The 72,089-nt window shown below is 32.8% G+C and overlaps 3 protein-coding genes, 1 long non-coding RNA gene and 1 other non-coding gene across 7 annotated transcripts; 3 read left to right on the top strand and 2 right to left on the bottom strand.

Moving 5' to 3' along the window:
* Positions 1–7,332: 7,332 nt before the first annotated feature.
* LOC112751101 (AMSH-like ubiquitin thioesterase 1) lies at positions 7,333–13,092 on the top strand. Of its 2 annotated transcripts, none has more exons than XM_025800140.3 (14): positions 7,333–7,729; positions 8,556–8,620; positions 8,765–8,840; positions 8,920–9,099; positions 9,257–9,351; positions 9,774–9,879; positions 9,949–9,995; positions 10,283–10,673; positions 10,817–10,906; positions 11,271–11,333; positions 11,431–11,505; positions 11,750–11,812; positions 12,202–12,254; positions 12,769–13,092. In XM_025800140.3, the coding sequence occupies exons 1-14, from the start codon at positions 7,613–7,615 to the stop codon at positions 12,941–12,943; spliced, it is 1,596 nt and encodes a 531-aa protein (XP_025655925.1). In that variant the 5' UTR covers positions 7,333–7,612; the 3' UTR covers positions 12,944–13,092. The 2 variants fall into 2 exon arrangements, with proteins under 2 accessions (XP_025655925.1, XP_025655924.1); XM_025800139.3 differs by having other exon boundaries at positions 10,283–10,706.
* Positions 13,093–17,283: 4,191 nt separating this feature from the next.
* LOC112747220 (uncharacterized) lies at positions 17,284–18,144 on the top strand. Its single transcript, XM_025795189.3, has one exon. It carries the CDS (start codon positions 17,299–17,301, stop codon positions 18,142–18,144), a length of 846 nt encoding a protein of 281 aa, XP_025650974.1. The 5' UTR covers positions 17,284–17,298.
* Positions 18,145–33,678: 15,534 nt separating this feature from the next.
* LOC112752360 (small nucleolar RNA R71) lies at positions 33,679–33,786 on the top strand. The gene has a single exon (XR_003176800.1). It is a non-coding gene; the product is annotated as a small nucleolar RNA R71 (small nucleolar RNA).
* A 3,241-nt stretch (positions 33,787–37,027) lies between these two features.
* LOC112751100 (uncharacterized) lies at positions 37,028–45,637 on the bottom strand. Of its 2 annotated transcripts, none has more exons than XR_011872463.1 (4): positions 45,321–45,637; positions 45,150–45,235; positions 39,693–44,343; positions 37,028–39,566 (listed from the first exon to the last, which is right to left on the bottom strand). It is a non-coding gene; the product is annotated as an uncharacterized lncRNA (long non-coding RNA). The 2 variants fall into 2 exon arrangements; XR_003176216.3 differs by lacking the exon at positions 37,028–39,566 and having other exon boundaries at positions 41,647–44,117; positions 44,301–44,343.
* A 22,834-nt stretch (positions 45,638–68,471) lies between these two features.
* Positions 68,472–68,905, bottom strand: LOC112747219 (uncharacterized). Its single transcript, XM_072218255.1, has 2 exons — positions 68,632–68,905; positions 68,472–68,497 (listed from the first exon to the last, which is right to left on the bottom strand). The coding sequence occupies exons 1-2, from the start codon at positions 68,903–68,905 to the stop codon at positions 68,472–68,474; spliced, it is 300 nt and encodes a 99-aa protein (XP_072074356.1).
* Positions 68,906–72,089: the final 3,184 nt, after the last annotated feature.

Here is a 72,089-nt window from a genome sequence, read left to right as displayed (position 1 = left end):
ATAATTGTTAGAACTGAACCAGTGATCGAACCGATCAAGCTACTGATTCACTGGTTTATTGGTTCAACTGATAAATCACTGGTTGAACCGATAAAACTGGTCTCACGTAAATATAAAATATAAAATAGTTAAAAACTTAAAATTAAAATTTGAAATGCATATCTTCACTAACATTTTATGAAGAATCAAGTCTCAACTTCTAAAAATAACTAATATAAAAAAAACCATAAAATTTTAATACTACAATAGTATCTTATTTTGACACAATAAAAAAATAATTAATTCACAAAGCCTATCATCTAACTATAATATCAGTAGATTTTAACACTAACATCAAAACAAATAACCTTAATCACAATACTAGCAATAAAATAGATCAAGTAAATTAATAAATTTTTAGTGAAATTTATATTTATATTAATAATAGTATATAATTAAAATATAATTAATTTTAAAAATAGAAAAAACAAAAATTAAATTAAATTAGATATTTATGTATACTATATAATTAGTATTTGTCAAATATAGTACTTAGAAGTGCAATGGCTAAGTGGCAAGTAGAGGTTACTTTTGCTCCAAGGTTCTTGGTTCGAGATCTTGTGGAGACATTTTAAAAAAATTTTCAAGCAGACCAGTTTGCACCGGTTCTTACCAGTTCACACCGATTTTATTCCTTAAACGGTCCAAAGAGTAAACCGAACTGGACTATAATCCAGTTCTAGTCCGGTTCACTAATTTTCTGGTCGAACCAACCGATCCAGTTCGTTTTTTTACAACTATGGATATAATAATGGTAATTAAGTTGACTGATTTGTAATTTGAGAATATGATCTGATCTGTAAGATGATCGGATTGGATCGAATCGGATCCACACTCTAATCAGATAGAAGTAAATATGTTTAAAAAAGTAAACAAAAAAAATTATTGACTTTTTTTTATAAAAATAAATTTTTTTTATATTTTTTATTTTATGGATATATTTGATATCTGATCCAAACATAAAAAGTGCGAATATCGAATTTGATCTAATGAGTTTAGTGCGGATTGGATCGAAATTTCAGCCATATCCCATCTATAAACACCCCTAGCAATAATAACTAAAAAATTATAATGATTATATTTTTAACTAAGAGGAAGTGCAAAAAAAAAGTACTAAATACAAGAACATTTAATCAAATATTAAAAAAAAAATTTTACTTTAAAACATACCGTTGGACTTTTTTTGCTCATATATATATATATATATAATAATAATAATAATAATAATAATAATAATAATAATAATAATAATAATAATAATAATAATAATAATAATATGATAATTGCTTTGTATATCACACAAATATAAACGTTTTTTTTTCTATGATCTTAAGATAGGTTTTGTAAGTCTCTAACTTTATTGTCGATTTTTGTAGTGTTAGCTCTCATATTATCAATTTGATTCATATATAATTCGGATGATAAATTATTTGGTGACGTGCTTTCTTTTTTACTGTGATATACTTGTTTATTATTATTATTATTATTATTATTATTATTATTATTATTATTATTATTATTATTATGTACATTAAAAAATAACAGGCCAAATTATTGCCATAACATAATAGAAGTATGGAAGTTTATCATTATTCTCTAACGGAGGAAACAAAATTCTTTTCAATAATTTATTTAACGTTTAGTAGAATAAAAATAAATTTTATTAGAATAAATTTTAGTATGAGTTTAATATTTTTATTCATCATAAAATATTTATAGAATTACTCGTAGAAAAATTTTGTAAAAAAGAAAAAAAACCATGATTTTTAATTTTATTTTTAAATAAACTTTATTTTTAATTTTAAAATAAATTTTATTTTTATTTTTTAATAATATTAATTTTTTACCGTATATAATTATTCAATTATTTTTTAATCATATATAAATAAATTACTCTTAATAAGACTTTTTTGTGTTATTCAATTATCTTTTTTTAAAAAATAATTAATTATTAAAATAATTAAATTTTTCACAACAAAAATAATAAAAAATTATGAATGAAAAAAATTAACCATCCTGATACTTTTTTGTATTTTTATTTATATTTTAATTATAAACATAAATATAATTTAATTATATTATTTATGAAATGTGACTATAGATGTAGATAAAATTTAGTTATATTACTTATATATAGTTTCATAGTATTGTATTGCTTATAAAGTTAGATTATAATTATGACAATAGAATTGTTTTTGTATTTTTATTTGTGTGACTAATTGGTGGTGTTAAAACCTACTCTTAATTATAAATAAGGTTTATAATTTAAAAAATCAAAGACTCAATTAAAAAGATACGAAAAAAATGATGTTAAAATATTTTAACTCTTTAAAATAAAAATATTCAAAATTTAATTAAAAATTATTTAAAATTTAAACTCAATAAAAATTTATATTCAATGTGTTTTGTATTAAATATATTTAATAACCTATTATATCATATTATATCATATTGGTTGAAATTAGTTTTTATAATGTTAATTTTTTAATAACACTTTATTAGAAAAAAACCATCTTTTCAGAATTTTTTAAAAATTAATTAATATTATATATATTTTATTACAATATATTTTGTTATAAAAAATTATTTATTTCTAATGCTTATATTAAAAATAAAAACAAAATTTAAATTAGTAAATTTTAATCTATAATATAATAATAATATAGTAATTATTTTATATATTATACGAATAAAAATTAATTATTTTTTTATTTATAAAATTTTTTAAGAGCTTATATATATATATTTATTGATGAATGTGATATATTTTTTTATGTAAATAATCTTTTAAAAAAATCTAATAGTTAATCTATTACCTTTTTTGTTTTAATCCAAATTAAATATTTTTTATTGTTTTTGGAAAGAAAATCTTTTGAAAAATTTAATAATATGTGATGAGGAACACCGAATAAATTATACCAAAACCAATTAAAACACAACATAAAGACATCTTTAAAAAAAGACGTTTTAGGCGTGTTTATCTGAGTGGCTGGTGACAAGAGGTAATAAGTTAATATTGCACCATTCTTATAATGTTGAGATTTTTCTGCATTAGTTTATATTCGTATGTGTTTTATAAGTTTATTTAGACCTACTTAATCATATATTATTTAATTAAGAAAATCTTTGCTAAAGATTCAAATGTGGCTGACTTGAAATTTTATAAAGGCTTTTATATACCCATTGATCCCAGGGTTGTGAGTTTTCATAGCCACTTTTCTTTTTTTGTATAAATTATTCTATTTTGGTGGAAAAACTGAAATTCCTGTTAATTAAATTTGTACACTTACATGAGGCTTATATTGGCAATAATTTTCATGAACTTATTAGGATCTTGCAATGAACATATTTTATATGTTTAGTCAACAACAACAACAACAATAATAATAATAATAATAATAATAATAATAATAATAATAATAATAATAATAATAATAATAATAATAATAATAAGATTTATAATATTAATATTAATATTAGTAATACATTGAAAATAAGATTCGAAAAAAAGTAAAGTTAACATGTAATTTTAATTCGTATGTTACATGTTAAAAGTGATTTTGTGTGCTAAATAACTTAATATTTTTTAATTTTTAATTTTTATAATATGTTGAAATGTATTTTCATTTGCATTGATTTTAATGTTGGTCCTGTTTTTTCTAGCCGGTTAATAAGTTGATATAGTTATGTTATATTCAATTTTTTTTCATACTTTCAATGTTCAATCAATATATGACTACTATATGTATTAAAGATTTAGTTTGTTATCTCATTTTGTTGACTAATTATGTAAGTATTATTCGAGTTACGGAATTATTGATTTTTTTTTTTGTATCTTTAATTTTCTATAGGTTAGGCTTGAAGTCCCAAGGAGTTTTAATTGTACTTTTTTTTATCAACTTGAAGATTATGAGTATTTTTACGATGGAAATGACAATTGCTTTATGGTGAAGATAGTTAAGTATTTTGCGTATACTTTTTTTTACTGATGGTCTATCTGAAATAATTTCATATAGATGATGTTTACAAGCCTCGTCCCTCACTTGATTCACAGGGTTTTTAATGGAATCGAACATGATTCCCTTTTGCAAGTGAGATTGGCATAAAAGTATAAGATACTATATTTTACTATGGCAGAAATTAATCTTGTTTTTTTGGTGTATTTTTCTTTTGATCCCTAAGATTATTTTATGTTGAGACTCTCTTCCAATGATTGAAAAAAAACATTTAGCTACATAAGATTTTCTTTTTTGGTTATTTATTAACATCTATGTTATTTGAATTAGTTACTAAGCAAGCAAGTATAAGTAATTAACATCAAAGTCTTACATGTCGGAAGGGAAAGGATTAGTATCACCCATCTTCAGTCTGTGAATGATACTTTTTTTTTTTTTTGCCCTTGTGATCTTGACTCCGTTCAAAGCTACATATGCCTCCTGCAAGGGTTTGAGCTTATGATTGGATTGAAAATAAATTATGAAAAATCAATCCTAATTGATTTAAATTGTAAGGAAGAGGAAGTTAGCGTAGCATGTAGGTTGCTGGGCGTTGTAAGAGGGGTACATTATCTATTCAGTATCAGAAGATTGGAGACATGGAAGCCGATTATTATTAAAGTGGAAGATAGGATTAAAGCATGGAAAGGTAGGTATCTAACAAAGGTTGGTAAACTTGTACTCAATAAAGCGATGCTCAATAATTTACCCATGTACTACTTGAGCATTTTCAATATGCCCAAAGCAGTTGTTAGGAAGATTGTATCACTATTACTATAGGTAAGGTTTTTTTAGGGAAAGACGGATGGGAGTAAGGTCTGGTGATGGTTAGCACTAACTCGTTGGATGAACAATAGAATGAAATTATCACACTCAAATATAATTTTGGTGTTATTATTTTTCATATGACAATTGAGATACACATTTATAATCATATATCTATTACTACTAAAGATTTTAGTTTATTGTTTGTAGAAAAAGAAACGGAAGAAAATATTGGTGGATCTTTAACTAAGTAGACCCACATATTAAAAACAAGAAAAAATAAAAAAAAGAAAGAAATTCATTTTTAAGCCACAAAGAGAAAGAAGATTCATGACACATGACAGAGCACAATGACATCGTTTGATTCATGTAGCCGACTTCACTTAGTGGGACAAGGCTTTGTTGTTGTTGTTGAAGAGAAAGAAGATTCACTCAGTTTTGAATGAAAAAAAAAAAAATAGGGTTTCCGCGTCAGAGGAAGAAGAAGGAAATTTGGGAGAAAAGAGTAAGTTATTTTTGATCCGATTGAACGAGTAAATTTGTTCCATTTCTTATAAAATTTTAGTATAACATTAGCATATAACTTGTTAGTTATATTACCCTCTCTTTTGCCTGATTTGAGATACGACTTTGTGAAATATTTATGTTGATTCTATCAGTTTTAATGATGTATTTTGTTTATTGTTGAGATGCCCTAGTGTTACTAGGAAGACTGATTGTGTACACATTATTTTGATAGTGAAAGATTTTTCTAGACTAGGTCCCATGAGTTTTTTGTCTCTCTTTGGAGTTTTTCCACGTTAAAGTTTTGGTGTCTGATTATTTAATTTCTGCTATTATATTTATTGTTTGGAGTATCTTTGGCATTGTCTATTTAATCGCACAAGTTGTGGAAAAATTATTTTTGGTGCTTCCGCTGTTAGATAGGTTCTTGTTTGAACCTTTGTTGAGTTTTTCCATCAGAGAAGAAGAAGTGAAATGTTTGTAAAGAATACAAATATTGCACATCTTTTTATACTTGCTAAAAATTTATTGTAATGTATTTATAAACAAATAAGAGTGCACATATTTCATTTACACTGTTAAGGAAATCAGTTTTGCTAGGTAGATAATGATTTTTGTAAACAGTGTGAACAATAGACTCTAAAATTAACCCAATAAAATAAAAAAATACTCCAACCCAAATTATCTCATAAATCTTAACATTAGGATAATCATCTGCACACCTAATGAATTGAACATTTAGCCATTGTTAATCGTGCATAAGTAAATCGAATCAAAAGAAATAACCATCCAATTAAAAAAAATGAACATAATTATTTGTATACCTATTGAATTAAATATCCGACATATGTATTGTTCACGTTGTTTAGTATTCTCATTATGTCTACCTATACTTTTTCAAAGGAAATAAACATATTTAATGTTTCATGCCTTATCTCTCGTTTACAAATTTTAATAAAAAATATAAAAAATTTTAATAAAAATACTACAAATTATATATTTTGATAAATAAATTATTTATTTAACAAAAATCCAGTTTATTTAGATCAATAAAGTGGTGTGTACATAAAAAGGTTATTAATCCTGACATAAATGGAACATTAGTGCTTTAATGTTTTTATTCGTTAATTTTTATTATATATATAATTAATAATTAAAATTATTAAAACATTAATATTTTCGTATCACCTAAAAATATAATTAGGAGAACTGAATAAATAATCAAAACCGTTACACTATTAGATTATTAGATTACTAATTCAATCGATAAATCACAGATTAAATCAGTTGATTTGATCATAATTAAATAATTATATAAAATTTATTTTTAATTTTTCATTTGCATAATAAATGTCTTATATTTTAGTTTTTTTTTATATTAAATTAACTATTATTTTTAGATTATAATAATTTTATTAATTAATTTATATTTATTATACTCTTAAAGTATTTATAAAAAAAATTATAATCATAAAAATAAAAAATATATCATAAATAATAAAAAATACTTTTTTAAAATTTATAAGTATAATTTAATTTTATATATGTAATGTATTTAATAAAGAATTATATATAATAAATAATAATTTAATCTAGTTTGATCAAATTTTATCGAATTTAATAGAATCAATTTATTCGATTTTAATAGATTTTGACTGAATTTATCTGATTTTAATTAAATTTGATCGAGTTAATTGTTTAGTCAATTCAAATAATACTCCAATCCAATTTTATAACCAAATAACTGTTTTTAATTTAACTAATCGAATCGGACCGAATTTGATAAATATGCCTAAAAATTATCCTATAAAATATTCCAATTCATTAATTGGCTACAAATTCATTTTTCACAACTGTCGGTCGCTAGTTTTTAGTATTAAAAAAAGGGAAAAAAATAAAAATTAATTTTTAATTAAAATTATTTTAAAATTTTAAAAGTTATAATTTTTCTTAAATTATATAATTTAAAAATTATAATTTAAATAAATTAAATAATTTTAAAAAATTGGCTCTCTAACGTAACATTTCTGAAACAAAATTACAAACAGATCCTGGGGACGCTGCGTTTCCGTATTTGCCCTCACAACAAACCAAAATTACAAATCCCTCTTCCCATTGGTCATTGCTTTCCCCATCTTCTTCTTCCCTCTCTGTCTCTTTGATCTAAAGCCGCCATTAACGACTAAAATCCTAGTTCCCTCACCGACGACAGCAACAACATCATACAGTTTCGCACATAACGATGCTGTTGTTGTTGTCGCCGCGTTTCTAACAAGGAAGACAGTGAAAAAAGAAAATAGGAATAAAAAATGAGGTCTTCTTCTTCGAACACGATCAACATCGCCGCCAGCACACAGAGACTCGATGTCGATAATCGAATCGGCCTGCGACTCTATTATCGCATCGCTGATAACATCCTCAGACAGGTTCTTCTTCTCTTTCTATATTCTCTTCTAATTATTTTAGCTATGTTGGTATTAGAACTTAATCTCTGTGGTTGAGTCTTGAAGGGTTTAGCAATGAGTAAGGGACTTAGGGTTTTAAGTTTGATGATAAAGATTGCTGCTTTGAGCTGGTTTTGTGGTTGTGTGTAGGAGAATATAATTGTAAGGGGAACCCTTTGTTGGAACTAGGGTCTAATTTAGGGTTTGGTGGATTTCAATGTACTTCCCTAGTTAATAGGAGTTTTGTGGTTTACTTCCTTTTTTTAAGGAAAAAAATGGAGCTGCTTTTTGTTTTTATTGTAATTTTGTATTTTTTTAATGAATTGCTATTGGTTGTTTTGGGGTATACTTAAGGTTGAGGGAGAGATAGAGGGGCAAAAGGGTTTATTGAGATGTTACAATCTGCACTAGTTAAGAGCTTCTTGCTAATTACTATGCATCATGAATGCATTGTTGTACTTGAATTTGGAAGCATATTGGTTATGTTCATGGAGAATCTCTTAACTTGAGAATGGGGAGTACGAATTATTGAAATAAAAATATTTAGTACACACTTTCCTATAGGCTATAGTAGATGAATGAAATATTTAAAAAGTGAGCATGATGAGAAAAATGACATGCGTGAATTCTGTCATCTTTTTCATATTTTCCTTTCCCTTACAGTCTTGATATATTTTGGATATAAGGGTAATAGTTAAATTATCCTTTGGCTGGAATAATTATTTTGTTCTTTCTCGTAGTTGCACTTCTTGTTTAGGTTCTCTCTTGCGTGGCATCTAAATTCCAAATATTGAATTTTACATTGCAGGCTGATATCTTTCGGACAGAGAGGAATATTATTGACTTATATGTCATGCTCCTAAGATTTTCTAGGTAACACAAAAAGTGTCCTGTAATAAATGACTATTGGACTCAAATTATGATTGCTTAAGCTGAATGGTTTAAAGTAGCTGGACTTCGTCGTATATGAAATTTTGTCGTCAAACTGAATTGATGATCGTTTTTATTTTGTACTAGTTTGGCATCCGAGACAATACCACGACACCGAGATTATAGAACATCTCCACAAAGCAAAAAAGAATCATTGAAAAAGGTTTATCTCCTACTCTCCTTCAAATGGTAATCTATTATAAAATAGTTGATGTAATCTAAGTTTCAAATTCTTTCTGTAGAAATTGATAATTTCCATGAATGAACTGGAGAAGTTGAAACCACTGGTACAACAGAAGATCAATGAGCTTAACAGTAGACATTCTTACCAACAAAATGAGCATGGAAAATTTCATTCAAATAATTTAATGGATTTTTCTCCAGTGAAAAAGCAAACTGTGGGCAGTTATGGCCAAATAAAGGTAATATTTGCAGGAGAATTTGTTTTGAAGATTGTAGTTTGCCGGTGGTAATCTTTCTTTAGAATTACATACTTTCTTTTGCGCAAATGAATCTCTATTTTTCATGTTCTCCTTGAAAAGAAGTTCTGCATCCCTATGATATTGTATATTTGACCAGACAGTCAGACCAACTGCCATGGAATTTGGTTACCAAGGATCAAGGACCCAACAGTTCTCTTATACCAGGCCTGTCCAACAGCATTTGCAAAGACGGTAAGTATTGGACTCTTCATTAATTTATGATTGGTTTCCTTTTGGTTATGATATTGCATAATTTCAGTCATAGAATTAAGTTATGTGAAACTTCCATTCTTCTTTTTACTTTATCTGTAATGATCATATTCATGAGATTAAATTATACATTTGAAGGTTGATAAGCTAGGTGGTATCTTTGTCCGATGCCAATAATAGTGGAGGTGTTACATTACTGCATTGATTTTCATAATATAAACTTTGACCTAGTTAGGCGGGTGAGCATTAAACTGTTGCAATGTGTCCTTTCTTTGGTTATACCAGCTGGTTAAAATACAATCCTCTTAATGAAACAGATATACAAAATAAATTCCCAAACTCCCAGTTGGATTACCTGTTGCTTGACTAAGATGTCTGTTGCATTTTTTCTTACTGTTTTGTAGATCTCTAAATCTTACGCCTGCAAAGGAGGAAACTCGCTCTAAACATTCTTTCCTTGGTCCCCACGGGCTTAATGGGCATTTGAGATTACCTACAAGTGATAAAGGGGTATGCTAGCTTTTATCTGTAAATTCAATTCTATTCAAAGATCATCCTGACTTTTCTCTCTTGATGTAGGTCAGATATCCATCTATCACAGATCTATCTCCAGTTGAAATACCAAGGTTATTACCTATTTTAAGTTTATTCTGCAATGATTTTCCGACCTTTTCTATTGTTTTGCCTCCTGCTGTTGTGAAAAAAAGAAATAAAAATTGTATGTTGTATCCTGGTCTTTCTAAAATAATGGAACTCAATTTAAAGTTGTTGGTACTTTAAGAGGGTTTGTTGATTTTGAGAGTTTAAATATTTTAAAATTACAGGTTTGCAGCTATATAATGCATCTCGGGTTAGTTTATATATTTTTTCATACGTTAACTACATCCATCTGACCAAGTTCTCCCGTATACAGCCTACAACATTCTTTGGAAGATGGATGTCGTAATAAAAAAGACAATAGCATCACAGAAAACAAAAGATCAGATTTAGATTCAAATCTTGCCCAGAGCGTGGAATGCAATACCCAGCATTCTGAGGAACCTCCTTCTCTCATCTCTTTTGAAGAATCTGAAGCCCCTGCTCAAATCGGGGTTAAAGAATCTCCTTCTCTGATCTCTTTTGAAGCAACAAAACCCCCTGCCCAAATAGAAGTTGTCAGGCAGCCTTCTCCTCCACCTGTACTTGCTGAAGTACAGGATTTGGTCCCTGCAGTGTCACCTCATGTTGACGAGGCAGGATGCAAGGCAGATATTCCATCATCAGGTGGTTATGTTCATGCTGAGTCGCCTCTGCAGCTGCACGTTGTGAGAGCCAATAACATTTTATCCATCTTTAATGTATTCTATTAAGTAAATGTTTTCTGTGTGCTGATAATTTCTGAAAAATTAAATGTTAATAAAAGTTTGACGTTTTTCTCTCTGTTCCTAATAAATGCTTCTATTTGCAGTCAACTTCTATGATGGAAAATTTTATGAAGCTTGCCAAGTCAAATACGGACAAAAATTTGGAGACTTGTGGTATCCTTGCTGGTTTGCTTGTAAGTGATGTCGACAATTTGTTAACTTAAATTGGTGTGCAAAGATAGATCTAAAAGGAGCATAGGTCCCTGAAATTGAGTTGCATATTACCTATTATATAAACGATAATTTATCCATTGCAGAATCTATCCGAGACTCAAAGAAACTAGGTTTCCTATTTTCATGGTCTTGTGCTTTTGCAATAGCAACAATGTTCTTATTTACTTTAGCTATGTTTCTGTTAAGGGATTGATGTATAAGATGCAAGGTATTCTAATATGGTAGTTTAGGAAAATTTTGCTGTTGTGGTTGAGCTTCCTAATGCCTTAAGTACTATATAGTTCAATTGTGAGATTGTGATTTTTGCAATACATCTGATTGCAGAAAAACAGAAAATTTTATATTACTGCTCTAATAATCCCAAAGCAGGAGTCAACATCAGATTCTGTAAGAAATCTTTCCTTATAAATATTTTTGGGCATATGTATGACTATTATTTTTTAAAACCTTACAATTATTATGTACTTTACTACTTTCTGAGCAGTGTCAGGCTACAAATGAAGAGGAAATATTTGAAGTGCAGGATAAACGATCTCTTTTCCCCCTTGGGTGGATACATGTGAGTTTTCAAATCTTTCCTTTGTAAGGAACTGATTCATGCTGTAGAAAGATTTTTTTTTTTTTTTTAATTTCCTTACCTAAATGAAAAAAAATTATAAGAAATTATGTCATTTAGGGTGTAATTTCTCAATATCTGACTCTTTCATTTGGCTCATAAAATAGAGTTAACCAAAATCTAAATTCCTTGTATTTTATCTGCTAGCCTTGAATTGTTGTTTTGACACACTATTTGTGATTTCCAGACACATCCTACACAATCTTGTTTCATGTCATCAATTGATCTGCACACTCACTACTCATATCAGGTAAGTACATTAGTTTTAATTAAAGATTATTTTTATGGATTTGTTTTGCTTTGTCTTTGGAGGTGAATTTGTTTAGTTTTTAGAGAAAATGGTGGAAGAGAGAAAACCAAGAGTATTTATGATGGTGTTTTCTACTTTTATGTCAAATTCTTCATAACTGTCATGATAGATTCAGCTATAAACCTTTATCTACTGAACATAAAGTTTAGAGTATACTTCATATAGAACATACAAGCCTCTATGCTCCTGAAATTTTTTATGGACCTGCCATATAATTTGGCATAAATTTCTGCGGTCCTTTGTTACTCTACGGAACTAAGTTATTATTTATTAGGTGATTCCTTTATACTTTCTTTCATTGCTTATGTAAATGTATGTTCTCTCTTCAGATTATGCTTCCAGAAGCCGTTGCAATAGTTATGGCACCAAGAGACAGTTCAAGGTAAGGCACATTACAGATGTATCTTGAATTCTTGATTTATAGAGGCATCTTCCCTAATAAATTTTGGAAACACAATTAGAGGCCATAAGTTGAAACTTGAAAAGAATGTAAAATCCTTCCTAGAAAAATTAATAAAGGGTAAATTACATTGACATTCCTTAAGATTAAGTGATATTACACATGATGCTCTCCTATTCATAAAGGCATACACCAACCATCCTTTGAATTTAAGTTATATTAAACTCGTCACGATTCTAATTTACAAAATGTGACATTGACCTTTTTTATAAATACAAGAGGAGAGATTAGTGTCTGCATAACAATATATCAAGGTGTGCCCATGTGTGATGTTGCCCAACCTTAGAATAGGTTACTGTAATTTACCGAAATAATAATACATGCATAAACTTTGGAGGAAATCTCTTAATCATGGTTGTTCCTCAAAATATATAGTATTGGTCCTTACACAAAAAATGGGTATTTGAATTTAGTTCTCATACATGGCATTCTACAGAAAACATGGCATTTTTCGGTTGACAACCCCTGGTGGAATGAACGTCATCAAACAATGCCAGCACCGCGGCTTTCATCCACACAGTCAGCCTCCAGATGGTGGTCCTATTTACAACACTTGTACAGATGTTTACATGAATCCTGATTTAAAATTTGATGTAATTGATCTTCGGTGATAAGTGATAGCAACACTCTTTTTCATCATTGTTTGTATACCATGTTTTTTCCCTCTTTATGAATATAAGGTTTGCCATTGCCGTGGCCATCATGAAAGCAGGTTTTGGCCATGTTTGTATAAGAAGAAATCTTGCCCTTTTGATTGTTATTCTTGGCTGATTTTTACTATTCATCAATGCCTTTTCATGCTTCACTCAGGATTTAATCAAATCCTCAACTTTAATTTCTGAAGATAGATTAATTCTAAACATTTCAAAATCATTGCTTAAAGTATCCTCAACATTCCTGTGACTTGTTAATTGTTATTAACACTATAGAGTTAAATTTTGATGTTCGGATATTAGAGTCTGAGACTCCTTATGTTCTACTACTCCCTTTTAAAAATAGCTGTTTTTTTCTTTAATTCATTGAAAAGTTAATGTATTTACACAAAAGTGTGTTTGGATAAAATAATTCTTCAACGAATTTAAAAATTAAAAAAGATGTAATTTGACCATTATAAAATCTAAATGCACATTTCAAGTGTTTTCAATTGCATATGCTAGTTTTACGTTTTGACATCTCAATCCCAACATTGCTACTCACTAGTAGTTATCATTAATTGATGGAACAAAATGCTCCTCCGACTCCGAGAGTTCCTTTTCCCCTAACAAATAAACTATTTTCTTAACGAAATTAACAAGGCAACCACCACTTGTAAGTGAAGCATTCCATGCTAGCAACAATTATCTGTATTTCCTTCAATTTGGGTCCACTAAAGCAAACCATAGCCTAGTGCTGAATATGGTTATGGTTACATTTTTCCCTTCACCAACAAAATTGTAATGCCAATTCACTGGGGTTGAGAGATACATGCATTTTTGGTAGGGCATCTTAAAGAAAAGTAGTCGGATGAGAAGGAAATAGATTTTCTCAATTTTTTTCCGCTTATGTTATCAAATATAATATTTTACTATATACTACTCTCTAGGTTGGACTAAAAAAAATATATAATAAAAAATATTTATAATAAGAGATCATATTTCACAATATCAATGAAAAAGAAAAAATGATGATATACTCTTCGGATTGCCCCCATGTTGTGTCAGGTTTTGAGCATCTAAAAAAATAAGGAGTTAAGGACTGTTTTGTCATTAAGGTTATGGGCTTATTCACAATTCCATGTTGAGAGGACTGCTCACATGACAAGATGACAAAAATTGATTATACGTTTTTGTTAAAAGGAGAAACACTTGTTATGTTTTGGGGTCCCATTCTCAAATTTTAGCCCCTACAGCCCATGCTCTATATAGAGTTAGCCCATCAAGGCTGCTTGTTAATCTGTTATGCTATACTTGTCCCCTTTCATTTTAATCTTTTCTTACCTCACTTTCCTATTATGGCATTATGCCATAGAAGCAGTGAAGGATGGCTTCAAATTTTTCCCAAGTATTGCATGCTAAGGAGTTGGTATATCATGAATTTATTTGACCAAGTATAAGCAGATGGATATCATGTTACGTAAACTTACCCCTTTTAAATATTTATGAGCATACTATCTAGTATTTCGGTGTCAAATGTTGCAATTAATTTGTTTAATTCTCATAATATTTCTGTATCTAACAGGTTAAAGATGAATCTATTACAAATTAAAGTTATATTTAAGGATTTATCACTGATGAATAGGTTATTACACATAAGACGAAATTCAAACTCAAATACTTAATTAAATAGACAAGTAAATTAACTATTTGACTAACCTAAATTAATTTTAAATGTGACATCTTGAACTTTAGATTGCATAATATAATTATGGGGAATGCTAGGGGGACAATAACTTTGTTGAACAATATGAACAATCACCAATCAAATAAAAACACACTATACCTCCAAATTAACCCTCTAAATTTTAATATTAAAATAACCATCCGTACACTAGTAAAATGAACATCCGATATATCTATTGTTTACATTATTTAATATTTTCATTGTTTACCTATACTTTATAATTTGAAAACTGTGGTGGCTTCCTTTTTAGAGTATAGGAAATCATCACTCACCATCATTAAAATCTGTATTGATGGTAAGACTAATTAATTTGAACTGAAGATTGATGAGTGGTCTCATTGTAACATTTTTGCAACACTAAACCTTGTTGATTATCATAAATTTGATCCATCTCTCTCTTTTGGGAACTGTAATTTGATCATGATTCAAGAAAACACGCATAATTTTCCTTGCTTTCAAAGATAAGGATAATAGTTTTTAGTGTATCATTGCCTTATATATATATATATATATATATATATATATATATATATATATATATATATATATATATATATATTATGAGAGAAAGGAAAGAATTAAGATTTCACTGTCAGTGTGTTCATCTTTCGCATTTGGAACATATATAATTATTATAATTTTAACTGATTAATAATTGATAGAAAAGATATCACTATTTTTGTATGAAAATTGAAAATTGAGATAACTCATCGTGGGTTAACGAACTCATCGGATACCATAGTTGTATTAATTGTTTTCTTGTATCTTAAATTAAACACAACTTTATGTGTAAAACTCATTCTACATTCTTACATAAAAATTAATGATAATGAATGTAGATTAGTTCAATATATATATATAAAACAAAATAATTATACAAAATATTCTTAAAACTTTGCTTACACACATAGTTATTAAACCCGACCGATCCGATCGGTTGAATCGAAAATCCAGTCGTCACTTAGTTACTAATTTGAATTGAGTTATTGTTTGAACTTTGAACTGGTTAAGTGATTAACTTCGTAAAACTTAGTCAAATCTAATAAAATTCAGTCAAACTCGTTTTAAATTGGTTTAAATCAATCTGGTCAAATTTGGTTACATAATTTTTTTAATTAAATGTGTTAGGTAAATAAAATTAAATTATATTTACAAATTTTAAAAAATATTCTATTAACTATAATATATTTTTTATTTTTATGATTATTATTTTTATTTTATTTTTTATAAATACTTAAAGAATATAATAAATATAAATTTATAAATACTTGAACATTTAACAGTATAATAAATATAAACTAATTGATGGGTTATTAAAATTTAAAAATAATAATTAATTAAATACAAAATAAAACTAACAAAAATATTTATTATGAAAATAAAAAAATTAAACTAAATTTTATATAATTATTTAATTATGACTGGATCAATCGATTCAATTTGTAATTTACTAATTAAAACAATAATTTTAATGATTCAATAATCTGATGGTTTTAATAACTATACTTACACATCGAGTGTAATCCTAGCTACAAGGTGAGTAAACCAAAAGGAGTTGGAGTTTAATTTGATCCACCAAATTAGTGTCATATATTATGACATTATCAAGAGTAAAAGAAAAATATTTTTGTCGACATGTGCTTAAGAAATTTCCAAAGACACGATGATCGAAATATGGTTCTAGAAAAAAAAAAAAGTATCTGATAGCACTTCACCTGACTTATTATTATTATTATTATTATTATTATTATTATTATTATTATTATTATTATTATTATTATTTGATAATATAATAACTTATGTTAAAAAGTAGTCATAATTCATCATATTAGACTAATGGAATTATTAATAATAGAGTCTCGATATCAATATCAAAAAGAAAAGGATTTGGATCTTCTAAATTTTGAATTTTTATTTTAGAGGGTAAAGTGTGATCTTTTACCATTGAATAGTTTCTCTCTCATATTTACTTTTGGTCCCACTTATGAAATAAATAGTGAGAGATCACACTTTACTCTCTAAAGTGAAATTCAAAATTTAGAGAATCCAAATCCTTAAAAAATTATGAATGATTAGTATTGGAATCCCAAAAGTCCAATATCTTAAAAGAGCAAGTCAAGCAGAGATAAGACTCGAAATTCCAAACATTATTCCTTTAATTGAGAAGAATCAAGATTAGTTAGATGTTGCCCTCACTCACTTTCCTCTAATCAAGCATCACTGCTCCTTACTCTATAATATAATTTCTTTTCGTCACAGTTTCCAATCTGTCACGGATAACATTTTTCCCTTTTGAGTCACATTATTCACTCTTTTGCTCCTACTCTCCCAACAATAATGGACAAAATAATCTTTTTCTGCTTCTTTTACACAGAGAATAATATTTAGCATTAAAAATCTTCTTTTATCTCGCAATTTTTCTCACAATCTTCTCCTAACTCCTTCAAATTTTGCATAAACCCTAAACCATAAGCTCTAAATCGATACTGTATAATAATATATTATATAGTACTCGTACGAGTTCAACAACTATTTTAAAGCATTGATTTTTCTTATCTTTTTAGCTTTTTTTAAGTTATTACCAATTATGTGCTCAGAAAACAGTCCTCCACGTTTATCATTGTCAAACGATGATGTTGCTCAACTACATGTTTTACCTATGAAACAAAATTCTCAACAAGTTCCTTGCAAGAACACAACAACAATGTTGCTTAACAATGATGATGATGATGATGACTCAAATTCTGAATTTGAGTTCATTACAACAAGCAACATCTTTGAGTTTGAATCATCTTCTGCTGATGAACTCTTCTCAAATGGTGTGATCCTTCCAATTCAGATTCAAGAGAGAAAAACCGCCACAAACAATGCTGCTAGAAAACACATGATCAACCTTCAACATCATACAAAGCTTCTTCCTCCAAGACCATCTTCTTCTTTTCATACAAGTGCTGATAAAATGAAGAAAGAAACCATTATTAGAGAACTTTTAGAGTTGAGTTGTTGTGAAGAATATGAAGAGAAGAACAACAACAAGAAAAAGAAGAAGCACTCTCATTGTTCTTCATCATCATCATTCTGGGGATTCAGTAGAAGCAAGAGTCTAAATTGTGAAACAAAGAAAAGCTTGATTTGTTCTTTGCCTCTTTTGTCAAGAAGCAACTCAACCGGTTCTGTGCAGAATAATCAAAAGAGAATGAGCTCAATCAACAACAAATCATCATCATCATCAAATTTTTGGTCATGTTCTAGCTTAAACTACCTCTTTCCTGTGCAAAAATCTGCAGCTTCAGGTAAGATTTATGGCCATGGTGGTATTAGGATTAGCCCTGTTTTGAATGTACCAACTCCTTATGTTTCCAAAGGGAGTTTAAATCTATTTGGATTTGGTTCTTTTTTTAGTGTTGGAAAGGTTAAGAAGAACAACAAGTGACTTTACTTATAATTATACTTACGATAAAGAATTTAATTTTAATATCGAAGAATGTATAAAATTTTATATAGTTGTCTAATTATATTTGAAGTAGTTGTTTTTGTTAAATATGATTATGTTACTGAATACACGTGTGTAAGACTCTTTTACTTTGACCATGTATCAAAATTAATACATATAATATTATTGATTTGTCATCTTTGATACTACATATTTGTAGTGGAAGTTAATGTCACAAAAATAAAGATATGGAATGTCATATATAGTTTAAATTAAATCTGAAGAAAGATTAATGTGTATTTTTACAAAAGAGAAAGTGTTACATGTAACAACACAATCACAAAAGATATAAAAATAAATACATATAATATCATATACGGTGATGCATACGGTGATACTAAGTAGTCAAAAAGTAATTACAATATAAAAATATTATATAAAAATTTTTATTCTCTCGATAAACAATTGACATATTTTTTTATCATTCACTATTTTTATCACCCACCCTTTTTCTACGTGCTTAGAATTATTAATTTTTTTTTTTATAAAATCAATTTTAGTTTTTTTCAAATCAAATTCCTAACATCCTTCAATCATATTATTATCCATTAAAATATAATTTCTCTGCAAAAATTATAGAGGTTAAATTAAAAAATTTTAACAACTTCTACTATACAACTCATATTTTAGATATAGACTATTAAAAAAATAAAATATAAAATATAAAAAAAATTTAAAAATAAAATTTTAAAAATAATTATTAATTCGTTATATTAAAATCAATAAATAAACATATATATGAATATTAAATAAAATATTAAAATAATTAAAATCATAACCTATTAGTGCTCATATGAGATAATTTGAAGAATACAATAAGATATATAGTTTAAAATTTGATAATATTAATTATAAAAATTTATTAATTATAGACATCATATGTATAAAATTATGAATATTACGAGCACAAAATTATGGATGTTAATAATATGAAACTATAGAGGTTATGTGTATGAGTTTATGAATGTTATGAGTAAATTTATCAATTGAATAAATTAATTTAAGAATTTAACATTTTTTCAAATTCAATTATAATAAAATTCAAAAACATCTGTGCTAACTTGATAGTTACTTATGCAATAACTAAAAAATGATATGTGTATATATGTAATATCTAATAAATATGAATTTAATTTTTAGATGTTAGTTGTATGTAATTATAGATGTTATGTATATGAACTTATGAATGTTATATGTATGAACTTAGTTAGTACAGTATAATTATAAATACGAATAAAAATACAAAAAAAATTAAATCAGTTTATTACCATACCTCATTAAAGCTAATGTGATTTTTCATATTCTCGAAAATTGGTTGACGGGCAATAATCTCATTGGATGAGACCGTCTGTTGTTCAAACTATTCTTTAACTCCTTCCGATATAAATAGCGTGTTAATGTTAAATTCAAATGTCATATTATTTGCAATAATAAAGGCGACTTCTTGTAAATTTTCTTGACCTATCCCAATTGTGCTTGTAATTGAACTAAAGTTGTGATTTTTGGTCTCAAAGGAGTATACACCTTTATAGTTTTTCTAATAATGATAAACCTATTAAACAAGGCCTTAACGTTTGCTAACTTCTGAAATGATAATAAATAAAATAAAAGAATTAAAAATCAATTACAATTAAAATCATTTAATGAATATTATTATTATAGTTTTTTATTATTATTAGTATTTATTGTATTCTTAAATATAAATTTAAATTATAAAAGAAAATATTAAGTGGTGATTACAAAAAGGAACATACTCCCATAAAGATGTTCCAAACATTTTTTTAAAGTTGTTGACATATCACATTTTAATTGGTTGTATCTAAAAAATCGGTTAATAAATTATTCTTTAAATTCGGTTTTAAAACCCAGTTTAACTCTGTTTAGTTTACATAAAACCGAACTGGGACATGCTTAATTTTTTTAAAAAAATTATTGATACGACATCGTTCAGTAATTCTAAACTCTACCTTCTGACCTTCTCTTCACTCAACGTCACTCTTCACTGAAGCTCTCGAGCTCTCTCATCTCTCATCTCTCATCTCTCTCGCCAGGCTCATTGCTCTCGCACCCAAGCTCTCTCCTTCTCTCGTCTCCGGTCTCCCTCACTGTCTCTGGTCTGGTACTCAAGCTCCTCGTCGCTCTCTCGGCTCCGGTCTCTCTCACGGTCTTTGGTCTCCCACTCAGTCTCTAGTCTCCCACTCACTCTCGCTCGCTCGCCTTCCCAGCCGTTGTCGTCGCCGACGGCAGAAGCAGCAGATCCCGGGACTGGTCGTAATCGTCTCTCCCTGTCTCCTTACCGTCTCGCAGTCAGTCTCGCGCCTTCGTTGCGCTCGTCATTGCCGGCGGCAGTGGTGCAGAATTTATAGTCCACAAACTAACCGGCAAGTGCACCGGGTCGTACCAAGTAATACCTCAGGTGAGTGAGGGTCGATCCCACAAGAATTGATGGATCAAGCAACAATGATTGAGTGATTGGCTTAGTCAGACAAACAGAAAATGGTGTTTAAAGGTTCAAAAGTATTAACAGTAAATTTAGAATATCAGAAAGCAAGCAGTAAACAGGTTGTGAATAATATATGGAAAAACAGTTAAGGCTTCAGAGTTATCTATTTTCCAGATTGACTTTTCTTACTAACTATTTTAATCATGCAAGATTTAATTCATGGCAAACTATAAGTGACTAAACCCTAATTCCTTAGACCTTTTTAGTCTCCTCTAAAATTCATCAACTGCCAATTTCTTGGTCACTTAATTTCAATTAGAGGGTGAAGTTCAATTCTAGTTTATATGGCACAAAAATCCTAATTACCCAAATATAAGAGGATTATATGTCACGTATCCTGTTAAGTCCAGATAATTAGAAATTTAAGAGAATATATTTTCAAGCTCTTTTTCAAGTAAAGAGCTTTTCCAAGTTATACAAGAACTCAATTAGAACAAGGATCATACTTCCGTTCCACCCAAATTCATAAGATAAAGAACGAAAACAATTCTTGAATTATAAATCAGTATATGAATTAATAATAGAAAAATAATAGTATCAATCCATACAATAGATAGAGCTCCTAACCTTAATAGTGGAGGTTTAGTTACTCATGGTTCAAAGAGAAAACTAGGATTCTGTAAAATTGTAAATTGCGGAATGAGGTTCAAGAGAAGAGAAGAGAGCCTGAAGGGCTGATTCTTTTCCCTTTTTATATCTAATCCTAATTAATGTAAATTATAATTTATAAAACTAAATAATATTTTTTTTATTTTAAAATGAAATAAAAATTCGATCAAAATTAATTAAGCTTCATGCGCAGCCTTGTATGAGTGTCTGGGGACCACTTGGGTTATTAGGATCCACGCTGAACTTGGAAATTCTTAAGTTTAGCGTGGATGAGGTAATGTCTCCTTTGGTGCGTCCCTTGAGTCCACGCTGAACTTGGAAAATATCAAGTTCAGCGTGGATGATACAGTGTGTTACTTGTGCTTTCCTTTGAATCCACGCTAAACTTGGAAAATCCCAAGTTCAATGTGGAGAGATGCGTGTGATTTCCCTTGGAGTTTTCAAGCCCACGCTGAACTTGAAAGGAGCCAAGTTCAGCATGGAGGAGGCAGAGATTGCTGGAAAAGAAGTGTGATTTATTATACATCATTGGAAAGCTCTGAAAGTTAGCTTTCCAATGCCATAGAAACCACGTCAATTGGACCTCTGTAGCTCAAGTTATTCCTGTTTGAGTGCAAGGAGGTCAGGGTTGACAGCATCATTCGCTTCCTTCCTTTTCTGCTACAAAACTCCGTCAAATCCATCCGAATGCTACCTGAAATAAATAGAAATGCACACAACTCAAAGTAGCATCTATAGTGGCTAAAAGATATTTAAATCTTTATTAAACTTCAACAATTTGAATGCAAATTTACTAGGAAAAGATAGAGAAGATGCTCACGCATCACAACACCAAACTTGAATTGTTGCTTGTCCTCAAGCAACCAAAATTAGTACATGATCAAGATGTGAATTTGCATGAGAAGCGAGAGTTCAGTTATGCTCATGTCTCTTCTTAAAGTGGGGTTTATCTATTGTAACTCTGAACAGTTTTGACATCTCACTCTCCTTTGAATCAGAGGGATGTCAGTGTCATTCGGAATTAGAATCCAGATTATATTATGAATTCTATGATCTTTATACTCCAGTTTAATCCTTGAACACAGCAAATTTACTTTAATTCTCTTTTCTTTGGTGCTTTGCACCTTGAGCCTAACCGTGACTTTAAATGTTTTGTTTTAAGCTTCACTTGACACAAAAACACCACAAGCACTTAACTGGGGAACTCTCTTTAAGCTCTGATTGCTCTTTTAGCTTCTCCCAGATAGTGGTGCTCAAAGCCTTTGGCATACTCTGCTGAATGCATTTAGTCACGACTCTAAATATTCCGTCTCAAGGATTACTTGAAACAAGAATACCACAAGCATATAACTAGGAAAACAACTCTTTGAGCTTTTAATCATGTCAGACCTCCCTAGTCATTGATGCTCAGAGCCTTGGACCTTGCTTTTATTTTTCTTTTGCTGTTTCTTTTGCTTCAAAGATTAAGCTTTCACTAATTTCAGAGAAGTCATAATAGTTCTCGAAATTCTTGTTCCTTATACATCAATATCCTTTGATTCAAATTCAGATATGCACTGTTCATGTCATGCATTCAGGATTACAGAAAATACCACCACATTTAAGTAAATAAGACTATTCTTCAATATAAACTCAATCTCTCATGCAATACATATTTTTTCTTTTCTTTTTGATTTCAAGCTCAGTGAGTAATACATGAGACATCCCTTCAGACTAAAAATCAAATAACAAAATAAACAGTAAATTAAACTAGAACCTAAGAATTGAAATAAAAAACTGATCATGCAATAACAAAAATAGCAGAAAACAGGAATATAACATAATAAGAACGGTATAGAATGAAAGGAACTCAACCACCTCAATTATCCTAGTGGCCATCTCATTCTTCAGGCTGTGCTCCTCCGTGAAGATGATTCGCCTCCCTTTGGTGCCATTAAAATACACAGAAAAACCATAAGCGAAGCGACAACGCCAAACTTAAAAGTTTACCTGTCCTCAAGCAAAGAAAAACTGAAAATAGGAAGGGACATAAAAAAAGTATAGAGGAGTAAAAACAAATATTAATGCAAAAGAAGTCGAAAATAATAAAAGGACAAGAAAGATAAAAATTAAAACTTGTTTTTTTTATAGATATAATTATTTATTTATTTATTTTTTTAATTTAATTTTTAAAATTTTTTTGTTATATATATATATATATAAGGTTATTTATTTATTGATTTATATATATAGTTGTATGTAAGAGGGGGGGGGGGGGGCGTATGTGATGGGGATTATGTGGGGGGGGGGTTATGATATATATATGGATTAATCTTTACATACAAGTGTTTTGCGCTTATAAGCTTTACAAGTCTGAAGAGAACGAAACCCCATCAGGATTACAAAAATACACCCAAATAGTTACAAAAAAAACCAAACGATTACAAAAATACACCCAAATGATTTAAGAAATACACCCAATATCAGGGGGAGACAATATATTTCTTCTTGAAATTTTTTAATGTTTTGTTGGTTAAGGATGGGGCACATGGCAGAGACAATCTAGAAAAAAAACCTAGAAAAACAGTAAAATAGTACCTTGAATAATGTTTCTTCGTTCTTTCTGGTGATTTTTTATGGAAATTTGTATCTTTTCTTTTTGATTTCTTCTACTCTTCGCATAATCGTAGTTTGTTTCAAATGTCGCTTGAATCTCGATGGTTTGTGTTTTGATTGAGGAAGAAGAGGAAGAGTGCGGCATAATGAACGTGTTGTAAGGCGCGTGCGTTGGACGCTCAATTTAAAGGAGTGGTCGCGTATTTTTTTCTTGGACTTGGGCCAACTTGTATAGTTTGCAAGCCAAAAATGCTTGTATGTGTAGCAGGCCTCGTAACATATATATATGAGGAAATGAGGGTTACAGGGGTGTTGGGAATATATGCAGGGGTGGAGCTGTGATTAGGGAATGATATGATTTGGATGAGATTTGATGAGGAGATGTGATTCCACACAGAACTTGAAGGTGGGCAAGTTCAGTGCCATGATGTACACCATGAAACTCCTCCTTCCACGCTGAACTTGGCGCAGCCCAAGTTCAGCGTGGGCTCTCCCTTTTTTTTACCCCCTTCCCACGCTGAACTTGGAAAATCCCAAGTTCAGCGTGGACCTGGCAGAACCAACCTTCTCTAAAGTAGCCAAAAAATTTTCTAAGTGTTCGGTTCCTATTCTGAAAATTCTGCATGATCAAACACCGTAAAACAAAGGAAAAAAGTAAAAATTCAATAAAAATCGAAAAAATAATATAATCAACGCAACAAAAAAAATAACTAAGGATACAAAATTATCGGGTTGCCTCCCGACAAGCGCTTCTTTACCATCACTAGCTTGACGATCAGCTCCTCTAAGGAGGAGGATCATAGGGGCTCAGCTCTTCATCCCTCACTATGAATTTCTTTCCTGTGCTCCTATTGATCAACTCTATATGCTCAAGAGACAGGATCCTGTTCACTGTATGAGGCAGGATTGGACATGCAGTGAATACCACCTTCATTTCTGGGGAGAAGTCTTCAGTGGAAATCTTTTGTTTCTCCATCCCCTGAGTACTTTCTTCTTTTTGGGAACCTCCGCCTTGGTGGATGATGCATTCCCGACACCAAACCTAGGTTTGATGTCAGGAGGAATTTTATTGATTGTTACCAAGGGAGGTTTGAGCTGCAAATTTTGTTGTGCATCATCAGGGGGTTCTTGAAGGTTTGGATAAATAAGCTCAGTCTGCATGCACCTCTCTTCTTTACCTGCTGAATGTATATCTTTGAAAACATGAAAGACCAGTTGCTCATTATGCACACTAAGCACTAATTCACCTTCTTCCACATCAATTAGAGCTTTTCCAGTGGCTAGGAATGGCCTTCCTAAAATTATAGAGGCATTCTTATCATCCCCCGTGTCAAGAATCACAAAATCTGCTGTGAGGAAGAACTTACCCACTTTGACCAGGATATTCTCCACTAGTCCGTATGCAGGCTTTATAGATTTGTTTGCCATTTGTAATGCTATCCTTGTGGGTTGTGGCTCTTGGATTTGCAACTTCTTCATCACAGACAAGGGCATTAAATTTATACTTGCTCCCAGATCACATAATGCTTTCTCAAAGGTTGTGCTCCCAATGGTGCATGGAATTTGAAAGCTCCCTAGATCCGGCATCTTCCTTGGCAAGTTATTTTGAATGATGGCACTACATTCCTTAGTCAGGACCACTGTCTCATCTCCCTTTAAAGGCTTCTTCTTTGACAACAACTCTTTCATAAATTTGACATAGAGAGGCACTTGCTCCAAAACCTTAGCAAAAGGAATATTTATTTGCAATTTTCTGAAGACTTCCAAGAACTTTGAAAACTGCTTGTCCTTGGTCTCCTTTTGAAGTCTCTGAGGATATGGCATTTTAGTCTTGTACTCAGGAGCCTTTGGCAATGTAGGATAAGTGTCAAGAGAGTCTGGGAATGGGTTGTCCGCACGCTTTGGAGGGACGTGCTCTACTTCTTCCTTCTTCTCCTTTGGAACTTCTTTTTCAACAGGCTCCTCATTAACTTGTGCTTCCGCACTTGCCACTTGTCCACTTATCAAGGTGATAGCCTTGCATTCCTCTCTTGGATTTGGAATTGTGTTACCAGGAAGGCTATTAGTGGTCCTCTGATCAATTTCATTAACTTTTGTGGCTAATTGACCCATCTGAATCTCCAAGTTCTTGATTGATGCTCTGGTTTCCTGTCTAAAACTTGCCAATATTGTTTCCAAATCATTGTTCTGCTGGGACTGAGAAGTTGCTTGCTGAGATGACTAAAATTGGTGGTTATTAAAATTATTCTGTTGAAAACCACTCTGAGAATTATTATTAAAATTTTGTGGCCTCTGAGGTTGCTCTCTCCACCCAAAATTTAGGTGATTTCTCCACCCCTGATTGTAGATCTTAGAGTATGGATCATTATTGGGATTTCTAGGAGCATTCCCCATGTAATTGACCTGTTCAGTAGAAGATTGAGCATAATTATAATTTTCATTTTGCATAAAATTACCTGTCATGTCATAAGGGCCCTCTTGAGGTGCATTCTGAGTGTTGACAGCTGAAACTTGCATTTCACTCAACCATTGAGTAATCAGATTTATTTGCTGAGACAAAAGTTTGTTCTGAGCAAGAAGAGCATTAACAGCTTTCATTTCTAAAACGCCTCTCTTATGAGAGGTCTCAGAGTTTACAGGGTTCCTGTTGGAGGAATATAAGTATTGGTTGTTAGCAACCAACTCAATAAGCTCAGTAGTCTCCTCTGGTGTCTTCTTCATGTGCAAAGAATCACCTGCAGAATTATCTAAGCGCATCTTGGAAATTTCACATAAGCCCTCATAAAAAATATCCAACTGAGTCCATCTAGAGAACATGTCCGGAGGGCATTGCCTAGTCAGTAGCTTGAATCTCTCATAAACTTCATAAAGGGTCTCACCATCTTTCTGTCTGAACGTCTGAACCTCCACCCTTAGCTTAGTCAGCTTTTGAGGTGGAAAAAATTTAGTCAGAAATCCAGTGACAACCTTATCCCAAGTATCCAGAATCTCTTTGGGTTGAGAATCTAACCACAGTTTTGCTCTATACCTCACAACAAATGGGAAGAGCATGAGTTTGTATACCTCAGGATTCACTCCATTGGTCTTCACAGTGTCACAAATATGCAGAAAATCAGAAATAAACTGATTTGGATCTTCCTGAGGGAGTCCATGATATTGACAATTTTGTTGCACAAGAGTAACTAGCTGTGACTTCAGTTCAAAGTTGTTTGCAGCTATAGGAGGCACCACAATGCTTTTGCCATAAAGATCTGCATTAGGAGCAGTGTAAGAGCCAAGCACTCTTCTAGGTTGTTCATTCCCATTCGGATTTGCCATATTAGCATTAGCAGCATTATTATGATCCATAGTGGACTCTGCAGCCTTGTAAAGTCTTGCTTGTTGCAAATGCCGCCTCAAAGTCCTTTCAGGTTCATGATCAAAGTCTAACAGAAGTTTCTTGTCCCTGTTCCTACTCATAAACAGACAAAAGATAAGAAAAGATGGGACTCTCTACGTCAGAGTGTAGAGAATTTCCAATGAGGTAACCTGTGTAAAATAAATAAAATAAAAAAACTAAATAAATAAAAAAATTAAAACTTTCGAAATTTAAAAAAAATATAAATAGGTAAATTAAAATAAAATTACTAGGTAACCCCAAACTTAATTTCAGAACTTAAAAAGAAATAGTTGTGCAAATTTTCAATCATTTAAAGCTTAAAATTTAAATGAGATTAATAAAATAAAAAAAATAAAAAAAATAAAGGAAAATAAAATAAAAAAGGAAAAACGAAAATGAACTAAAATAAAAAAAAGAAACGAAAATAGGGCTGGATAAACGAAAAATTTTGAGAAAAAAAAACAAAGAAAAAAATTAAAAATAAAAAATTAAAAATTAATAATACTAAAATAAAACTAATTAAAAGAAAAATTATCTAATCTAAGCAATCAAACAATGAATAGTTGTCAATCACAGTCAATCTCCGGCAACAGCGCCAAAAACTTGGTGCGGAATTTATAGTTCACAAACTAACCGGCAAGTGCACCGGGTCGTACCAAGTAATACCTCAGGTGAGTGAGGGTCGATCCTACGAGGATTGATTGATCAAGCAACAATGATTGAGTGATTGGTGGTGCGCAGAAATTGTGATTACACTTTGATTATGTAAAATTCATTGCTCTTTCTTTCCCTGGCAATGGCGCCAAAAACATGATGCCAATACCATGGTTCACAACTTCGCACAACTAACCAGCAAGTGCACTGGGTCGTCCAAGTAATACCTTATGTGAGTAAGGGTCGAATCCCACGGAGATTGTTGGTATGAAGCAAGCTATGGTCACCTTGTAAATCTCAGTCAGGCGGATATAAAATAATTATGGAGTTTTCGAAATTAAATAATAAAAGAAGGATAGAAATACATATGTAATTCATTGGTTAGAATTTCAGATAAGCGTGTAGAGATGCTTTCGTTCCTCTGAACCTCTGCTTTCCTGCTATCTTCATCCAATCAATCTTACTCCTTTCTATGGCTAGCTTTATGTAATGCATCACCATTGTCAATGGCTACTTTCGGTCTTCTCTCGGGAAAATGATCCAAATGTCCTGTCACGGCACGGCTAATCGTCTGGAGGCATCATCCTTGTCAATGGTTACATCCTATCCTCTCAGTGAAAATGGTCAACGCACCCTGTCACGACACGGCTATTCATCTGTCGGTTCTCGATCATGCTGGAATAGGATTTACTATCCTTTTGCGTCTGTCACTACGCCCAGCAATCGCGAGTTTGAAGCTTGTCACAGTCATTCAATCATTGAATCCTACTCAGAATACCACAGACAAGGTTTAGACTTTTCGGATTCTCATGAATGCCGCCATCAATCTAGCTTATACCACGAAGATTCTGATTAAGAGATCTAAGAGACACTCATTCAATCGAAAGTAGAACGGAAGTGGTTGTCAGGCACGCGTTCATGGGGAATGATGATGATTGTCACGTTCATCACATTCAGGTTGAAGTGCGAATGAATATCTTAGAAGCGAAATAAGATGAATTGAATAGAAAACAGTAGTACTTTGCATTAATCTTTGAGGAACAGCAGAGCTCCACACCTTAATCTATGGAGTATAGAAGCTCTACCGTTGAAAATACATAAGTGAAGGTCCAGGCATGGCCGAGAGGCCAGCCCTCAAAACGTGATTAGATCAAAAGATAATCCAAAGATTCAAAGATTCCAAAGATATCTAGTACAATAGTAAAGTGTCCTATTTATAATAAACTAGCTACTAGGGTTTACAGAAGTAAGTAATTGATGCATAAATCCACTTCCGGGACCCACTTGGTGTGTGCTTGGGCTGAGCTTGAGTGTTACACGTGTAGAGGTCATTCCTGGAGTTGAACGCCAGTTTTGGTGCCAGTTTGGGCGTTGAACTCCACTTTGCAACTTGTTTCTGGCGCTGGACGCCAAAATTGGGCAGAGAGCTGGCGTTGAACGCCAGTTTGCGTCCTATAAACTTGGGCAAAGTATGGACTATTATATATTGCTGGAAAGCCCTGGATGTCTAATTTCCAACGCAATTGAAAGCGCACCATTTCGAGTTTTGTAGCTCCAGAAAATCCACTTTGAGTGCAGGGAGGTCAGAATCCAACAGCATCAGCAGTCCTTCTTCAACCTCTGAATCTGATTTTTGCTCAAGTCCCTCAATTTCAGTCAGAAAATACCTGAAATCACAGAAAAATACACAAACTCATATTAAAGTCTAGAAATGTGAATTTAACATAAAAACTAATGAAAACATCCCTAAAAGTAACTAGATCCTACTAAAAACATACTAAAAACAATGCCAAAAAGCGTATAAATTATCCGCTCATCACAACACCAAACTTAAATTGTTGCTTGTCCCCAAGCAACTGAAAATCAAATAGGATAAAAAGAAGAGAATATACTATAAATTCCAAACTATCAATGAAACATAGCTCCAATCAAATGAGCGGGACTTATAGCTTTTTGCCTCTTGAATAGTTTTGGCATCTCACTTTATCCATTGAGGTTCAGAATGATTGGCATCTATAGGAACTCAGAGTTCAGATAGTGTTATTGATTCTCCTAGTTCAGTATGATGATTCTTGAACACAGCTATTTTATGAGTCTTGGCCGTGGCCCTAAGCACTTTGTTTTCCAGTATTACCACCGGATACATAAATGCCACAGACACATAATTGGGTGAACCTTTTCAGATTGTGACTCAGCTTTGCTAAAGTCCCCAATTAGAGGTGTCCAGGGTTCTTAAGCACACTCTTTTTTTGCTTTGGACCTTGACTTTAACCGCTCAGTCTCAAGTTTTCACTTGACACCTACACGCCACAAGCACATGGTTAGGGACAGCTTGGTTTAGCCGCTTAGACTAGGATTTTATTCCTTTAGGCCCTCCTATCCACTGATGCTCAAAGCCTTGGGATCCTTTTTATTTGCCCTTGCCTTTTGGTTTTAAGGGTTATTGGCTTTTTGCTCTTGCCTCTTGGTTTTAAGAGCTTTGGCTTTTTCTGCTTGCTTTTTCTTTTTCTTTCTATTTTTTTTCGCCTTTTTTTTTTCTGCAAGCTTTGTTCTTTGCTGCTTTTTCTTGCTTCAAGAATCATTTTTATGATTTTTCAGATTATCAAATAACATGTTTCCTAGTCATCATTCTTTCAAGAGCCAACATATTTAACATTCTTAAACAACAACTTCAAAAGACATATGCATTGTTCAAGCATACATTCAGAAAACAAGAAGCATTGTCACCATATCAATATAATTAAACTAAGTTCAAGGATAAATTCGAAACTCATGTACTTCTTGTTCTTTTGAATTAAAACAGTTTTCATTTAAGAGAGGTGATGGATTCATATTCACTACTTTAAGGCATAATAACTACTAATGATCATGTAATGAAGACACAAACATAGATAAGCACATAACATAGAAAACAAAAAACAGAAGAAATAAGAACAAGGAATGAATCCACCTTAGTGATGGTGGCGTTTCCTTCTTGAGGAACCAATGATGTACTTGAGCTCTTCTATGTCTCTTCCTTGTCTTTGTTGCTCCTCCCTCATTGCTTTTTGATCTTCTCTTATTTCATGAAGGATGATGGAGTGCTCTTGATGTTTCACCCTTAATTGTCCCATGTTGGAACTTAATTCTCCTAGGGAGGTGTTGATTTGCTCCCAATAGTTTTGTGGAGGAAAATGCATTTGAGGCATCTCCGGGATCTCATGGTGATGAGCTTGAAAGGGACCTCAGGGATCACCTTCTTCTTGGCCACAACATCATAGAAGTGGTCTTGATGGGCTTTGGAGATGAATCTTTCCATCTCCCATGACTCGGAGGTGGAAGCTTTTGTCTTCCCTTTCCCTTTTCTAGAGGAATCTCCGGTCTTGGGTGCCATCAATGGTAATGGAAAAACAAAAAGCTTATGCTTTTACCACACCAAACTTAGAATATTGCTCGCCCTCGAGCAAGAGAAGAAAGAATAGATGAAGAAGAAGAAGAAATGGAGGAGAGGGAGAGATGTGTGTATGGATGTGAGTGGTGAATGGAAAGTAGAAGGGATGATCATGAATGGAGAGAGAGAGGGTGAGGTGGGTGGAAATCATGTGAGATTCACAGATCCTGAGATGATCAAGGAATTACAACCTTGCACCAAATTAGGCATGTAAAATGCCCTTGCACACAACTCTAGGCGTTGAACGCCAGAACCATGCTTGTTCTGGGCGTTCAGCGCCAGCTCCTCTCCAGGGTGCAATTCTGGCGTTCAGCGCCCAGATGATGCCCATTTTGGGCGTTCAGCGCCCAGACACTGCCCATTTTGGGCGTTCAGCGCCGGAACCATGCTCTGTTCTGGCATTGAACGCCAGGTAGGTGCTTCCTCCAGGGTGTTATTTTTCTTCCGCTGTTTTTTATTCTGTTTCTAATTTTTATATTTATTTCATGACTCCACATGATCATGAACCTATAAAGACATATAACTAAGAAAAATATAGTTAGATAAATAAAAATTAGGTTGCCTCCCAACAAGCGCTTCTTTAATGTCAATAGCTTGACAGTGGGCTCTCATGGAGCCTCACAGATGTTCAGAGCATTGTTGAGACTCTCCAACACCAAATTTAGAGTTTGGATATGGGAGTTCAACACCAAACTTAGAGTTTGGTTGTGGCCTCCCAACACCAAACTTAGAGTTTGACTGTGGGGGCTTTGGTTGACTCTGCTTTGAGAGAAGCTTTTTATGCTTCCTCTCCATGGATGTAGGGAGAGATCCTTGAGTTATAAATACAAGGTTGTCCTTATTTATTTGAAGGATCAATTCTCCTCTGTCCACATCAATCACAGCTCTTGCTGTGGCTAGGAAAGGTCTTCCTAGGATGATGGATTCATCCTCTTCCTTTCCAGTATTCAGGACTATGAAATCAGCAGGGATGTAAAGGCCTTCAACCTTTACTAACACGTCCTCTACTTGTCCATAAGCCTGTTTTCTTGAATTGTCTGCCATCTCTAATGAGATTTTAGCAGCTTGCACCCCATAGATTCCCAGTTTCTCTATTACAGAGAGGGGCATGAGGTTTATTCCTGAACCAAGGTCACACAGAGCCTTAAAGATCATGGTGCCTATGGTACAAGGTATTATGAACTTTCCAGGATCCTGTTTCTTCTGAGGTAATGTCAGTTAATCCAGATCACTTAGTTCATTGGTGAACAAGGGAGGTTCATCTTCCCAAGTTTCAATGCCAAATAATTTGGCATTCAGCTTCATGATTGCACCAAGAAACTTGGCAGCTTGCTCTTCAGTAACATCCTCATTCTCTTCAGAAGAGGAATACTCATCAGAGCTCATGAATGGCATAAGGAGGTTCAATAGAATCTCTATGGTCTCTAGATGAGCCTCAGAGTCCTTTGGTTCCTCAGAGGGAAGCTCCTTATTGATCACTGGACGTCCCAGGAGGTCTTCCTCCTTGGGATTCACGTCCTCTCCTCTCCTCACAGGTTCGGCCATGGTGCTTATGTCAATGGCCTTGCACTCTCCTTTTGGATTCTCTTCTGTATTGCTTGGGAGAGTACTAGGAGGGATTTCAGTGATCCTTTTACTCAGCTGGCCCACTTGTGCTTCCAAATTTCTAATGGAAGACCTTGTTTCATTCATGAAACTTACAGTGGCCTTAGATAGATCAGAGACTAAGTTTGCTAAATTATAAGTATTTTGTTCAGAGTTCTCTGTCTGTTGCTGAGTGGATGATGGAAAAGGTTTATTATTGTTAAACTTGTTTCTTCCACCATTATTAAAGCCTTGTTGAGGCCTTTGATCCTTCCATGAGAGATTTGGATTATTTCTCCATGATGGATTATAGGTGTTTCCATATGGTTCACCTAAGTAATTCACCTCTGCTATTGCAGGGTTCTCAGGATCATAAGCTTCTTCTTCAGAAGATGCCTGTTGAGTACTGTTGGAAGCAGCTTGCATTCCATTTAGATTCTGAGAAATCATATTGACTTGCTGAGTCAATATTTTATTCTGAGCCAATATGGCATTCAGAGTATCAATTTCAAGAACTCCCTTCTTCATAGGCGTCCCATTACTCACAGGATTCCTCTCAGAAGTGTACATGAACTGGTTATTAGCAACCATGTCAATGAGTTCTTGAGCTTCTGCAGGCGTTTTCTTTAGGTGAATGGATCCACCTGCAGAAGTGTCCAGTGACATCTTTGATAGCTCAGATAAACCATCATAGAATATATCCAGGATGGTCCATTCTGAAAGCATGTCAGAAGGACACTTTTTGGTCAACTGTTTGTATCTTTCCCAAGCTTCATAGAGGGATTCACCATCTTTTTGTTTGAAGGTTTGAACATCCACTCTAAGTTTGCTCAGCTTTTGAGGAGGAAAGAACTTGGCTAAGAAAGCCGTGACCAGCTTATCCCAAGAGTTCAGGCTGTCTTTAGGTTGAGAGTCCAACCATATTCTAGCTCTGTCTCTTACAGCAAAAGGGAAAAGCATGAGCCTGTAGACTTCAGGATTTACCCCATTAGTCTTAACAGTGTCACAAATCTGCAAGAATTCAGTTAAGAACTGAAAAGGATCTTCAGATGGAAGTCCATGAAACTTGTAGTTCTGCTGCATCAGAGAAACTAATTGAGGTTTCAGCTCAAAATTGTTTGCTCCAATGGCAGGAATGGAGATGCTTCTTCCATGTAAATTGGAATTAGGTGCAGTAAAGTCACCAAGCATCCTCCTTGCATTATTATTATTTTCGGCTGCCATCTCCTCTTCCTGTTCGAAAATTTCTGACAGGTGCTTGCTGGATAGTTGTAATTTAGCTTCTCTTAGTTTCCTCTTCAGAGTCCTTTCATGTTCTGGATCTGCTTCAACAAGGATGTTCTTGTCCTTGCTCTTGCTCATATGACAAAGAAGAGGGCACAGAAAAATAATAATAATAGGGATCCTTTTTACCCAAGTATAGAGGTTCCCTTTAGGTGAGTGGAAGAAAAGGAGAAGAAAAGAGAGAGAGGGGATTTTCGAAAATTGTTTTTGAAAAATGGTTAGTGATTTTTTTTCGAAAATTAAAATAAAAAATAAAATAATTAGTCTCATTAAAAAGAAATTTTGAAAAAGAGGGAAGATATTTTCGAAAATTAGAGAGAGAGAGTTAGTTAGGTAGTTTTGAAAAAGGTAAGAAACAAACAAAAAGTTAGTTAGTTAGTTGAAACAAATTTTGAAAAGATAAGAAGTTAGGAAGTTAGAAAAGATATTTTGAAATCAAATTTTTGAAAAGGATAAGATAAGAAGATATTTTTGAAAAGATATGATTGAAATTAGTTTTTGAAAAAGATTTGATTTTTAAAATCACAATTAATGACTTGATTCACAAGAAATCACAAGATATGATTCTAGAACTTAAAGTTTGAATTTTTCTTAACAAGCAAGTAACAAACTTGAAATTTTTGAATCAAAACATTAATTGTTATTGTTATTTTTGAAAATTTGATACAAAAATAAGAAAAATATTTTTGAAAAATATTTTTAAAATTTTCGAAAATAACTAAGAAAAATGAAAAAGATTTGATTTTTGAAAAAGATTTTGAAAAAGATAAGATTTTTAAATTGAAAATCTGATTTGACTCATAAAAACAACTAGATTTTAAAATTTTTTGAAAAAGTCAAATCTAATTTTCGAAATTTTGAGAGAGAAAAAGGGAAAGATAATTTTTTTGATTTTTGAATTTTTAATGAAGAGAGAGAAAAACAAGAAAAATGATGCAATGCATGAAAGTTATGGATCAAAACAATGAATGCATGCAAGAATGCTATGAATGTCAAGATGAACACCAAGAACACTATGAAGATCATGATGAACATCAAGAACACATTTTTGAAAAATTTTTAATGCAAAGAAAACATGCAAGACACCAAACTTAGAATTCTTTAATGCTTAGACACTAAGAATTCAAGAATGCATATGAAAAACAAGAAAAGACACAAAACATGCAAATGCAAAGATCAAACAAGAGGACTTACCAAGAACAACTTGAAGATCATGAAGAACACTATGAATGCATGATTTTTTTCGAAAAATGCAAGATGCACATGCAATTGACACCAAACTTATAACATGACTCAAGACTCAAACAAGAACACTAAAATATTTTTTATTTTTATGATTTTATGATTTTTTTGTATTTTCTTTTTAATTTTTCGAAAATCATTTTGAAAAAGAAAAATAAGGATTCCAAAATTTTTAATATGAATTCCAGGAATCTAGCATTCTTATTCTAAAGCTCCAATCAAAGGGTCAGGCATGGCTGAATAGCCAGCCAAGCTTTAGTATGTAACTCAGACATGACACATCTAACATGCCCTACTTTCAACAGCCAATTGGCTAAGAAAGATAAAGAAGCTCTTCTCTTGGGTCTAAGTGAAATCTCAGTCCAAAAGAATTGAGACATGGCTTTACAGCCAACCAGGCTTCAACATGCTTCATGAAACACTAGAATTCATTCTTAAAAATTCTGAAGAAAAATATATTTTTGAAAACAATTTTTTTTTTCGAAAACAGGTGAGAAAATTTTGAAATATTTTTGAAATTTTTTTGAAAAGAAAACAAAAAGAAAATTACCTAATCTGAGCAACAAGATGAACCGTCAGTTGTCCAAACTCGAACAATCCCCGGCAACGGCGCCAAAAACTTGGTGCGCAGAAATTGTGATTACACTTTGATTATGTAAAATTCATTGCTCTTTCTTTCCCTGGCAATGGCGCCAAAAACATGATGCCAATACCATGGTTCACAACTTCGCACAACTAACCAGCAAGTGCACTGGGTCGTCCAAGTAATACCTTACGTGAGTAAGGGTCGAATCCCAAGGAGATTGTTGGTATGAAGCAAGCTATGGTCACCTTGTAAATCTCAGTCAGGCGGATATAAAATAATTATGGAGTTTTCGAAATTAAATAATAAAATAAAGATAGAAATACTTATGTAATTCATTGGTTAGAATTTCAGATAAGCGTGTAGAGATGCTTTCGTTCCTCTGAACCTCTGCTTTCCTGCTATCTTCATCCAATCAATCTTACTCCTTTCTATGGCTAGCTTTATGTAATGCATCACCATTGTCAATGGCTACTTTTGGTCTTCTCTCGGGAAAATGATCCAAATGCCCTGTCACGGCACGGCTAATCGTCTGGAGGCATCACCCTTGTCAATGGTTACATCCTATCCTCTCAGTGAAAATGGTCAACGCACCCTGTCACGACACGGCTATTCATCTGTCGGTTCTCGATCATGCTGGAATAGGATTTACTATCCTTTTGCGTCTGTCACTACGCCCAGCAATCGCGAGTTTGAAGCTTGTCACAGTCATTCAATCATTGAATCCTACTCGGAATACCACAGACAAGGTTTAGACTTTTCAGATTCTCATGAATGCCGCCATCAATCTAGCTTATACCACGAAGATTCTGATTAAGAGATCTAAGAGACACTCATTCAATCGAAAGTAGAACGGAAGTGGTTGTCAGGCACGCGTTCATGGGGAATGATGATGATTGTCACGTTCATCACATTCAGGTTGAAGTGCGAATGAATATCTTAGAAGCGAAATAAGATGAATTGAATAGAAAACAGTAGTACTTTGCATTAATCTTTGAGGAACAGCAGAGCTCCACACCTTAATCTATGGAGTATAGAAGCTCTACCGTTGAAAATACATAAGTGAAGGTCCAGGCATGGCCGAGAGGCCAGCCCTCAAAACGTGATCAATAGATCAAAAGATAATCCAAAGATTCAAAGATTCCAAAGATATCTAGTACAATAGTAAAGAGTCCTATTTATAATAAACTAGCTACTAGGGTTTACAGAAGTAAGTAATTGATGCATAAATCCACTTTCGGGGCCCACTTGGTGTGTGCTTGGGCTGAGCTTGAGTGTTACACGTGTAGAGGTCATTCCTGGAGTTGAACGCCAGTTTTGGTGCCAGTTTGGGTGTTGAACTCCACTTTGCAACTTGTTTCTGGCGCTGGACGCCAGAATTGGGCAAAGAGCTGGCATTGAACGCCAGTTTGCGTCATCTAAACTTGGGCAAAGTATGAACTATTATACATTTCTGGAAAGCCCTGGATGTCTACTTTCCAACGCAATTGGAAGCGCGCCATTTCGAGTTCTGTAGCTCCAGAAAATCCACTTTGAGTGCAGGGAGGTCAGAATCCAACAGCATCAGCAGTCCTTCTTCAACCTCTGAATCTGATTTTTGCTCAAGTCCCTCAATTTCAGTCAGAAAATACCTGAAATCACAGAAAAACACACAAACTCATAGTAAAGTCTAGAAATGTGAATTTAACATAAAAACTAATGAAAACATCCCTAAAAGTAACTAGATCCTACTAAAAACATACTAAAAACAATGCCAAAAAGCGTATAAATTATCCGCTCATCAATTGGCTTAGTCAGACAAACAGAAAATGGTGGTTAAAGGTTCAAAAGCATTAACAGTAAATTCAGAATATCAGAAAGCAAGTAGTAAACAGGTTGTGAATAATATATGGAAAAACAGTTAAGGCTTCAGAGTTATCTATTTTCTAGATTGACTTTTCTTACTAACTATTTTAATCATGTAAGATTTAATTCATGGCAAACTATAAGTGACTAAACCCTAATTCCTTAGACCATTTTAGTCTCCTCTAAAATTCATCAACCGCCAATTCCTTGGTCACTTAATTCCAATTAGAGGGTGAAGTTCAATTCTAGATTATATGCCACAAAAATCCTAATTACCCAAATATAAGAGGATTATATGTCACGTATCCCGTTAAGTCCAGATAATTAGAAATTTAAGAGAATATATTTTCAAGTTGTTGTTCAAGTAAAGAGCTTTTCCAAGTTATACAAGAACTAAATTAGAACAAGGATCATACTTCTGTTCCACCCAAATTCATAAGATAAAGAACGAAAACAATTCTTGAATTATAAATCAGTACATGAATTATTAATAGAAAAATAATAGCATCAATCCATACAATAGACAGAGCTCTCCTAACCTTAATAGTGGAGGTTTAGTTGCTCATGGTTCAGAGAGAAAACTAGGATTCTGTAAAATTGTAAATTGCGGAATGAGGTTCAAGAGAAGAGAAGAGAGCCCGAAGGGCTGATTCTTTTCCCTTTTTATATCTAATCCTAATTAATGTAAATTATAATTTCTAAAACTAAATAATATCTTTTTGGGTAAAGTATATTTTTTGTCCTTAAAGTTTGACAAAAGTTTTAAAAATATCCCTAAGTTTTATTTTGTTTCAATTTTGTCCCATAAGTTTTTCATTTGCATCAAATATACCCCTGAACGGCTAATTTTTCAAAAAATTTAAGATCGATTCAACAACAATTTCTTAAGAACAACTCCTCAACACAAGCAAATCAAGTATAATTTTCATGCATTATTGTTATATTGGTCTTAAATTTTTTGAAAACTTAGCCTCCGAGGGTATATTTGATGCAAATCGAAAACTTTTGGGACAAAATTGAAACAAAATAAAATTTAGGAATATTTTTAAAACTTTTGCCAAACTTCAGGGACAAAAAATATACTTTATCCTATCTTTTTCTATTTTAAAATAAAATAAAAATTCAATCAAAATTAATTAAGCTTCATGCGCAGCCTTGTATGAGTGTCTGGGGACCACTTGGGTTATTAGGATCCACGCTGAACTTGGAAATTCTCAAGTTCAACGTGGATGAGGCAGTGTCTCCTTTGGTGTGTCCCTTGAGTCCACTCTGAACTTGGAAAATATCAAGTTCAGCGTGGATGATACAGTGTGTTACTTGTGATTTCCTTTGAATCCACGCTGAACTTGGAAAATATCAAGTTCAACGTGGAGAGACGCATGTGATTTTCCTTGGAGTTTTCAAGCCCACGCTGAACTTGAAAGGAGCCAAGTTCAGCGTGGAGGAGGCAGAGATTGCTGGAGAAGAAGTGTGTATTATTATACATCGTTGAAAATTCCTGGAATTTAGCTTTCCAATGCCACTGGAATCATGTCAATTGGACTTCTGTAGCTCAAGTTATTTCTTTTTGAGTGCAAGGAGGTCGGAGTTGGCAGCATCATTCGCTTTCTTCCTTTTCTGCTACAAAACTCCATCAAATCCATCTGAATGCTACCTGAAATAAATAGAATTACACACAACTCAAAGTAGCATCCATAGTGGCTAAAAGATATTTAAATCTTGATTAAACTTCAACAATTTGAATACAAATTCACTAGAACAAGATAGATGAGATGCTCACGCATCAGGCAGAAGCAGCAGGTCCCAGGGCTTCCTCCTCGCTATCAGCAACTCTCGCCGTTAGCTTCCTTCGCGCAACCAGAAGCTGGTCCCGATTTGGTGAGTCCCAACAAATTTCCCTGTTCTTTCCTTTTCTGCTTTGTTGCTGTGTTTGATTTTGCTGCTGAAAATATCCCTGAACTACTTTTTTGTTGCTAAAAATAATCACGGACGTGAATTTGTTACTGATTATCACTGAACCATCCATAATTTGTTGTTGAAAATATCACTGAGCTAGATTTTTTGTTGCTGAGAATCATCACTGAGATAAATTGGTTCCTGATTATCATTACTGAACTTTGAATTTGTTGCTGTTTTACTCAAATAATTACTTAGCTAATTTTTTTTTTGTTGTTGAAAATTATCACTGAGTTGAATTTGTTAGTGATTGAACCTTGAATTTGTTAGGGATGGAACCTTGACTACAATTCCTCTTGGTATGTTGCATTTCCTCTACATAATTTGGTTTTAATTTTTCAATTTCTGCTTTAAGGTTTGATGGTCTTGGTGTGGTTATTTCTAGAGATCTTTTAGTTGGGGCTTGTCGTTTTATTTTGGGAGTTAGGGATAAAAATTCTGATTCATCCGCTTCATAGATAACAACATATAAATATCATCTGTGCATTCTGCTGGTAATTTTAATCATCCAATGGATTTTTAAGTAATATGTGAGTTTTTAAGTAATCGGGTTTTTGATGGATGATAGATATAGAAGTAAAAGTAGAATGAACTGATGTAGTTTGTGTAAGCAATTAGAAATATACCAAAAGGCATTCTTGGTCTAAAAAAGTAGCATTATTTATTAGGAAGCAACTTCACAATGCTAAAACCCAAAGGCTGAACCGTAGTTTCAGAAATTCTCCATCTAAAACACCTGGTTTCTTGGATGATTATGCTTTTCTTAACTCTGGATTACTAGATCTTTGTATTATGCCTTTCTTTGCATGTATAATTCATATTTAACGTTGAAAAACACATTCTGTGATGAGTAGTGTGTTATTTCATGTGTCATTTTTACCATAATAATCGTATTTAATTGTATATCTTTTGTTTGTCATGAACCTCAGGTTTCAAGCTCTGTGTTAAGTTAATAAATATTTTAATCCTCTTATGTTGCATCTGGTTTTTTATTTAAAGGATCGAGCTAACGAGATATACAAGCGGGTTGAAGATTAGAAGTCTAGTAGATGAAGAAATCAGGATGCATTATTGGTATGAATAATTAAGCTGTCAAAACTGCCAAGCCTTCGAAGAACTTTTTGCAGCCCTTGAAATGTAGAGCAGAAGAGAGCATAAAGACCATATTTACAATTACATCTTAGATGCCATGTGAGCATTCTGTTTTGGCCGTATTTTTTAACCACTCTACTTGATATTAACTCAACCGTTCATTTTGGTTCACCCTCCCTATTTGATGATTAATTGTTGGGAAAGGAGGGGCCATTGATATAAAAAGTTGCTCGACCTTGTAAGAGTTCAAAAGGGCATAAGAAATAATGTATAAATCATTTTTCAGTCGTACAAACAAGTTTTTATCTCTCACCAACAAATTAACGTTGTTTAATTAGTGGACTAATAATAATTAAACCCAAATCGGATATGCATTGGCATGGCTCTTGTATAAGCTCAATTTGCTAGTTTATATTGTGCATAAAACAGTAATTGTACGTGTGTCGCTACACTCCACAATGTCACTTACAATGTCACTTAGAAAGAATCCAAGCAAAACAGGATGCCACTACAAGTTGAAGCCTCTTGGTTTAAAAGGGTTAAAGTTGAAGTATACACAGCTTGGGGCAAGAGAGAAACTGTGTCTAGGTTCCTTAACAAGTGAATATAGTACTTTCTTGATTTAGTTCCTTATCAACATACTTAAATGAATTGTACATAATTATAATATTTAAAAAGAATGATAGGATAGTAAATAAAAAATCCATTATTTATATAGATAAACAAAAAAAGAGTATAATATCAATTCAATTTTAAACTTTTACATAATAACAAATAAGATTAACACGTTCTTGTAAATACAACAAAAGATTGAACAAATACACATTTGTATGTGGCATGTTACCAAAAAGAATAAGCACTTCATTCTCATTTGTCATTCTACCAAACCAAGTCAAATAAGTAGCCAAGCCAGGATCAATTAGGCTCTTTGAGTAAATAGAACTACCATAGTGATATGAATGGTGGAACTTCTTCTGAAGTGGTTCTAATCTCCAAAGTTAGAGGCACAAAGACAAAGGCATACTCAAGTCACAAATACGAGCAAAGGCAGATAAGTCTAATGCAAGAAGTTGGACTTTAGAATTTTACTTTGAACCCTGCCTCCTTATACAGACATAATGCAACTCATAAAAATCCAAATCTTGTGCACAATGTCATTAAAATCAATGTTCTGAAAACCGGTTCGAACCGGCCGGTCGGACCGGTCGAATCATGAATCGTTGAGAAAAGCAGTTCGGGCAATAGGTAAAACCGTAGATTTCAGAAACCGTCATCGAACCGGTGAACCGGTCGGTCGAACTGAACCGTGACCCGATCGGTTTTTAGAGAAGGCAACTAAACGTTGCCGTTTCAATCCCCAAAAATCCCTAACTATTACTCCATCGCACAGCCAAGCCCTAATCGAGCTCCTCAGTCCTCTCAGTCTCGCACACACACTCAGTCAGGGGGAGGGCTCCTCAATCTCATCGAGCTCACCTCCGTCCAGCCACCGTCTCGTGCCGCTGCCGTCGTCGTTCCTTCGAACAGGCACCGTCACTCCGCCTCCATCGCGCAGCAGCCAGCACAACCTTCGAAGCCTCCATCGTGCAGCAACCATCGCGACCTTCGAAGCCACCGTCTGCTGCTCTGTCTCCCTCAGTGTCTCTCGGTGTCTCTGTCTCCCTTGGTCGCTTGGTGTCTTTGTCTCTGTCTCTCGGTGTCTCTGTCCCTTTCCGCAACCACTATCTCTTGTGTATTCTCTAGGTAATTTTTTTATTAACTATGAATTTATGATTGAATAATTGCTTGATTCTGTGAAGTTCTGTGAACTCTGATATAGTGATATATCATATGTAGTTTACTAATATAGTGAAGTTTTGTGAACTCTGATTCAAGTCATTCAACTGTGAACTGATATGGTGATATAGTGATTGAATAATTATTTTTCTGTGAACTGTGAAGTGTGAACTAATATAGTGATTGAATAATTGATTGAATAATTGTTTGCCTGTTTCAACTGATTTTTCAACTGAATAATTGAAATTGAAATTGAAATTCTGCAACTAATTGATAGGTAGGTTTTGTTTGTTTGTTTCTCTTGAATTGAAATTGAAATTCTGCAACTAATTTTCTGGTTTGAGTGAGTAAGAGTCAGCTTTTTCTGCTATTTAACTTTATGTTATTTTATGGGAGTACAGCTTGATGGAGCTATTAAGGAAGCTTTTGATGTGGCCTACAACAATATATATGCATTCCATGCTGCTCAGAAGACACCTAAGAGAATTGTTGAGAACATGAAAGTATGTATGCCATTCCAATTCTTATTCTTACTTTGGATCATCCATGTTTTATTAAGTCAATTTTTTTAAACAGTTGAAAATAAATTATTTAAAGATATGTTAAATGGTGTCCTTTTATGACAATTGTTGCTTGCCAACTTTATTTGGAAAAGGCTAGATATTCCTAGAAAAATTAAATACAAAATACGTGGAAGATTTATTTTGGTTCTAGTCAGATGTGCATTACTGCCCCTGATTTATGGATTTTCACCATTATGTTTGTGCCAAGTCCTTTGATTTTGTAATTATGCTTATGTGTTTGTTCATTCTTGGGGTGTTACACTAATATTTTTGTTTTGAGTCTTCTGAAAATACCAGGGAGTTCAATGCAAGCGAGTTGCAAGAAGTATTAATTATGTGGGTCTTTATGTTCCAGGAGGAACTGTTGTATTACCATCAACAGCTTTGATGCTTTCTATTGTAAGTGAAAATTTTTATCAAACTTGAATCAGTTGAATGTTGGCATGTTTATGTTTGATTGGTTGTTTTTGTTATTTGACTTTTGATTTTGTATTTGAATGAGATCATAACATTCTGATTTATGTAACACTTTTAATTGGGATGATATTTTAAGATTTATATTAGACTATAATTATGTTTTTATGTGTTTATTTATATTTTATTTATTATTTTATTATAAAACAATTTTTTCGGTTCAACTACGGTCGAACCAGTTGAACCTATGAACCAATAAACCAGTAGCTAGAGCGGTTCGATGACCGGTTCGGTTTTCAGAACCTTGATTAAAACAATTCAGCAGCATGTTTGTCTTGTTGGTGCTCATCAAATTAAGAATTGATGGTGTCCATTTGCGTCAAATCCATTTTAGGCTTTTAGTCCTAAATTTTCAAACAAAATGATATTAGCTTCTATCTAATCTTAATCTTGTATGTAGGTCAACTTCATACTTACAATTCAAAATATAAAATTCCAAGCCTTGCTTATTGGCAACAGTAACAGATTATATACAAACGAACTAAACACAATTCTAAAACAAAAGAGATAAGTTTAGACAAAGTAACCTGAAACTCAGCCATCTTGTCCTTCAGTTTTTTTTTCAAGGAACTGCAAAAAAGTTTAATACAACAAATGGAGATAACATTAGTCAAACATTAAGCAAATAATAATTATTGTATAATACTATTACTTTAGAAGTCCAATAGTGTGATCCAATATTATAGGTAGATTTCACTTTCTGCTATCTTGCCCTTTCAAAACATTATTGAATCCTTTCAATAAACCTTGCAAGAAATGTAGTATTAATTAAGCTATTGTCTCTTTAATCTAGTATACAAAAGTTGAAAAATTTTGATAATAAAAAGAATACTCGTACTACTTTTTTTCTTTTTCTTTAAATTTAAAAAAAAAAACCTTGTTCCCTTCCATAAACCAATCATAAACCAAAACAAAGCTAACCCAAAACAGAATCACAGAAAAGGCCACTTCATTACTATTTAGTAGTATATACACCTAAATGAACAATTTTCTAGCCTAATAAGAACAAATTTCCAGTCCTCAAATCTACGTGACTTCAAAACGTAGAATTTTTGGAATTCTACAAAATGTAGTGCAAGCAGGGATGGTCTCGCAAATTCAATTCATAGAATACACAAACAATGCAAAAGTAATTCAATTCACAGATTTCTACAGCTAGATAAATGCAAGCAGGGATGATTTCAATACCACAAATTGCAGTATAACCATCATCTCAATAAGTTATGAAAGTAAAAAAAAAATTATAAAAAAATCTCAGGACTTCAATTCATAGATTAAAATTTAACACTACTTATCTATGAAAAATTGAATATTGAATGAACAAGTCAATTATACATTATGCAATCACGACATGAATTAAGATCAGAGCGACTAACCAAGGTCACGGTGGCAAGCTAACGATGATGATTGATGAAGAGGTGGTTGTCCTGGCAGCAACTAGAGGACCTATCTTCAGATGGTCCTGCATTGGCAAAAGAAGAGAAGATGGAATTTGGGAACACAGTGGAAAAGAAGATTGGTCCTGTGTTGGCTAAACAACGACTCACCCAGCTTACAAACGCTACGACGGCGACACTGATGTCGTGCTCGACGTGCTAGTCCTGTATTCTGCGATGGGAGAAGATGAGAAGATGAGTGGCTACTAACTTCAGCGTGCGACGGCGACTCACCCAACTCACGGTGGCTACCACGGCAACAACGAGGTGGTGGTCCTGGCGCAGGCGTTGGAGTAGCGGCTCCAACTGAGAAGATGATGGTTCCCTAAACCGAGAAGATGAGCAGATGAGATAAGTTGATAACTGAACCCTAATTTAATTTGGCAAACGGTACACTTGGAATTAGCAATTTTGAATGTGGGTATTTTGGACAGAGTTGAGAGTTGTAGTGACTTTATATAAAAAATATTAATTTATTCCGATTTAAAATTTAATTTATCTAATTTTCGATCAAACCGTTTTATTCGGTCTAATTTAGATGAAATTAATATGATTTAATTAATTATGTGTTATAATTTGATTGGTTGAAATAAAAAATCTTCAAAAAAAAAATTTTAAATATTTTTATTCAAGTGACTTCTTTATAAAAATATCTAATAATTAAAAATATAATATTATAATTAATATTATTAATAATTGAGATTCATAAAAGTATGATAAATGAATTGATAGGAGAGTGAGATAAAAAATCAAAATATTATTAAATTATATAAATAAATAAAATTTAAAAAATTTTGATAGTTATGACCGAAAATTTTTTATTACCAAACTTTTTTCTTTATATAACAACTTAGGTTTTTTTTTTCCGGGTGACTAACAACTTAGGTTGATAACCACATAAAATTTTTTTATATAGCTACTATAAAAAAAAATATTGGTAGAAGATAAAAAATATAGAATACACTAGACATTATTAATATATAAATAAATATTTTTTAATATATAATATTTTAAATAAGAAATATAATATTTATTTTTAAATAATAATATAAAATATATAAATACAAAAAATATATTTTATTTATAAAATTAATTATCATATAATAAAATTTTTATAATATTAAAAAATTATATTAAAATAATATTTTAAACTACAACATAAAATAATTAAATTTTATTATTTAACAAATAATTAGATTTTTTATATTAAAATTTTATTAATTAATTACTTTATTAAAAATATTATTATATAATATAATTTGTTATTAAAATATTTATAAAAATGTAATTTATTAAAATTTTTCAGATTTTACTTAAATAAACAGAAATAATGATGCAACATTGTTGATGCAGCGGTGAATACTGAAAACTGCTATTGGATAAGTAACCCCCTCTTAATGGATGTGAAATGTGTTACATGACATAAAAAGTAGTGTTGCCAAAAAAGAAATACACTAAATACGTACGTATTTTTATATATTTTCACATATATAAATATATAATTATATATTTTGAATATATACCTATATTAGCTATTAAATATATTTTAACAATTTATGTAATTATTTCACGTGGATTTTATTGTTATGATATGGATAATAAGTTGAGAAATAAATATTTTAGAATTTATTAAAAAATATTAATAATAATTTAGATAGATGAATAATAATAATAATAATAATAATAATAATAATAATAATAATAATAATAATAATAATAATAATAATAATAATAATAATAATAATTTTCATTGAAAAAAATTTAATGTATCTTATTTATTATATTATACACATAAATATAATTATTAAATTGATTCACAATATAATAATTATTTATGATCATAATTATCATATATAATATTTGTTAATAATAGAATATTTTAATAAAAAAATAGTACTGAATTTTTTTTTCCGTGTAACTATTATGATAATTATTTCATGTTATCATGTCTTTAAAAATTATTGTTAAATAGCAATCTTAATTGGCAAATTTAGTATGATTTGTTTACTACTTGTTTAGTATTAAAATTTATAAGTTCATATATTAATAAGTATTTTAATATTTGTTAAATGACTGTTTAATTATCTTTTTGATAATTAAAATATAATGTTTGATTTGATCAAATAAATCATCTAAATGAAATTTGAATTTATTTTTATAATTAAATTATAGAGTTTAATTTGAATTTATTTTAAAGATTACTTGAAAGTTGAAACATACAAATTCTTTTACTTATACATCAATATTTTGCTATAAAATAATTTCAAGTATTTTTTAATTTATTTTTCTCAAATCAATTAAGCAATCAAAATTCAATAATAAAATTTCAATTTACTTTATTAAATATTCTTTTTCTCTCTCTTTATTATCTATCTTTAAACAAATCATAGATGTGTGATATTAAAAACTAAAATTTATTAAATATAGTTAGATATCATATTTTTTTATTTTAAAATTTTAATTTGAAGGTATTTTTTTTATAAAATTATATGTTTTAATACTTAAGAGGTCAAAATAAGTTTAAAATAGTATATTGGAGGGATATCGAATTTATACATATTTATGTAAATTTATAAAATTTACTCAAATTCATCCTAACTTATTCAAATCTAAATTATTAGTTATTAAATTTATTTATTTTATTAATCTAAATTCGTAATTTTTATGACTATACAACAGATAACCTCTCAGATGACATTTAGAAAAGAAAGGAAACAAAGGTATGAAAATCACATTTCTAAATTTACTTGATAAAACAAGCAGCCTATAATTCTAATTTTTTTTGGAGACAGGCTTAATCAATAGTAGAGCTGAAAATATAACCTAACTAATAGCAATATAGCATCAAGAACATAAAACACATCTAATAACTAGAAGAATGGTGTTGTTTACAACCATTCACCTCCCATATATATATATATTGATATAGCTATACTTAGCGACCATCTTAATAAGTCTATACACACTATTCAAAACAAAACGAAAAATATTACAAGTATAGTAGTATATCTTTTGATTTTTTTCTCTTTGATAGCTAAAAGTTCTTGAAGTCTTGGGCCGTGAGAAAAGAATTATAGTCATAATTGACTAAGATTCTTGATTAATGAAAGACATCCAATTCAAACAACCGCATATTAAAATCAACTAAATTCACTACATCACCATCACTGGTCTCAAGTAATACCTCTCTGATATTCTCCGGCAACGCCAATGTCCAACGCAGCGGGTGTGTAGCCACCTTCTCCTTCAATGTCCTGATGGTGTCGTTCAGATTAACCAACACCTCTATAGGTCTCTTCCTCATGTTCTGCTTCACCTGCAATATGTTGTGCCGCCGTGGGGAGCTCATTAGTGTTGCAAGTGCGAGGAGTGCATGAAGTTAGTCCCACATCAAAGAAAGTAAGGAAGAGTGAGGAGTTTATAAGATGAGAGACCCATTAACTTGACACCTTAAGGTTTTGAGTTGGATGTGGTATCTTCTCATCTTATGTTCTCTCACTTGATAAACAACAAGTGGTATCAGAGCCAATAGACCCATTAACTTACTACCTTAAAGTTTTGAGCTCTGATACCACTTATTGGGCCAACTGTTCAAGCTTAATCCAAAGGGTCCGAGCATGTGTCTCTCCAATAATATGGTTCAACACATTATCGTCAACCCATTACCAAAAACTGGTTGATGAAAATTTTTGACATAAAGCAAATCTTCCATCTTTGACTTCCACAAATCATAATTAGAAGTTCTTGAAGTCCTGGGCCGTGAGTAAAGAACCATAGTCATAATTGACTAAGACTCTTTATTCATGGAAGACATCCAATTCAAACAACTGCAGATTAAAATCAACTAAATTCACTACGTCACCTTCACTGGTCTCAAGCAATAACTCTCTAATATTCTCCGGCAATGCCAATGTCCAACGCAGCGGGTGTGTAGCCATCTTCTCCTTCAATGTCCCGATGGTGTCGTTTAGATTAACCAACACCTCTATAGGCCTCTTCCTCATGTTTTGCTTCACCTGCAATATGTTACAAGTGTTGCAAGTGTGAGGAGTGCATGAAGTTAGTTTCATATCAAAGAAAGTAAGAAAGAGTGAGGAGTTTATAAGATGAGAGACCCATTAATTTGACACCTTAAGATTTTGAGTTGGATGTGGTGTCTTCTCATCTTATGTTCTTTCACTTGATTCCTCTCCGAAATCTTTTCGGTGGTCGAGAGATCCCCACGGTTAAAAGAACAAGTGGTATCAGAGCCGAGAGACCCATTAACTTACTACCTTAAGGTTTTGAGCTCTGATACCACTTGTTGGGCCAACTGTTCAAGCTTAATCCAAAGGGTTCGAGCATGTGTCTCTCCAATAATATGGTTCAATACATTATCGTCAATCCATTGTCTAATATTCCACAAACTTGTCTATGCAACAAAGTCCAATCATCATCAGAATAATCATTAGGCTTGTTTGTACCAAAAACTGGTTGATGAAAATTTTTGATATAAAGCAAATCTTCCATCTTTGACTTCCACAAATCATAATTAGGACCATTAAGAGTGATCATCCTATTAGTATTAGTATTGACTTTTATTGTTCACAGAATCACAAGCCCCGAAAAATTACCAAGCTCTGATACCATTTGTTGTGCCGTCGTGGAGAGCTTTCGACACAAATTTATGTAGCTTATCAACTCTTATTTTCTAATTTTTATGACTATACAATAGACAACCCTCATATGGCATTTAGGAAAGAAAGGAAACAAAGGTATAAAAATTACATTTCTAAGTTTACTTGATAAAACAAGCAAACTATAATTCTAATTTTCTCTGGAGACAGGCTTAATCAATAGTAGGGCTGAAAATAGAACCTAAGTAATAGCAATATAGCATCAAGAACATAAAACACATCTAATAACTAAAAGAATGTTGTTGTCTACAACCATTCACCTCCTATTATAGTAGTATATCTTTTAATTTTTTTTCTCTTTGGTAGCTAGAAGTTCTTGAAGTCCTGGGCCGTGAGAAAAGAACCATAGTCATAATTGACTAAGACTCCTGATTCATGGAAGACATCCAATTCAAACAACCGCAAATTAAAATTAACTAAATTTATTACGCCACCTTCACTGGTCTCAAGCAATACCTCTCTGTCTCCGGCAATGCCAATATCCAACGCAGCGGGTATGTAGCCACCTTCTCCTTCAATGTCCCGATGGTGTCGTTCAAATTAACCAACACCTCTATAGGCCTCTTCCTCATATTCTGCTTCACCTACAATATGTTATGCCATCGTGGGGTACTCGTTAGTATTGCAAGTGAGAGGAGTGCATGAAGTTAGTCTCATGTCAAAGAAAGTAAGAAAGAGTGATGAGTTTATAAGATGAGAGACTCATTAACTTGACACCTTAAGGTTTTGAGTTGGATGTGGTGTCTTCTCATTTTATGCTCTCTCACTTGATTCCTCCTCGAAATCTCTCCGTCAGTCGAGAGCTTCCCACTTATGTTCTCTCACTTGATTCCTCTCCGAAATCTCTCCGGCGGTCGACAGCTTCCCACAGTTAACCCAACAAGTGGTATCAGAGGCGAGAAACCCATTAACTTACTACCGGTTAACCCAACAAGTGGTATCAGAGCCGAGAAACCCATTAACTTACTATCTTAAGGTTTTGAGCTCTTATACCACTTGTTGGACCAACTGTTCAAGCTTAATCCAAAGAATTCGAGCATGTGTCTCTCCAATAATATGGTTCAACACATTATCGTCCAAAAACTGGTTGATGAAAATTTTTTACATAAAGTAAATCTTCCATCTTTAACTTCCACAAATTATAATTAGAACCATTAAGAGTGATAATCCTACTAGTATTAGTATTGACTTCCATTATTCACAGAATCACAAGTCCGGAAAAATACCAACAAATTCTGATACCACTTGTTGTGCCACCGTGGGGAGCTCTCAACACAAATTTATGTAGCTTATCAACTCTCATTTTCTATTTTTTATGACTATACAACAGATAACCTCTCAGATGGCATTTAGGAAAGAAAGGAAACAAAGGTATGAAAATTACATTTCTAAGTTTACTTGATAAAACAAGCAGGCTATGATTCGAAGTTTTTTCTGGAGACAAACTTAATCAATAGTAAGGCTGAAAATAGAACCTAACTAATAACAATATAGCATCAAGAACATAAAACACATCTAATAATTAGAAAAATATTGTTGTCTACAATCATTCACTCCCATATATGTATATTGATATAGCTGTGCTCAGCGACCATCTTAATAAGTCTATACACACTATTCAAAACAAAACGAAAAACATTACAAGTATAGTAGTATATTTTTTGATTTTTTTTCTCTTTGGTAGCTAGAAGTTCTTGAAGTCCTGGGCCGTGAGAAAAGAACCATAGTCATAATTGACTAAGACTCTTGATTCATGGAAGACATCCAATTCAAATAATCGCAGATTAAAATTAACTAAATTCACTACGTCACTTTTACTGGTCTCAAGCAATACCTCTCTGTCTCCGGCAATGCCAATGTCCAATGCAACGAGTGTGTAGCCACCTTCTCCTTCAATGTCTCAATGGTGTCGTTCAGACTAACCAACACCTCTATAGGCCTCTTTCTCATGTTCTGCTTCACCTGCAATATGTTGTGCCGCCGTGGGGAACTCGTTAGTGTTGCAAGTGTGAGGAGTGCATGAAGTTAGTCCCACATCAAAAAAGTAAGGAAGAGTGAGGAGTTTATAAGATGAGAGACCCATTAACTTGACACCTTAAGGTTTTGAGTTGGATGTGTGTCTTCTCATCTTATGTTCTCTCACTTGATTCCTTCTCAAAATAGGAGAGGAATCAAGTGAGAGAAAGTATGTACTCTCAACCCTGAGGGAATATAAATAATATAATAGTATAAAAGATCATATAAATGCACATAATAAAAATAGGATATATTAAATAATTGAATAAAATATTATAAGAAGGTATGTACTCTCGACCCTAAGGGAATATAAATAATATAATGGTATAAAAGATCATATAAATGCACATAATAAAAATAGGACATATTAAATAATTGAATAAAACATTATAAGAATGTATCTATTCTCGACCCTAAAAGAATATTAATAATATAATGGTATAAAAGATCATATAAATGCACATAATAAAAATAGAGTATATTAAATAATTGAATAAAACATTATAAGGAGGTATGTACTCTTGACCCTAAGGGAATATAAATCATATAATGGTATAAAAGATGATATAACTGCACATAATAAAAATAAGATATATTAAATAATTGAATAAAACATTATAAGAAGGTATGTACTCTCGACCCTAAATGAATATTAATAATATAATGGTATAAAAGATCATATGAATGCACATAATAAAATTAGGGTATATTAAATAATTGAATAAAACATTATAAGAAGGTATGTACTCTCGACCCTAAATGAATATTAATAATATAATGGTATAAAAGATCATATGAATGCACATAATAAAATTAGGGTATATTAAATAATTGAATAAAACATTATAAGAAGGTATGTACTCTCGACCCTAAAGGAATATTAATAATATAATGGTATAAAAGGTCATATAAATGGACATAGTAAAATAGGGTATATTAAATAATTGAATAAAATATTATAAGAAGACATGTACTAATGACTCAAGAAGACATGAATGACATAATGACAAACATGATCAATGTGGATAAAGGATGAGTAAAAGATAATTAATGCCAGACAATGAAACATGATAACATGCATGGATGGAAGAAAATAAAAATAGAGCATAATCTCTACCGGTGTCTCAACCTCGGGTCAGTCTGTCTCAACTTCCACCGCCTCTGTCTCAACTGGCGTCACCTCCAGTGCCTCTGCTTCAACCAGCGTCAGCTCCGCCTCTGCTTTAACCGGTGTCTCAACGTCTGGTGAATATACATCGACCAGTGTCTCAACCGGCATCACCTCAGTCTCAACCCGTGTCGACACCGATTTTTAGAAGCAGTTCCATGTGGAGTTTCCATCCTCCTTTACTATTGGTGATATGAAGAAGTTGATTAGTCAAAGAGAAGCCATTAGTGTTTCTCATATGCGACCGATTTTCAGAAGCTCCATGTAGAGTTTCTATCCTCCTTTACTATTGGTGATATGAAGAAGTTGATTAGTCAAAGAGAAGCCATCAGCGTTTCTCATATGTGATGCGACTGCATCAAACTGAATTGAATTTCAGGCTATGGAAAGATGCTTCACCATTAACATATTAGATAAGTTCTAACATAAAAAAAGCAAGAAAGAGTGAGGAGTTTATAACATGAGAGACCTACTGGTGGTTTTAAAGGATTGAATAAAACATTATAAGAAGGTATATACTCTCGACCTTAAAGGAATTAATAATACAATGGTATAAAAGATCATATATGAATGCACATAATAAGAATATGGTATATTAAATAATTGAATAAAACATTATAAGAATGTATGTACTCTAGACCCTAAAGGAATATTAAATAATTGAATAAAACATTATAAGAATGTATGTACTCTCGACCATAAAAGAATATTAATAATATAAAGGTATGTACTCTCGACCCTAAAAGAATATTAATAATATAATGGAATTTACCATGAATATATTGGACAAGTTCCATGTGGAGTTTCCATCCTCCTTTACTATTGGTGATATGAAAAAGTTGATTAGTCAAAGAGAAGCCATTAGTGTTTCTCATATGCGACCGATTTTCAGAAGCTCTATGTGGAGTTTTCATCCTCCTTTACTATTGGTGATATGAAGAAGTTGATTAGTCAAAGAGAAGGCATCAGTGTTTCTCATATGCGATGCTACTGCATCAAACTGAGTTGAATTTCAGGCTATGGAAAGATGCTTCCCCATTAACATATTGGACAAGTTCTAACATAAAACAAAAAAAAGCAAGGAAGAGTGAGGAGTTTATAACATGAGAGACCACGGGTGATTTTAAAAGATTGAATAAAATATTATAAGAAGGTATGTACTCTCTACTTTAAAGGAATATTAATAATACAATAGTATAAAAGATCATATATGAATGCACATAATAAGAATATGGTATATTAAATAATTGAATAAAACATTATAAGAATGTATGTACTCTCGACCCTAAAGGAATATTAATAATATAAAAGTATGTACTCTCGACCCTAAAAGAATATTAATAATATAATGAAATTTACCATGAACATATTGAACAAGTTCCATGTGGAGTTTCCATCCTCCTTTACTATTGGTGATATGAAGAAGTTGATTAGTCAAAGAGAAGCCATTAGTGTTTCTCATATGTTACCGATTTTCAGAAGCTCCATGTGGAGTTTCCATCCTCCTTTACTATTGATGATATGAAGAAGTTGATTAGTCAAAGAGAAACCATCAGTGTTTCTCATATGAAACCGATTTTCAGTTTCTCATACGCGACTGCATCAAACTGAGTTGAATTTCAGGCTATGGAAAGATGCTTCACCATTGACATATTGGACAAGTTCTAACATAAAAAAAGCAAGGAAGAGTGAGGAGTTTATAACATGAGAGACCCACTGGTAGTTTTAAAGGATTGAATAAAACATTATAAGAAGGTATGTACTCTCGACCTTAAAGGAATATTAATAATACAATGGTATAAAAGATCATATGAATGCACATAATAAAAATAGGGTATATTAAATAATTGAATAAAACATTATAAGAATGTATGTACTGTCGACCCTAAAGGAATATTAATAATATAAAGGTATGTACTCTCCACCCTAAAAGAATATTAATAATATAATGGAATTTACTTAAGTGAGAGAAAATAAGATGAGAATATACCACATCCAACTCAAAACCTTAAGGTGTCAAGTTAATGGGTCTCTCATCTTATAAACTCTTCACTTTTCCTTACTTTTTTTATGTGGGGCTAACTTCATGCACTAACGAGCTCCCCACAGTGGCACAACATATTGCAGGTGAAGCAGAACATGAGAAAGAGGCCTATAGAGGTTGAAGGAGAAGGTGGCTGCACACCCGTTGCGTTGGACATTGGCGTTGCCGAAGAATATCAGAGAGGTATTGCTTGAGACCAGTGAAGGTGACGTAGCGAATTTAGTTGATTTTAATCTGCAGTTGTTTGAGTTGGATGTCTTCCATGAATCAAGAGTCTTAGTCAATTATGACTATAGTTCTTTTCTCACGGCATAGGACTTCAAGAACTTCTGGCTACCAAAGAGAAAAAAAATCAAAAGATATACTACTATACTTGTAATGTTTTTCATTTTGTTTTGAATAGTGTGTATAGACTTATTAAGATGGTCGCTGAGCATAGCTATATCAATATACATATATGGGAGATAAATGGTTGTAGACAATAGCATTCTTCTAGTTATTGGATGTGTTTTACGTTCTTGATAATATATTGCTATTAGTTAGGTTCTATTTTCAGCCCTACTATTGATTAAGCCTGTCTCCAGGAAAAATTAGAATTATAGCCTACTTGTTTTATCAAGTAAACTTAGAAATGTGATTTTCATACCTTTATTTTCTTTCTTTCTTAAATGCCATCTGAGAGATTATTTGTTGTATAGTCATAAAAATTAGAAAATGAAAGTTGATAAGTTACATAAATTTATGTCATAGGATTGAATTGTATATAATTGTGATGGTTTTAATTTGAGTGTTTCTTTCATCCTCATGAGTATTCTCCATTTGGATTGGAGATTCTATGATTTTTTTACTTAAAAAAAAAGAGTATGAATTGACCTATATTCTTTGGTTTTGATCGTCATGAAGCTTCAAAGTTAATGCATACTCTAGTTAGAACTTAGAAGCATTCATTTTATTCTATTTTATTGGGTGGGTACTTTAATTTGCACTCAAAATTCATAAGAAAATAATATAAAATAAAATTATTAAGTTTAATAAAATCAAAGATCAAAGAGCCACTCATAAGAATAAGATCATTTGATGAGGTAAAAAGGAAAAATAATAATAATAATAATAATAATAATAATAATAATAATAATAATAATAATAATAATAATAATAATAATAATAATAATAATAATAATAATAATAGATTATTAATTATATGAGGTGAGCTTATTATTATTTTATTAGTGTGGATGCAAGTATAGAACAACCACTCAATTTAACATCTTATGTGTTAAGTGGGCCAAAAAAAATTTAGATTTTTAAATAGAGTTAATTTTGATGCAGATAATGTAAAGAGTTTTAGCAGTCATATTCAGTCAGGATTGAAAATTAGTTATTTTGATTGATACGACAATACATGTTGATTATGTAAATCTTGAAAACTAAACCTAATTAAAATTCTATTTTCTTCACACTCTACACACCTTCATTTTTTGTCTGCTTCTATATTCCCACTTTTGGTGTCTTAAGTTCCTCTTTATTTGCTCTGTCTCTAACAGCTTTATCAATTATATGACTTTTTCACATGTGGAATTATGCATCAGATCTTTAATTCAACAAGGATTAATCCCAAACCTAGAAAGTAAAATGCGAAAATACCTTTGGTTTGACATAATATTGACATTTATCCAAGTTCCGAGAGTTTTCAAAAGCATCAAGAGAAGTGAGTGGTGAATCTTGAGGACCGAAAAAAAAAAAGAGAAATTTTGATAGGTTTGTGTGTATACTCTTTACTTTGTTGTGTAAATTATTCCAAGCATTTGAATTGTTGATTCTTGAATTGTTCTATCTAGCAAGATAATTGGTTCATGGATAGTGTGTATAGATTTCTTAAGATGGTCGCTGAGCATAGCTATATCAATATACATATCTAGGAGGTGAATGATTGTAGATAACAACATCCTTCTAGCTATTGGATGTGTTTTATATTAGGGTTAAGTACTGAAATCGTCCCTAAGGTCTGGGGTGAAAATCAAAATCGTCCCCTGACCTTTTTTTGTTATTAAAATCATTTTCAACGTTACAAAACGTTATAAAATCGTCATTTTTCACTTCAATTTTATTTTTTTTACCATATTACCCTTCATTATTAACAAAAATAATTAAAAATAATATTAAAAAAATTAAAACTAACTCCCCTCTCCTCCCGTAACTCCCTCACCCATCACCCTTCACTCCCTCACCCCACTCTTTCACTCATCCAATCCCCTTCCACCTCCTCCCTCTCCCTCTCCCTCTCCCTTACCCAATCACCACTGCCACCATAGTCATTCATTACTCATAACAAAACAAATTAACAGCAACATTCACAAAACAAAATAAATCAACAAAAAAATCAGAAGCAGAAGAAGCATAATAATTTCAATAATTCAATAATTACCAACTACAATTTCAGTTTTTAGATCCAAAAGTTCAATAATTATTTAAATTACAATTTCAAAAGCAAAAATTCAAGCAGAGCAGAGGAAGATGAAGATGCAGAGGAAGAAGCAGAAGTTCAATAATCATCAATCATGTATATGTTCTTCAAAAATTAAAAAAAGAAAAAAGAAAAATAGGAAGAACGAAAGGTGGTGGGGGGTTGGACGCAGGGGAGGCGCGCGGATTGGACATAGGGGCGGCGGCTGGTTGGACGCAGGGGCGGCGGCAGTGGATGAGGGGGTGAGGGGGTGAGGGAGTGGAAACTGGAAACTGATGATGATGGAATTGGGGGTGGGTTTGGGGTGGAGGGAGAGACGAAGAGATGCTGGGTGTGGGTGGGGTGGGGTTTTATTTTTTTTAATATTATTTGTATTAATATTTAAGGGTAATTTGGTCAAAAAAATAGAAAATGACGATTTTATAACGTTTTGTAACGTTGAGGATGATTTTAATAACAAAAAAAGGTCAGGGACAATTTTGATTTTCACCCCAAACCTTAGGGACGATTTCAGTACTTAACCCTTTATATTATTTATGCTATTAATTAAGTTCTATTTTTAGCCCTACTATTGACGATTAAATCTGTCTTCAGGAAAATTAGAATTATAGTCTGCTTGTTTTATCAAGTAAACTTAAAAATGTGATTTCCATACTTTTATTCAAATCTTTTGTTTCCTTTCTTTCCTAAATGCCAACTGGCATTAAAATTAATAAAAAGAACTAACAAGTTATTAATTTAGTCTAACAGTGTTTACTTGTTATTACTTTGTGAACCTAAAATTCTCTCCTACAGTCTCAATGCTTCCATCTTTCTCTTGCGAGGAGAGAGAATTATTTGTTTGCTTTATTAAGTTGTTTATCATCTATGGTATTGTTTGGTTGTTTGTTCATTTCGCTCATTGCATATGAAACTCGATTATTACAAATTTACAATGGGAGATGACTTAATTTAATTATGTTTATGCTTATTGAACATGCACACTTTTATAAATTATTAGATTTTATTAAATATAAATCAAAAGTTATTATAAAAGAGGAGTATTGATAAACTATAATAAATATAGAATATATTAGATATTACTAATATATAAATAAATATTTTTTAATATATAATATTTTAAATTAGAAACATAATTTTTTTATTTTTAAATAATAAATATAAAACATATAAATGCCAAAACTATTTATTAAGATCAATTAATATTATAAAATTATATTAAAAAATAATATTTTAAATTTTAAATTGTAATATATAAATTTTAAATAATTAAATTTTATTTTATATTACTTGACAAATAATTATATTATTATTTTAAAATTTTATTAGTTAATTACTTTGTTAAAAATATTATTATATCATACAAATTTTTATTAAATATTTAAATAAATTATATTTTTATAAATAGTTATAAAAATTTATTAAAAAAGAATAATGTTAAAGAGGAGCCTGTGATGAACCAGAATGAGTTGAAGTATATGGAAAAAAATGAAGATGAACAAAAAAAATAATGTTGAGATCACTAATTATAACAAATAGAGGAGATACCTCACAATAATGCTTTTGACAAAAAGTCCATTCATAACTTGTTCGATGAGGTACTTGCATATTTAATTTAATATTTTTCTCTACAATTTAAGTTACAAAAGGATTTAAATTTTATTATTATATTGCTAGTAGTATGAAATTTCTTTACCTACAATGCTTCTAAAGTAAAATTAAAGCATTGGAAGATGTTTACGAATGTTATTCTACTTGCTTGAAATATGATATTTTAATTTCTATGACCATTGAGATATATATTAAATAATACATATGATCAAGATTTGGTGAATAAAAATAATGTGCATATTAATTACGGAAAGTCTATAAAAAAACCTGCAATAAATTTTTCCTTTTTTTCAGTTTGAAATGGATGAAAATGTCCAATCTACCTAACTTAGCCTGTTTCATTATAATATACAATGAATATTGACAAATTGTGAATTATGTCAAGTCATTTTTTTTCCAAGCTATTTTTTACAGTGAAATTTTATTTTTTTTAATTTTTTTAAAATTAACTCTTAAATACATATGTTATCATGAATTTTATAGAATTAAAAATTTACTAAAAATTGATGAAAAATAATGTTAGAATATTTAATTTTGCTCTTTTTTCATTTCTTTAAAATTCTTTTAATTTGTGTTAAATATTTAAAATTTATTATTTTATATATCATTTTCATATTTCACTAACAAAATATATATATTAAAAACTTTAGTCATATTTTGTAATTTTATATATAAAAAGTATGTAAATATTTTACTTAAATATTTCGCTTCTATATAAGTGAAATATACACAAACTAAATCAAAGAAGGGGAAAAAATTATTTTAAATCCTACTACAAAAATTGTGTTTTTACGTTAAATGTATTTTTTATTTTTTATTTTCATCTGAGCTATTTTTCAAACATTACATTAAATAACTTAAATTTGTAATTTTTACACTTTAAAATTAAATTAATTGAGTTATTCTTTTTACCTCGTAAATCTCAACTTTTTTGTTTTATTAATTATTAAGACTTTTTCACAAGTTTAAAATTATTTTCAATATATATTCTGTAATATATGTTTTTCGTTTTAGCATATAAGTTTTCTTCGTTACAAATAAAAAGTCTATCTTAATTAAAGTGTGTATTTAATATTAACAATTAAATAATATTCTTTTCATATATAATTTTGTTAATATTTTATCTTTAGAGATCAAATTTGTAATCTTTTTTCTTGTAAATTTTGATTTGATATATTCATAATTTGCCTTTAGGGCAAAAAATCCTAATAAGCCAAGGCAAGTTTCGCATTATGTAAATAAGCCAAAAGCAAAATCGTTTCAGCAATGAGCCAAGGCCTATTTTAATGTAATTCGAACCAACCTGGTTCGAACTACATTCCTTAGTAAATCGAACCAACATAGTTCGAATTAGGATGAGAAAACGTTGAACGTAATTCGAACCAATGTGGTTCGAACTTAAATTGCACATAATTCGAACAAGGCTAGTTCGAATTATACCTACGATAGCTAACCATGTAATTCGAACCAACCTGGTTCGAATTACCCTTCTCGTGGCTCCATTAGTAATTCGAACCACCCTGGTTCGAATTACTCATGATTCGGCTATATAAGGAGTTCAAATCAGCCTCATTCGAACCATTCTTCATTTCCCCTACCCCACCAAATCCCAGAGAAAACGACCCAGATTCTCTCCGACGAAGACCTGAACGGAAAACTCTGCTGATGGGGGACGATCCGGCACGGTTATATCGCTTGGACGGAGTTGCTCATATAGTCGGGCTCATCAACGACGAGGTTAGTACAGAAATAACTTCGTGCTAGCGGTATATGTGACTTAGTGGTTTTGCATTTGGTTTTAGTGGCGGTTTATGTTAGCGGTAAAGCATAGTGGTATTGCTGGTGGTTTAGTTGAGAGGTTTAGGATGCGGGTTAGATGGTGGTTTAGTTGGTGGTTTATTTAGTTGGTTTCTGTTGGTGGTTTATGTTAGTGGTTTACGTTAGTTGTTTAATGCTAACTGTTTTACGTTAGTGGTAGGTGTTGGTTGTTTTGTGTTGGTTGTTTTATGTTGGTGGTTTAGTTGGTGGTTTATGTTAGTTGTTTTATGTTAGTGGTATGGTTTAGTTGTTTTATGTTAGCTGTTTTATGTTAGTGGTTTATGTTGGTTTTTTTATGTTGATGGTTTATGTTAGTTGTTTTATGTTAGTGGTTTGTGTTAGTTGTTTTATGTTAGCTGTTTTATGTTAATGGTTTTAGTTAAGCTGTTTTATGTTAGTGGTTCTAGTTAAGCTGTTTTATGTTAGTGGTTTAGTTGTGTGGTCTATGATAGTTGTTTTGCATGTGGTTCTCGTTCATGGATTTTTATGCGGTTTTATTTAGTATGATGTTTTGTTGGTGATTTAATATGTTGGTTATGTTTGTCATTGGTTATGGAGCTGGTTCTAACAATGCGGTGCATGTCATGCGCAGCCTCAACGATGCATCAGGAGCATGCGGCGGCAGCAGGGCATGCGACTCGATGACAGATATGTTCCGTACTTACAGATGGCCGGACTATACCATCTTGCAAGGCTGAACGATAGATGGTTCCGGTTAGACGAGGCCCTTGTCAGTGCATTCGTCGAGCGATGGCGTTCGGAGACGCACACGTTTCATATGCCGTTTGGAGAGTGCACGATCACACTTCAGGACGTGGCATACCAGTTGGGTTTGCCAGTGGACGGGCGTTACGTGAGCGGCTGCCTATCAGAATTCCAGATATACATCCAGGGTGGCTGTCCAGCCTGAGTGTGGTTCCAGGAGTTGCTTGGAGTGATTCCTCCTCCTAGCCAGGTTCAGAAGTACGCAGTGAACTGCAGCTGGTTCCAGGAGACTTTTGGTGAGTGCCCCGAGGGAGCCGATGACGAGACTGTGCGGCGATATGCCCGTGCGTACATCATGATGTTGTTGGGTACGCAACTATTTGCGGACAAGTCCGGCAACCGCATTCACATCAGAGGGCTTCCCTACGTAGCTAGGCTGGAGGAGATGGGTACCTACAGCTGGGGTTCTGCAGCACTGGCATGGTTGTACCGGTGCATGTGCCGAGTGGCGAACAGACATGCACCGGTACAACCATGCCAGTGCTGCAGAACCCCAACTGTAGGTACCCATCTCCTCCAGCCTAGCTACGTAGGGAAGCCATCTGATGTGAATGCGGTTGCCGGACTTGTCCGCAAACAGCTGCGTACCCAACAACATCATGATGTACGCACGGGCATATCGCCGCACAGTCTCGTCATCGGCTCCCTTGGGGCACTCACCAAAAGTCTCCTGGAACCAGCTGCAGTTCACTGCGTACTTCTGAACCTGGCTAGGAGGAGGAATCACTCCAAGCAACTCCTGGAACCACACTCAGGCTGGACAGCCACCCTGGATGTATATCTGGAATTCTGATAGGCAGCCGCTCACGTAACGCCCGTCCACTGGCAAACCCAACTGGTATGCCACGTCCTGAAGTGTGATCGTGCACTCTCCAAACGGCATATGAAACGTGTGCGTCTCCGGATGCCATCGCTCGACGAATGCACTGACAAGGGCCTCGTCTAACCGGAACCATCTATCGTTCAGCCTTGCAAGATGGTATAATCCGGCCATTTGCAAGTACGAAACGTATCTGTCATCGAGTCGCATGCCCTGCTGCCGCCGCATGCTCCTGATGCATCGCTGAGGCTGCGCATGACATGCACCGCATTGTTAGAACCAGCTCCATAACCAATGACAAACATAACCAACATATTAAATCACCAACAAAACATCATACTAAATAAAACCGCATAAAAATCCATGAACGAGAACCACATGCAAAACAACTACCATAGACCACACAACTAAACCACTAACATAAAACAGCTTAACTAGAACCACTAACATAAAACAGCTTAACTAAAACAACTAACACAAACCACTAACATAAAACAACTAACACAAACCACTAACATAAAACAACTAACATAAACCACCAACATAAAAAAACCAACATAAACCACTAACATAAAACAGCTAACATAAAACAACTAAACCATACCACTAACATAAAACAACTAACATAAACCACCAACTAAACCACCAACATAAAACAACCAACACAAAACAACCAACACCTACCACTAACGTAAAACAGTTAGCATTAAACAACTAATGTAAACCACTAACATAAACCACCAACGGAAACCAACTAAATAAACCACCAACTAAACCACCATCTAACCCGCATCCTAAACCTCTCAACTAAACCACCAGCAATACCACTATGCTTTACCGCTAACATAAACCGCCACTAAAACCAAATGCAAAACCACTAAGTCACATATACTGCTAGCACGAAGTTATTTCTGTACTAACCTCGTCGTTGATGACCCCGGCTATATGAGCAACTCCGTCCAAGCGATATAACCGTGCCGGATCGTCCCCCATCAGCAGAGTTTTCCGTTCAGGTCTTCGTCGGAGAGAATCTGGGTCGTTTTCTCTGGGATTTTGTGGGGTAGGGGAAATGAAGAATGGTTCGAATGAGGCTGATTTGAACTCCTTATATAGCCGAATCATGAGTAATTCGAACCAGGGTGGTTCGAATTACTAATGGAGCCACGAGAAGGGTAATTCGAACCAGGTTGGTTCGAATTACATGGTTAGCTATCGTAGGTATAATTCGAACTAGCCTTGTTCGAATTATGTGCAATTTAAGTTCGAACCACATTGGTTCGAATTACGTTCAACGTTTTCTCATCCTAATTCGAACTATGTTAGTTCGATTTACTAAGGAATGTAGTTCGAACCAGGCTGGTTCGAATTACATTAAAATAGGCCTTGGCTCATTGCTGAAACGATTTTGCTTTTGGCTTATTTACATAATGCGAAACTTGCCTTGGCTTATTAGGGTTTTTTGCCCTAAAGGCAAATTATGAATATATCAAATCAAAATTTACAAGAAAAAAGATTACAAATTTGATCTCTAAAGATAAAATATTAACAAAATTATATATGAAAAGAATATTATTTAATTGTTAATATTAAATACACACTTTAATTAAGATAGACTTTTTATTTGTAACGAAGAAAACTTATATGCTAAAACGAAAAACATATATTACAGAATATATATTAATAATTTTAAACTTGTGAAAAAGTCTTAATAATTAATAAAACAAAAAAGTTGAGATTTACGAGGTAAAAAGAATAACTCAATTAATTTAATTTTAAAGTGTAAAAAATTACAAATTTAAGTTATTTAATGTAATGTTTGAAAAATAGCTCAGATGAAAATAAAAAATAAAAAATACATTTAACGTAAAAACACAATTTTTGTAGTAGGATTTAAAATAATTTTTTCCCCTTCTTTGATTTAGTTTGTGTATATTTCACTTATATAGAAGCGAAATATTTAAGTAAAATATTTACATACTTTTTATATATAAAATTACAAAATATGACTAAAGTTTTTAATATATATTTTGTTAGTGAAATATGAAAATGATATATAAAATAATAAATTTTAAATATTTAACACAAATTAAAAGAATTTTAAAGAAATGAAAAAAGAGCAAAATTAAATATTCTTCTCTCCTCTTCTTATCCTCTCTCTGCTACTCGATCTCTCTCATCTATCTCACTGTGCGTCGCACGCAAGACGCCAACATTTTGCTGGGATGCCCTGGCCAATTACCCAACCCAAAAACCTTAGTTCCACACCGGTTAAACTCGAACCCATCCCTCCCATCACCCTCGAGCTCCTCCTTCCTCTCTCCGTCATCGATCTCACTCCCTCACCTCCGTCCATCTCCCGCCGCCGTCGCCGAAACGAGCTTCGAAGCCACCGTCGTTATCGTGCAGCTCTGTTCCACCATCGTGCAGCTAGGGGTGTGAATGGCCCGGCCCGGCCCGAAGACCCGGCCCGGTCCCGAACACTTTAGGGGCTAATTTGATGTGATTTCATCGGGTCTAGGGTCGGGTATGGGTCTCAAAAGTTGACCCGGTCATTATTTCGGGTCGGGTCCGGGCCATAGCTCGGGTCACCCGAAATCGGTCCGGTGGCCCGGTCATCATACACAATTAATATTTTGTGTTATTAGTGATGAATGATGGCTATTATTATATGAAATTTAAGTATTGTAAATCTTAATATTTTGTGTTATTAGTCATTATATATAAGACTATAAGTTAATGTTTTATGTTTAAAATGTATAAGACTTTAGACTAATGCATAATCTTGTGTTATTTGTATTGATTTAAATATTTGGTGTTATTAGGTAATATTAGTATTGATTATGGTTATACTTTAATTTTAGAGAAGAGTTAGTTCTTATTATATTTTTCTAAGTGAATTTTACCATGTCAAATAATGGTTGGAGTATTGGAAATTTGGATATTTTTACATGCTAAGTTACAAGAAGGTATCAAGGTAATATAATGTTAACGACCCGGTTTTTACCCGGTATAATCGTGGCCCAAAAGTGTATAGGTTTCATCGGGTCTAGGGTCGGGTTCGGGTCTAACAAATAGGCCCGGTATATATTTCGGGTCGGGTCTGGGTCACATCAAACCCGGTTTCACCCGGCCCATGCACACCCCTACGTGCAGCTACTGTTTCAACTTTGAAAGCACCGTCGCGCAGCTCGGTTCCATTGTCGCCGGGCTTGCCTCCTTTTTCCGTGGCGCAGCTCTGTTCCATCGTCACCGGCGCTATCTCTGTTCCACCTGTCATCCCTTCGGTCGTGCCTTGTCCCCCTCTTGCTCAGGATCTGCTCTGCTCTGTTCTAGGGCTTCTAGCTTCTAGGTATTTTTTTATAATAATTATTGAATAATTGTTGTTAGTTAATTTGTGAACTTGTTATGGGTTGAATAATTGTTGAATAAGTGTTAATTAATCTGTGAATCTTACTGTTTTTACTATGAATTACTCCATTGTTAATTATTCTGATAATTCATCGAAGAAGGCTGTGTTTGATGAGGATGAGGAAGATAAATACAAGGAAAGGAATTCGGAAAATAGTTTGAAGAGAAAAGAGAGTGGCGGTGGAGGAAAGTCAACCTTGGAAGAATTGATAAGGGAAGAGGAGAAGAAAAAGGAGAAAATCAACAGGAAGGACTATTGGTTGCGTGAGGGAATCATTGTTAAGATTATGAGCAAGGCCTTGGCAGAGAAGGGGTACTACAAGCAAAAGGGTGTGGTAGAATGATACCTTGGAAACTTCATGTCACCGGAAAACTCTTTCACAGTGGGTTAGCTCATAAAGTATGCTCTTCATTCATATAGTACTACCTTTAACAGAAAAATACTGAAGAAATATGATAAGGTATTGCATTATTTGTGTCCCTTTTTGCTTGTTATGTTTGGACAATTCAAGTGAAAAATTATTATGAGGCGTGTTAATTAATTCTTTAATATGTATATGATTAGTACTTAATTAATTCAATTATATTTGTCACTGCATGCAGGTTCATTATTCCAAGCAAGGACAAATGTTCAAGTCACAGGTCCAGAGTATGCACAAGGAAATTCTGCAAAGTCCTTGGCTTTGTGAGCTTATGGCCTTCCACATCAATCTGAGGGAAACTAAGGTCCAGTCTAGGAAGGCACATGCTTTCTTTGATGGATGTTCTCTAACGTTTAAGGATGAAAAACCAGCACTCACTTGTGAGCTACTTGATTCCATCAAAATTGATATCGACTTGACTTGTTCTATATGCCTGGTAAGTTAACTCATTATTAGTAGTTGGGTGTATTGGAACTAAATTTTTGTGCTTTATTCACATACCGAGCATCTTCATTCAGATTGCAGTCCCACTGTAGTTATTTATTTGTAGATTACTGTTGCTTGGATGCAGCCATGCAAATAGATCTAATCAAGTTAGAGATTGTGTCAGAATTTTAAATCCAAGGAAAAACTTTAGCTTTCACCAAAATGTAGAAGATACTACCTCGAAATTCATAAACTGTTTTCTGTATGATTGCATACTGTTTTCTGTTTTTAGAACTTTGTGAAGAAAACTAGAAAAGAATGAAAATAATAAAACTTTTTAGCCTGGAAACAAAAAGTACTATCATTGAAAAGAAGTAAACAGACCCTTAATAGTATCTAATAATTTTTGAATCTATAGCTCTAAAGAATTTAACTTTCAATTTTGGAGTAGTGCTTACAGTGTATCCTTTGTAACTCTATTAATAAGCTAATGTTTGAAATACTTGTACAGCTGCTAGAAATACTGGGAGGAAAGGGCTCAATCAGAAAGGGTAGAGAGGCTTAAACAGATAAAGAAACACTGGGAATCGCAATGCAGGTTATTCGTAGCTGTCTAAGCAAAACGAGTCAAGAAGCCATCTCAGATTCTGCGGTCAAAGCTTAAATGTGAATACACATTTGTTGATATATGGTTTGTGTATAACATTCTGAATCGTGTTTGTTAAACCCGCATGTAAGCTGGTGTTATTTCTCAAGAAGGAATTATTTTTCAGTATCACTAATAAGAAAGGTGTTTCCTTGTGACATAAATTTTCAAGCAAAAAAACGGGGATCCAGCGATGAGATGGAAGCCAATTCCCTTTTTCTCTTTCTTTCTTTTCGACTAAATCCTTATTTTGGTCTTGAAAGGTTGATCTATTTTTCTATAATGCAAGAAATATAGCGGATACTAAATCTTCCTTAAACATATGATCCTGATGTTTAACTTTTTACTTTTGAGCATATGGATGGAGGGCAGGAGATCTTTTATGATATATAATGAAAACTCAAAGCATCTAACTCGCTCTTTCTTTCTAGCAGAAGCTTCTTTCAAGATATACGTCCTTCAAATGCAATAGAGAGGTTGAACTAGCAGAGTTAGGGCATGGTGAATTCATTAAAGATAAATCTGCTTCAAAGAAAATTGTTCGAAGTGGTAATAAACGTGGACGAGGGTCTAATGATCAAGGACGGGGTAAAAAGATGTCTAAAAGAATGTACAGTTCCAAACGAGATACTAGCTGCCGAAATGTAAAGGTCAATGAGAATCTAAGTAGGAGGAAAAAGATTCTCTAATATAAGAAAAAATTTTAAAATAATAAAATAAAAATTAATTATCATTTTCATTCAAGAATAATTAGATTTTTTATTTATTTTACCAACTTTTTATTTTAGGAGCTGAATGCAGAATAAAATAAAATTTACAGCGAAGTCTAGTAAGATATTCATAAAACAGTGGTTAACTAGTTATAGGTACTATATACACAAATATATGTAATTATCAGTTATTTCTTATGGAGAAATAATCCAATGCCAACATTGAGTTATGAATTGTATATCTATCATTAACAGAAAATTTGTGTCTTTAACTGATAGCAAATGCATTCATATCTGCATATAAAATATACAAATGTACAACTATGGTCATCATTAACAACAATTTTCTAAGATTCTAAAAGCTTCTTGCCGTTGTTCATCACTCAATTCTTTGGGGAAGTCAACTAGAAACTTGACATGGAGGTTACCTCTTTTCCCATCGTTTTTAAGGGTTGGCATGCCTTGACCTTCAATAACCTTAACATATCCAGGGTATACAACAGTATTCTCAAATGACAAAGTCAACTTCTCCCCTCCTAATATAGGAATTGGTAAAGAGCACCCTGTGAGTGCATCTACTAGAGAAATCTCAACAGGAAGGTATCCAGGTTTCTCATCACCCTTGCCCTCAAATTTTATCTTTGTTCCTTTTCTCCATCCTGGCATCACTTCAATCTTTAAAATCTCAATCTCTTGGACCATTACCCTGTTGCAAAATTAGTTAATAGTTCAAATTTTAGAGACTAATAGTTTAAATATTTACTCCTGATTCTAGATGCAAAATCAAAACAGACAAGGGGATCAAAATCAATAAACTGGGGAGAAAACTAATCAAAATACATTATTTATATATAAATAAAGTAAGGAGATCAACAATCTTCAAGTAGGCAAAGAGCAATAATGCTGAAGCAAAGCAGAAATCTTCAAATCAAAGCATCAATATTGAAAGCATTTGCACTTATGTAGTTATGTTAGCAAATGATAGATATCAAATACTGCAGTTTTTCGTATTTGTATCATGCCTAATTGCCTATAAAGCATACTATTTCAGATCTCAGATTGTGCTATTTTCTAAGTTTGATTTTATTTTTTCCTGTTTAAATTCCTAGTGCTTTCAAGCTAAATTGTGTTTGCATCTTTTTACCCTACATGTTGTCCATATTTCAGATGGGGATTCTTCCAAATTAGCAATGGCTACAAACTTATATGGGAAGGAACGAAGTAAGGAAATCAAAGGGATAGTTGGGCCAAGCCAGGAAGTTTCTTGGCTGAAATCTACTTATTCGGAGAAGAAACCTGTGTTAGAAAGGCCAGCAAACATCCTTACCAGCTTTGATCAAGATGATAAAAGGACTCTGGCACCTGAGCTGCAAATGAGTATTGTCCCAAAAGACTTCTGTTTTCATGAATTGGAGAGTGTAGTTAAAATCAAACAAGCAGAGGCTAAAATGTTTCAGTCACGTGCTGATGATGCAAGAAAAGAAGCTGAAGGGTTGAAACGTATTGCCCTTGCAAAGAGTGGGAAAATCGATGAAGAGTATACTCAACGAATTGCGAAGCTGAGACTGGGTGAGACAGAGGAAATGCATAGGCAGAAACTCGAAGAACTTCAAGCATTAGAACGAGCACATCTGGAGTATTTCAACATGAAAAGGAGAATGGAGGCAGACATTAAAGATCTTTTATCTAATATGGAAGCTACTAAAAGGAGTCTTGCCCTGTGAAGCTGACAACACTCTAGAATAGTTCTTTCAGGTAAATGTAATCTTCCATATTATAATTTGTAGGTTTCAATTCCATCTTAATGTTATGAGTTACTGTAGTTTCTGATCCATAGATTGATGTATCTATCTGTTGCTGTAGTTTATTTGGGATTCAAGCTGCTAACCAAGATCTTGTACAGAAATTCCAATAGTTAATTACTCTTATTAAACAATTGGAATTACAAAAGCTATTTAAACTAGATTACTATTAAAACACCCTTGCAAGAATTCCCACTATTTGGCTGCATTTGCTAAGCAGAATTTTTCTACTTGTTCAGTCGAGGTAAAAGAATGCAGTTTGTAAATTTTTCATTTTGTTAAACATAAGAATAGGAGAACAGCAGAAAACTGCACATGTAACTAACTTGCAAGACATAAAATATACATTTAAAAAAGGGAGGAGTTACTATTGATAGAACCAACTAACCTCATCAGCTAACACTTCATTGTTTTTCATTGCATTGAGCCAAAAAGCAGGTACTCCTTTTTCTACAAAACTAAATCAAAATGTTATCAATGAATGAATTGAAATGCTATTTAAAGAAAATGTATGATCTTGTAATTAGTACCTTCATCCTCTTCAGCACCTGCAGTTTTCTCCTCTGCTATTCCTTCAACTTCAATGACACCATTGACTATCTCAAAGTGCTGCATCCATTAAGAATTAAACAATTCATCAAAATTAACAACTAATATCAAATCACATACATCAAACTAAATTACCCTAATTACATCAGCTTCAGCAACTTTCTGCTGATGAGCAGAGTAATACCCTCCTCGGATTCTTGTGGGCACTCTAATATTACTTTTAGATCAATACTATACTCTAAGAAAATGCATGAAATGCCACTTTGATTCTAGACATATTATGTTTCAATACAAGGTTAAGGGGCCAATGCTTCATCCATCCTTCAAGCCTAAACAACTTCTACTTATGTGAGGTATACCACATATAAGAACCATTCCTAACCCAAGCAAAATGTGAACTTCTAAGTTTAAGTTAAGCAATCATTATTTCAGGCATTCAATAAGCCCAACAACACATGAAGTCAGTATTTTGTATTAACAACTTCTGGAGAGGCAGCAGCTATGTATGAGCGTGAGAATCCATCAACCCAGTTAAATAGTTTCCAGTTAGTAGCAGAACAAGAAAATTACAAATACAAGAAATAGAAAGGGAGGAGCTTTAAATCGCGACGGAGATGGCTGAATGGAGGCAAACAATGGCGGAACGGTGGCTGAAAGGCCGCGGAACAGAGGCTCGAACACGCGGCGTAGAGGACTGAACAGAGGGCTAAGCAGCTCGAACAAGGGTTGGCCAAAAAGGGCAGAACAAGGGTTGGCCAAAAAAAATGCAGAAGCTTGGCCAAAAAGGAGGCGGATGCGCGACGAACAAGGGCGACGTCGAGCCGAAGCTGTAGCAGCAGCGGTGGCTGGACGTTGAGGAACGGCAACGAGAGATGGCTGCTTCGGTGCTTCCTCCAAGCTGCGTCCGAGTTCTCTTCTGTCTTCTCTGTGTTCTTCAGTGTGTTCGTTCAGAGGCCAGAGAGAGGGAAGTGAGGGAGTGAGGAGGAGCTCGATGAGAGGAATGAGGAGAGTGGCTGAGTAAGACTGTGAGAGAGGAGAGGCCAAGGAGGTGCTGCGCGTTTTGGTTACTGGTTAGGGTTCCTCTAACCAACGGCACCGTTTTGAGCAAATTTTTAGAAAACCGGTCAGGTCCCGGTTTGGTTCGACCGACCAGTTCTCAACCGGTTCGACGGTCCAACGACGGTTTCTGAATCTTTCGGTTTTGATATATGACTGATTCGTTTTTTATATCGGTTCACGGTTCAACCGACCGGTTCGAACGGATTTTCAGAATCTTGGTTCGAACCGCTTTTCCCCTCGGTTCACAATTTGACCGGTTCGACCAGTCGGTTTGAACCATTTTTAGAATTTTGCGTTTTCCCTTATTCCAAAAATCCGGCCAGGAGATGGTTCGGTTTGACCAACCAGTTCTTGGCCGGTTTGCCGGTTCAATTGTGATTTTTTAAATTGGGGGTTTTAACATTTGTTCGAGTTGTTTTTTGTAGCGGTTCATGGTTCAATCGGTCGGTCCGAACTGATTTTCAGAAGATAGATTA

Source organism: Arachis hypogaea, chromosome 15, assembly GCF_003086295.3.
Source record: "Arachis hypogaea cultivar Tifrunner chromosome 15, arahy.Tifrunner.gnm2.J5K5, whole genome shotgun sequence".
Lineage (NCBI taxonomy): Eukaryota > Viridiplantae > Streptophyta > Magnoliopsida > Fabales > Fabaceae > Arachis > Arachis hypogaea.
This window is presented reverse-complemented; position numbering and strand designations above follow the sequence as displayed.

Excerpts from the sequence above, each read along its gene's own strand:
- LOC112751101 (XM_025800139.3), top strand. The coding sequence starts at position 7,613 with ATGAGGTCTTCTTCTTCGAACACGATCAACATCGCCGCCAGCACACAG. Across the intron at positions 9,880-9,948 it reads TACCTACAAGTGATAAAGGG|GTCAGATATCCATCTATCAC; the intron begins GTATGCTAGCTT and ends CTCTTGATGTAG. Across the intron at positions 11,813-12,201 it reads ACACTCACTACTCATATCAG|ATTATGCTTCCAGAAGCCGT; the intron begins GTAAGTACATTA and ends TTCTCTCTTCAG.
- LOC112747220 (XM_025795189.3), top strand. The coding sequence starts at position 17,299 with ATGTGCTCAGAAAACAGTCCTCCACGTTTATCATTGTCAAACGATGAT.
- LOC112747219 (XM_072218255.1), bottom strand. The coding sequence starts at position 68,905 with ATGGTCCAAGAGATTGAGATTTTAAAGATTGAAGTGATGCCAGGATGG. Across the intron at positions 68,498-68,631 it reads TAAAAACGATGGGAAAAGAG|ATATGAATGCATTTGCTATC; the intron begins GTAACCTCCATG and ends TTTTATATGCAG.